The sequence below is a fragment of the Perca fluviatilis genome, chromosome 18 (assembly GCF_010015445.1).
Source record: "Perca fluviatilis chromosome 18, GENO_Pfluv_1.0, whole genome shotgun sequence".
Classification (NCBI taxonomy): domain Eukaryota; kingdom Metazoa; phylum Chordata; class Actinopteri; order Perciformes; family Percidae; genus Perca; species Perca fluviatilis.
This window is the reverse complement of record NC_053129.1, coordinates 29,673,486-29,745,574: the sequence shown is the minus strand read 5'-3', so window position 1 is coordinate 29,745,574 and position 72,089 is coordinate 29,673,486. Positions and strand designations below refer to the sequence as shown.

The window sequence follows — 72,089 nt, the reverse complement described above, 5'->3', positions numbered from 1 at the left end:
AACCAGGTGAGAATATGATGAGCTGTTTAAAATCACTTTGTGGATAATTACACTAAATATTAGTGTAGATCTGAGGTTTTAATATTTCATCATTGTGTCATGATGTCAGATGGTTAAGCTTATTTCTAAATGTACAGTTTGTTGAATCTTGCTATTGTATTAATTAAGCTGCTGATGCAACAATGACGACTACAATATCACCAACATCAGGGACAATGAGCATTAAAGGGTCAGAACTGGACTTCCGGTGACGACATGGTTATGCTTGCAGCACCGTAAGTTAGCTCCGCGGACAAAATTAAAGATAAGAGTGACAACTACAATATTTTGACACTGAAACGTAAAAGATAGATTTATGAAACATGAGTTCCTCCGCTGGTCAAAGGAGACAGGAAAAACCAGACCCCTCACGGGGAAAAGATGATAATAAGCCGAATCAACCGAGCCCAACTAGCAAAACAAAGGCTAGTAGCAACACGTGTCAGTCAGACTCAACGATACTGGAGGAGTTAAAAAAACTCCGAAAAGAAAACCAAGACGGACACAACCACACTCAACTAGCCCTTAGCCGGGTGGAACAAACTATTTCGGACATAAAACGGACCAGCTGGCGGAACACGAAGAAAGAATGGGAGGACTGGAGGAGAGAGTCGGTGCGCCGAGGATGCGAAGATGCGACATCGCGAGGCGCTTGAGGTACCTGCTACACCGGGATATCGACCTATCGGCAAAATGTGATGACCTCCAAAACAGACTGAGACGAAACAATATCAGGATCTTTCAAATCCCGGAGGGCAGTGAAGGGAAAGATATGGCTGGATTTGCTAAAGACCTACTTCAGAAGGAGCTTAAACTGCCACCGGACCTGGACATTAAGATTGAAAGGGCACATCGGTCACTGGTGGCCAAACCCTAAAGATGCCACAGCTTCACCAAGATCGATTATAGTGAGATTTCTGGATGCTGCGGTGAAGGACACAGTCATAAGGCAGGCATGGAGCCAGGGACCGGTCCTCTTTCAGGGTAAGCGGATCTTCTTTGACCAGGACTACTCCCCGATCTTCAGCAGAAACGGATGAGGGTTCGAGAAGTTATCAAACAGCTTAAAAAGATGGACATACAGGCGCAGGGTGTCTGTACCCAGCACAATTGAGAGTGAAGCTGAACACCGGGGAGAAGACCTTCGCATCACTAACGAGTGCCGCGCTGCTGCTGAAGGAGCTGGGAGTCGACGTGCGCTGTGGGGAGAGGGAGCGCATCGAGGAGGAGCTGAAGGATGGATGGAGGAGCCAAGAGAGGAGAAAGAAGGCAGCGTTTTTGTCACCAGCTGATCTCAGGGCCCTCCTTCAGGAGGGAGACTAAAGGGAATCTACCACTAAGATGGATAAGAAGTTTGTTTCAACTAAACCAGTGGTAAGGTTATAACGGACCTATAGGAATACCATAAGTGCCATTAACATATATATAAATAACATATTGTTGTCACATCATAAGGTAATGTGTTAGAGAGTCCAGAAGGAGGATATGCTGGAGTACATGAGTGGTATACACTCACCCCGGACCTTTTTACATGTTAGTGTAATATTGGTCACACTTGCACTGTGTGTGCTTTTTCCCACAGAGAGGGTAGGTCACACCTCTCTGCCCCTAATACCACGGGGGGACCTGGTGCAGCCACAGTTCACCTGCTGCCGTCAGGTTGATGAGATGGAAGTTCAGTTCTGTGTTATATACAATGTTTTTTGTTTTCTGTTTTTCCTGACACATGTTACAGGCACTATTTTGTTAATGATTAGATTATTTTTGACATCCAAGTGTAAACAGGTAGGGAGCAATATTGTAAGAGTACGAAGTCCATGGCTGAGTTGAATTTTATAACTTATAATATAAGGGGAATTAATAATCCGATCAAAAGGAAAAAGATTTTAGGACAATTAAATAGGTTTCACTGCTCTGTTGCTTTAATTCAGGAAACACACCTGTCTGAGACTGAGCACTTGAAGCTAAAGAGAGAGTGGGTGGATCAGGTCTATAGTGCATCATATGGGAGGAAAAAGAAGAGAGGGGGTTGCTATACTATTCAGGGCTCCACACTAACTTTTTGCCTTGGTTGCACTGGTGCGCCTAACTTTTTTATTTAGGTGCACCAGCACAAAAATTAGGTGCACCCAAATTTTTCCTCGCGTCGCCGTAACGCTGAATGGCGATACACGATATATAGCTCTGTATTTTTTTACAAAGTGGGCTAAATGTTCAGTTTTAAGTCAAAGCCACTTTTCACAAGCCTTTTATTAACAGATTGTGATTAAAATAAAATGCAAAGACGGGGTTTTCTTTACCAGTTTGAAAATATACAGCTGCAACACATGTAAATGAAAGTTATCTAAAATAAATAGCCTGAGAAAGCTCCTTCATAAGCTTTCAACAACAATAACAGACTGATTAAAAGAGAGAGAGGACGCCCGGATAGCTCCAGTTGGTAAATATAGAGGTTTGACTCCGACCTGCAGCCCTTTCCTATATATGACAGGCACGAAACGGGTCAGGGGTGAAAAAGGTGAGAAGGATATTACCCCTCTTAGGGGGCCTCCGCGCCCCAGAAGAAAAATTTTAAATATTCCATATTTTAAAGCATCAATCTGATGCATTTTGAGATGCATTTTTGCCAACCAACAGTGTAATATTTCAATATGCACTCATTAAAGTTAATTTGACTGGCAAAACAGTTAAAGTCCTTCTGACATTACACAATAATAAAAGTCATAAGTTTTAAAGACTAAAAAGTTTTGGATACATTTGTACTTCTTCCAACCATATATTAAATAAAGAGTCAACTGCGGATTTACATATAGCAATAATATCATAATCCTACAATGAATCATTGTGAAAACTAAAATTTACTACTTTGGCCAGGTATCATCAAAAAAGCAAATTAGTACATTCATGATTTTGTCCATGCTGTTATTAGCTGCTTTATTTACATTTATTAAAAACGTGGCATTGTTTATCTTTTCATATAGCTAAAGAAGTCTAAAATCTGGGACAAGGCCTTTATGTTTAAATACCTGCGCATGCTGATTCCAAACAGACAGCTTTATCAAGGCAGTTTGGGCTTCAGATAGCTTTTACAAATCATGATCCGCGTAGACGCGCACACTCGTATTGTTTGTATCACGGTCGGTCAGTAAAGGAACAGTCGCAGTCTTAACGGTAGCGGTCGTTGCCGGTAACGTATCGTATACAGAATGCACGGACCGAAGCTTTGTGACTAGCATCTAATGACTAGCAAGCCCTGTCTTACCGCTGCTGGCGTCTTCCTTGAACATGCGCTGCAGAAGGTTGGTGGAAGTTCGATGATTGGTCAAATCCATAGACAGTATGGTTAAATCCAGCGCATTAAAACAAATCCCATGTGGACTTTTTAATTTATTTATTTTTCTAAAATAGTCATACCGGCACCAGGCCCGAGTGACTTACACCCCCCTCTACCCCTTAAACATTTTCTCATCAAATCTACACGATTCACGATGGGTCACCTATTTTGGTTTCAAACCGGCGAATTTCACGAAAGGTGAGTGATTTTCATGTCTGTACATGTCATCCCCCACTCTCCCTCCCCTTTCATGTCTTCAGCTTTCCTATCAAAATAAAGGCCGAAATCTTAAAAAAAAAAAAAAGCGACAACCGAAAGACAGGGGAGTGCGATGGACTGAAGCGTATGCTAGCGCTACTCCAGAGAGTGACGGCTGACTCATTAGAGGCGTTACACCAGTCTTGTGTAGGCTATGAAATGTCTGTATCGTCACTGCGCTGCATTTTTATGAACTATGATCCAGCATGCTCTGTCACGCTATTACTCAACGAACTGAAGTTAGTTTAATAATGTGTTTTTCGCCGTGGCGGCCGCAGTAACAGAGTTACCAGCGGAAACACTGGTTCCCAATACAGGTTTCCCTCTCATACTTAACAATATACAGCTGTGTTAATAACAATTAAAACTGTAGACAAATGTCGAGAGTTTGGACCAGCGGCGCTGTGTCTCTCCATGTTGCAGGTGAGCCGGCCGGTGTGTGAGTGAATGGGGGCGGGGCTGGCGCGGAGGAGAGATCCAAATCCAAACACAGGCACCACGGCTTTCCAGAAGGAATGGGTCATGTAACGCAACATTAAACCATATCGCTATAAACAACATCGCCTTAGTGGAGAGGCAGCGGATGCGAGGACGTTAGGTGCACCGGTGCGACCTAGGAAAAATCTTAGTCGCACCCTTACAAATTTTGGTCGCATTTGCGACCAAATTGGTCGCACTCTCGAGCCCTGATACTATTTAATAAATCAGTGTACTACAACAATGAGAAAATCTTTCAAGACGATGAAGGCCGGTATGTTATGGTGATAGGCACAATTGGGGAATAAAGATAACCATACTTAATGTGTATGCCCCAAATGAAGATTGCCCATACTTTATCAAAAAGTTGCAACTCTATTAGCAGATAAAAGTGAGGGTATTATACGAGTGGGGGCGATCTAAACTGCACTCTGGATTCAAAATTGACCAGGTTACCTGCAATAAGAAAATCTCAATCTAAAATGTCTAAGGGGCTATTAGATATGATGAAGGAACTAGGCCTTGTAGATGTTTGGCGACAGCTCCACCCAAATGAGAGAGATTTCACTTTTATGTCTCAAGTGCATGGGAGTTATTCGAGGATAGACCTCTTTTGCATATCAAAAACTGAACTATATAGAATTAAAGAAAGTACAATTGAGCCAGTCACTATCTCAGACCACGGCCCTGTGACCATGAAAATTAATTTAGGGGTAAACAACCACTTTAGACACTGGAGACTTAATGTCTCACTACTAACAGATACGAACATCAGGCAAGAAATACAAGGAGCTCTAACTGAGTATTTCACTGTGAATGACGATGGTAGTGTCTCCCCCTCAGTTGTATGGGATGCCAGTAAGGCCACGATGAGAGGAAAGATTATTTCTATAGGATCTAGAATAAAGAAACAAAGGCTCGCAAAACAACAAGGATTGGAAACTGAAATAAAAAAATTAACAAGGGAACATAAACAATTTGGACAGGAAGATACTCTTAAAAAGTTAAAGGAAATTAGAAAACAACTGGATGAGGCTCTGACATATAAGGCAGAGGGAGCTCTCAGATATACTAATAGAAAATATTATGAAATGGGGAATAAAGCTAGTAGGTTACTGGCTTTTCAACTCAGAAAAGCCCAATCTAGCCGTGCAGTTCCCAAGATCAGGAACCCTGGAACTAACCAGGTTGAGACCGATCCCACTAAAATATCAGACTCATTTGCTACATATTATAAACAGCTATATAGGGCTGAAGAACTAGAATTTAAGGAAGAGAAAATTACAGAGTTTTTGAGACCCCTTAAAATCAACAAACTATCAAGTGAGGAAGCAGAACTCTTAATAAAGCCTATCACAGAGAGCGAAATTAGAGAAACCATCACCAAGTTAAAAAACAACAAAACCCCCCAAAAAAGGGTTTTTGGGGAAAAAAATCTTTGTGAATGAGCTCACTCCCATATTATGTAAATTATATAATTACGTTCTAACATCAGGAGACCCCCCAAATTCATGGTCAGAAGCCATATTAACAGTCATACATAAGGAGGGGAAGGACCCCATACAATGCACCAGCTATCGCCCAATAAGTTTACTTTGTGTAGATTATAAAATCCTGACTTCTATAATGGCTACTAGAATCCAAAAATATATAAAGAAATTAATTCAACCAGATCAAACAGGATTCATACTAGGACGTCAAGGAACAAATAACATAAGGAGAACCCTGAACCTGCAGGCAATAGCGGCAGGAGACAAACAAGCGTCGATGCTTCTCAGCTTAGACGCAGAGAAGGCATTTGATCGAGTCGACTGGGTATTTCTGAGGCAGACACTGATGGAAATGGGCTTTGGGAAAGAATTTGTGGCTTGGATCAACCTATTGTATAAGGAGCCCAGCTCCAAAGTTAGAGTTAATGGTCACTGTTCTAGTTTTTTCAGGATCGAGCGGGGTGTGAGACAAGGGGATTCGCTATCACCCATCTTATTTGCTCTTAGTGTTGAACCTTTGGCAGAGGCGATACGCCAGAATATGCAGATTCAAGGGATAGAGGACGAAGGGGGTCAATCCATAAAATAGCTTTATTCGCAGATGATATTTTACTTTTTGTTAAAAATCCACTTCTTTCCATCCCTGCCGCTTATGAAATGCCTGCAAGAATATGGGTCAGTGTCTGGATACAAAATTAATGAAAATAAATCAGAAGCCATGATGATCTCAGGTACTTGGCCTACACAATTAAATAACAAGGTCTCTTTTGCTGGTCCAAACAAGGATTTAGGCATTTGGGAATTATTATTACACCCAACCCCGTTCAGTTGTTTGAGGCAAATTACAACAAATTAATTAAACAAATAAAAAATGATGTGACACGTTGGGAGGTCCTTCCCCTTTCTTTAATTGGCAGAGTAGAAACCGTAAAAATGAACCTACTACCAAGACTTCTTTTTTTGTTTCAATCACTTCCTGTAAGAGTACCTGCTTCCACTTTAAACATGTTGGACAAATTAATCTCAACATTTATTTGGCAAAAGAAGAGACCGAGGGTAAGATTAAAAACCCTTCATTTACCCAAAGACAAGGGAGGTCTAGGCTTGCCAAACCTTAAAAATATTATTGGGCTGCACAGATAAATGCAATAGTGGCATGGATCGGAAATAACCGGGGCGCAATATGGACTCAGATAGAGCAAGACTCTGTAAGGGGCACGTCCTTATGAGTACTACCATTTATTGATATAAAGTCTGTCAATAAAATCAAAATAAAGAACGAATGGATAAAACATACTTTAAAAAGTCTGGACAACAGTGAAAAAAATGCTCAGGGGACCGGAGACGATCTCAAGGGCCATGTTGATAGTAGGAAATATAGAATTCCCACCTTCCGTGTGGGATAGCGGGTTTAGAAGGTGGGCCAATAAAGGTCTCTGTACAATTAATCAACTTTTTAAAGAAACAGAATTCAAATCATTCCCTCAACTTCAAGAACAATTTGGCCTCCCATCAAATGATTTGTATAGATACCTCCAGATAAGACATTATATCACAAGCCATAAGGAAAGGGAGCTGCTCACCAAAACCCAAATGAAATAGAAGAGTACTTTATTAGTGTTCTGGAGAGGCATTTCCCAACAAAAAAACACATATCTAATATATATAAAAGGTTAACAGCTGGCACCTCACAAAGCACAAACTACATCAAGGAAAAATGGGAATTAGAATTGAATGTTATAATTGAAGATTCTACATGGATGGACATATGGACAAGTTGTCATAAGGGAATTAGTAGCCAACTGTGGAAAGAATTTGACTGGAAGGTAAAGATCAGATTTTTTAATACTCCCTTTATCATCTCTTCATTTGTGAAAAACCCCAACGTGGCTTTATGTTGGCGAAAATGTGGAACTATTGGAGACACCACACATATTTTTTGGGACTGTCCATCAATACAAGGATTTTGGGATGATGTTAAAAAGGAAATTGATATTATTTTAGAGATAGATATCACTCCAGAACCAATGTTGTTTTTGCTGGGAGCCATACCTACAGATCTATATAATACAGATCAGCGATATATACTTAGGATTCTTTTATTAGTAGCAAAGAAAATGATTACAGTGAACTGGAGGGATGTAAAATCGCCAACAATAGGTCAATGGGTCCAGAGACTGAAAAATGTATACAGGATGGAGCAAATGACGGCAAGTCTACAGCTGACTATGGACACTTTTGTGCAAAGATGGACTTGTGTTTCAAGGTATCTGAGGGTCTGATGGATGGGATGATATGATACAATACTGTTGGGAAGGGATACCTATCTAAATTCCTTTTTTTTTTTTTTTTTTTGCTTAGCTATTATTTACAGATATCTACCTCTCTGCCTGTTGTTATTGTTGCTGTTACCATTATTATTATTGCTATTCTAATTTTATTTAATCTACCTTTTTACTACTTTTTTACGCACTTAGTTCTATTTTGCTTCATATTTACTTATTTATTTTAATTTATTTGTACTCTTATTGTAACTTATTTTGCCTGTCATTTGTTTATTACATTTATATTGCTGTCAGGAAACGTTATGTATAATGATTAAAATGTTTAAATAAAAAGTTAAAAAAAAAAAAGGTCAGAACTAAACTGTATCAGATCAAAATGAAAAAAATAAAAAACATGTTCATTCAATGACTTTGAAGTTTAAAATCACTATTCCTCCTTTAGTTACAGTCGATGGTAGACATTTAGATATTTTACCACTGAACAGTGTTATTTCATCAACATCTGAAGCAACAAGAACTTCTGATAAAAGCCCAGAATCAGTACCAACCACCACAGCAATCAAAGATCCTTCAACCAAACTACAAGGTAGTAACTCATAGATTTTACAGTACGGCTTTCTCTACAATCTCGCGTCTCTCTGTCAGTCTCTCTCTCTCCCAAAATTATTGTTTTGATTTAATTATATATATTTTTTAATGGAAAAGGTTTTTATTGTTTAATATTTTCATGGCAAAAAGAAAAAAAAATGTTTGGTTAACTCCAGGGCAGAAAATCAGACTAAGGCATGGATACCCGACCCTAGGCCGCGGGTCCCGATGGGTCCCGCACGATACCGACGGGCCCGGGCCGGGTTCAGAGAGATATTTAGAAATTATGGTCGGGCTCGGTCACATCAGCCGCGATAATGCATTTGTTGTAAAATGGTGCTGCGGCTCCTTTTAAGAGAGCTCAGTGTGTGTGTGTGTGTGTGTGTGAGTGAGGTGTGTGTGTGGAGTGTGTGAGGTAAGTAGGCAGAAGAGAGAAAGCCTAGAGAAAGAGGAAACATGCGTGTTGTAGCCTAGATCATGCAAACGGAGCAGAGTTAGTGGTTATTCATGTTATAACGTCGGCCCTGGAGGTAACCAGTCTCTCCTGGTTTTCTGATCACGGTTGGAAACGAAGCGATCAGGAAAGGTTAACCCATTGAACATGTTAACAGCTGATTTACGCGTGCGTTTTGCCGTGCCGCGATGCGCTCATCTGTTGATATTTCCGAATGCCTTCCTACAGTTGCTTAATAAAACCTTTCCACAAACGTAGCCTACATGTGTCATTAGTATGAGGAAAAACAAATGAGATTTTAACTGGGTCGGGCCCGGTCGGGCTCGGACACGGCTCTGTCGGACACGGGCCGGCCTCGGACAGAAAAATTCGGCCCGATCCGGACTCTAAATGCAGACGGGCGGGAAAACACAAGCCGGAAGTAAAACAAGACATCACAGGGGAGAGAGAGAATACTACAAAATAAAACAGGAAACACAAAAACAGAAACCCACAAATTCAAAATATTCCTCCTTTAGTTAGAGAAGATGGTAGACATTTAGATATTTTATCACTGAACAGTGTTATTTCATCTGTCCAGGTAAAGCAAAAACCACAACTTCTGAGACAACAAGAACTTCTGATAAAAGCCCAGAATCAGTACCAACCACCACAGCAATCAGTGATCCTTCAACCAAACTACAAGGTAGTAACTCATAGATTTTACAGTACGGCTTTCTCTACAATCTCAGTCTCTCTGTCAGTCTCTCTCTCTCTCCCAAAATGTATCCATAGATTTCATTCTATGATATCCTTTAATGGAACAGGTTTTTATTGTTTAATATTTTCATGGCAAGAAAGGATAAGAACAAAATGTAGATTGACTAATTCACTTTCTAAAAAGACAAAAATGACCTTTCATTGTGGTTTAATGTAGAACACATAAAGTGATTTAAGAAAATGATTATTGATTTCTTTTGAAGAACTCAGTGACAGCATGAATAAAGCTGGAGTACAAGTCTTTCTCTGAAACCAAAGACATGGATACTTTTAATAAGATCTGGTTTAATCGGCTTTATCTCTTTTAAAATGATGGAATCTGTTTTTCAGAATAAAATAACATTGCATCTTTGCATTGACGTAGTGGAACATTTAGACACTTTGATGTTACTAAAAACTCCAATATATCTCGGTCTCCTCTTTTAAGTCTCAGAGCTCCAACTAAAACATATCTCTGATGTTATCCTTCTCTCTCCAGGTTGGGGGAGGATCCTCTTTGTGCCCGTGGGTTTAGCAGCTCTCATAATAATTGTTGTGGCGGTCAACATGTGGACGAGAGCTAAAGGTGAGAACATTCACAGATCAAACTTAGAAACAACAAGTTTTGATGAAGCAGATTTTCACTGTGGAAACTGAAGTCCTCTCTTTCTCTTGTCTTTTCAGAGAAGAAAACAGAACGGAGGAAATCGCTGTGAGTTTTACAACTAAATAATGAAATGTTTTTACAGTTGATGCTTTACACACTCTTCATTAGAAACTGTACATTTAGACAGAAGAAGACAGGAGACAACAATAAACAGGTGAAGTGGACACAAATGTTAGTTTGTTCAACATATTTATGTTACTTTTGGTCTTAAATTCAGTAATTGTAACAAAAGCATCTTCCTAATGAGTGTAATGAAATATACTTGTTGTCTTTAACTTATTTCTTATTTCCCTGAGCTAAATGTGGGGCGGTGGACGCCTACAGATCAGAGAAGTGGGATTGGGATTGGAAAGTGTGTCTTTGATTGTGTTGTGTTGTTTTTCCCAGGTGCGTTATGATGTAGATGATGATACAGTGAACTATGAAAACATCAGATCTCCTGATGGAGTTTGACCAACACTTCTGCCTCCATCAGACTCCACTGATCAACTCGTCACCTTTTACTGGACTAGTTCAAGACTGGAAATAACTAAAAGAATCATTAAGGCTTATTTTATTTTAGTCTGATGTATTTTCCTGCATCAGTTGTATAAAAACCTTTTCTCATCTGCAGCCAGTTGAGAACAGCAGCTGGATTTGAACTTCATTTAACTCTTGTTAACTTCCTGAAATAGTCTTCCAGCTGCAGATTTCAGAGCTGATTTTAAGATGTACTGCTGGTTGTTGAAGCTCCAGCAGCTTGAGCTCAGTTTGATGTCTCTGTGTGCAGAAGAACTCATTTTAATTTTCACTTAGCATTGCTTTGTGTGTGTGTGTTGTGTGTGTGTGTGTGTGTATATGTGTGTGTGTGTATGTGTATGTGTATGTGTGTGTGCGTGTAGGGTGCGGGTGTGTGTGTGTCATTGTGTGTATATGTGTGTGTCTGTGTGTGTATATGTGAGTGTGTGTGTGGTGTGTGTGTGTGTTGTAATGGAGTCAGTAACAGTCTTTTGTTTATTCTATCTGATAACAATATAATCTGCAAATAAAGAAAAGTTCACCACTTCATTCTACACTGTGTTTTCTGATTCCTTCATGTACTAACAGAGTAATAAAGGAAAGTGAATATTCTTTACTGCCTCTACTAGAAGTACATCCTCCCTCCTCTTGTCCACTTCTAGTAGTGGAGCTTCCCTCTGTTGGCTTGAACAGCTCTGTTCTCACTGAGAACTCAAATGTGTCTGAAAACAGATAGAAATGCACCCAAAGGTACCTGAGAATCAACAGAAATAATCAGGCTACGTTCAGAAGTTTGGGATGCACACGACCTCCTACTGTGATCTAATATCGATGTAAAAACATTTCACACATCTTAAACGTCCAACTAGTCGTCTCTGCAGTGTGTCCCATTCTGCCTCTCTGTCCCTCCAGACACATTCACACTTCCTCAAACCAGTTCACTGCCATTCTCTTCCTGTCCACCAGATGTCCTCTGACTTTTTCTCCTGTCCCAGTCGCCTCACTCAGTTCAGTCAGGACTCTCATCAGTGTTTTAACCGTTTGTTGAAACTAGTCTCAGTGAGCCCAAACCTTCCAGGGGTTCAAGTAGTTTTCAACACAACTCAATAAGTGTCTCTTTGTCCTAATAAAGTGTGGACTGTCTGTGTGTTTCTGATGTTTATCTGGTCCTCATTAGAGGGTAAAACCTGCAGAGCTCTGCTGCTGGTGTTATCCACATCCTCACCCAAACACTTCTCCTTCAGTTCTCAGAAACAAACTGCAAAAATAAAATGAGGAGCCAACAGGTGTCAGACAGTAAAACCTCATCTTCTGTGTGTTCTATCAGCTGCTACAGTATCACCATATTACACCACGGACATCAAGAGTGAAATCCTGCTGGGGCGAGTTGAGCGTTTGACTCTTCACCTGTGTGTTCATGTGTGCTGTCAAACATCACCATGAATCCTGTCTGGTTTCTAATAAACACCATCTGATGAAAATAAGTTGCATTACTGCATTACTATTTTTTAAAGATTATTTTTTTCTTTTCCTTTGTCTGAAGACATGAAAGGGGAGAGAGGGGGAATGACATGGTCGGAGCGAAACCCGGCCCGCTGTGTCGAGGAGTAAATCTCTATATATGGGCTATCCGGGCACCCACAAACATTTATCTTAACCAACAATCTTCACACACTCAACTTCCTCAGTCATCTTCTTTTTTTTTAGGTGTGAAATACGTCAGTGGCACAAATACACCCTGGGACTGGACACAGTGTGAACACCAGACTCAACATGAGATTAATACAGTTTGTTTGTTGCAGCGTTAGATTGGATCAATGAACGCAGAAACATTTAACTTTGAGAGAAAACTATGTTATATGGAAAAGGTAAAATTGAAAAAAAAACGTTTTGCCTGTTTGGCGTCTATAAGGAATTCAAACAGCCTACCCCTAACCCTAAAATTCATTGTGAGGAAGTGATATCATCCTAATTACAGGAAGTAGATGCAGCATCTCTCGACTAAAGCACTATTTTAGAAACAGTTCTGAGCATCAGAACGAGAGAGAGAAGAAGCAGAGACACAGAGAAGCACGATGGAAGAGTTCAAATGGGTCAAAATGTCTTTATTTCTGATACCGCTGCTTCACTTTACAGGTAAGAAGACTTATATCATATATATATATATATATTTTTTATATATATATATATGGAAGGCACATTGCAACAATTAACTTCATCATTCTTATTAAAGATACTTAACTTCCTAAATGTTATTAAACTAAGACAAATCTGTTGTTTTTCATTAACATGGTGAGTTTAGTGAACTCTTATATTTCTCTCTCATCTTCTCAGCAGCAGCAAACATACAGTTTCTGCTCTCCTCCACTGTCAGAGATGGAGATGAAGTCACTTTGTCCTGTGAAAATGTGAGAGATGATCAGAATAACTGTGACGGTAAACATGGACTTTCAGTTATTTAAAATAGCACAGTAGAGCTGGTTAGACTTGGTCAGATTGGTGTAAACGCAACCAAATCAGACAGACTGAGTGTTAGAGAGAACTGTTCTCTGGTTATAAAGAAGGTCACAGAGGAGGATGTTGGTAGTTACTTCTGTCAGCAGTACAACAAAGCAGGACAACATCAAGGTCGAGACTCTCAGGTTTATCTCTCTGTTGTTACCAGTGAGTATTTACATCACGTTTTCTAACAAGAACAATATACTGACACATTACAATATTAATGATTACAGTGATGAAGGTAATTTAACTCTTGTTGTCTTTCTCTCTCAATATCTCCATCTTCACCAGTGACTGAAGAGAAGAACGATGATATAGTGACGTTAAACTGCTCTGTGTCGACATATGAACGATGTAAACACACAGTGAAGTGGCTGTATGAGGGTAAAGACGTGGCTAAAGATCACCCAAACATTGAGACATTACAGAGGGGCTGCTACACCACTGTGAAATGGCAGGATCCTGTGGATTCTGTGGATCCTGGTTTAATTTACAAACCAAGGTCTAACTTATTGAAGTGTGAAGTGACAGATGGTTACACTGAAGAAGTGCAGCTGTTTCCCTTCATCCCTCCTCATTCCTCAAGAGAGAAACCAGGTGAGAATATGATGAGCTGTTTAAAATCACTTTGTGGATAATTACACTAAATATTAGTGTAGATCTGAGGTTTTAATATTTCATCATTGTGTCATGATGTCAGATGGTTAAGCTTATTTCTAAATGTACAGTTAGTTGCATTTTGCTATTGTATTAATTAAGCTGCTGATGCAACAACAACGACTACAATATCACCAACATCAGGGACAATGAGAACATTAAAAGCTAAGAACTAAACTGTATAAGATCATAAGTTTATTTGATGACTTTGATGTTTTAAATTATTCCTCCTTTAGTTAGAGAAGATGGTAGATATTTAGATATTTTATCACTGAACAGTGTTATTTAATTTGTCCAGGTAAAGCAATAACCGCAACTTCTGAGACAACAAGAACTTCTGATAAAAGCCCAGAATCAGTACCAACCACCACAGCAATCAGTGATCCTTCAACCAAACTACAAGGTAGTAACTCATAGATTTTACAGTACGTCTTTCTCTAGAATCTCGCTTTCTCTGTCAGTCTCTCTCTCTCCCAAACTTATTGTTTTGATTTCATCCTATGATATTTTTTTTATGGAACAGGTTTTTATTGTTTAATATTTTCATGGCAAAAACAGAAAAGAAAAAATGTTGTTTGATTAACTCACTTTCTAAAAAGACAAAACTGACCTTTTCATTGTGGACTTATTTTGAAGAACTCAGTGACAGCATGATCTGAGGTTTTAATATGTCATCAATTGTGTCATGATGTCAGATGGTTAAGCTTATTTCTAAATGTACAGTTTGTTGCATTTTGTTATTGTATTAATTACGCTGCTGATGCAACAACGAGGACTACAATATCACCAACATCAGAGACAATGAGCACATCAGAAGGTAAGAATTAAACTGTATCAGATCAAAATGACTAAAACCCCCCAAAACATTTGTTCATTTGATGCCTTTAAAAATTTTAAGAGAAATGATTATTCTTATTTAGTTACAGCAGATGGTAGACACATGTGATGACACATTTCTCTTCTCTCCCAACCATATTTATTTTCCTTTTTTATATAATATATTTTTATAAATTTTTTTAATGGCACAGGTTTTTATTGTTTAATATTTTTATAGATAAAAAGAAATAAAATATTTGTTGGATTACTACCTTCTGGAAAGGCAAAACTAACCTTTCATTGTAGTTTAAAGCAGAAACTGAACAGTGTTATTTCATTTGTTCAGGTGAAACACAAACCGCTAAAGCAACAAGAACATTTGAATAAATCACAGAATCAGTAACAACCACGACAGCAATCAATGATACTTGATACTTACAAACTACACGGTAGTAACTCAAATATACTACGTGTCTTTCTCTTAAAACTCTCTGTCTTCCAGTCCAAACATGCTTTAATAGTTTTTTATTCTCTTTCCAGATTGGTGGAGGTGGTGGTGGCTGATCGTTGTGTCTGTGTCTGTTGCAGCTCTCATAATCATCACTGTGGCTGTCCTCAGATGGAGGAGAGCTAAAGGTGAGAACATTGCACCACATCCTCATACCTAAACAACAGTATATTTTGATTGTCAATGACTCCCAAAATGACATATATGACCGTTCTGTTTACTGCGTCGAGGCTGCCGCTTAAATACATCCGCGATGGAAGTTTAATCAGCTGACTGTTCTGTTCAGTGTAACAGGCACAGTTTTAAACATGTGGCACACATTGTTAAAGGAAACTAGTTAAGTTTAGGCAACAAAATACTTTAGCTAAGTAAAACATCAGGGATTGGCTTAAAATGAGTCACGTAAAACTACTAAAGGGAGGACATAACTTGACATCTGACATCATTGTGTCACAGACTAAGGGCGCTTTCACTCCTGACTCATTTAGTTCGGTTGAATCGCACTAGAGTTCGTTTGCCCTGCTGTTGCGGTTCATTTGGGCAGGTGAGAGAGCAGCAGTTGAACTCGGGTGTGCACCAAACGCGGACCAAACAAGCGTGCAGAGACCTGCTTGATGAGGTGGTCTCAGGACGCTTTCAATTGAACTCTGGAGAGGTTTGTTTGTTGTGAGAACATGATCCGACCTCGAACCGCACCAACTATATAACTATATATACTCCACAAGTCTGACCTAATGGCTCCTGTACTCAGGTGTGCTTTGTAATCTGGGATGCGGCAGAACAGCAAACTGCAGAGTTGTGTTTTTTGTTTCTTTAGATGAAGGATACCGCCTTCGTTGCGCCCTGCAGGGCAGACATCTATTGGATGTCACCAGTCTCAGTGCACCATAAATCGTCCATTCAAATGTGTTGCAAAAATTTAAAGATAGAACTTAAAAGAAAAAGCAATATGTTTTTTTTGTTGTTTTTTTTAAACAACTTGCCAATTTCAATTAAATATTTGATCAAAAACTTACTGATGTCAGTTCCTCTGAGCGAAGGCCTCCTGGGCGTCTCAGGAACAACAACCTTTCGATCAAACAAGGAGTCAGAGGTTTCCCAGAGCCTGGAATTTGTCCGGCTAGTCTTGTCGTACAAAGGCCAACGCATCAGAAGAGCAGCTTTCAGGTTGAGAATCTCGGTGGGACCTCCAAAATGTTATAGATATTAACTGATCTCTCCATAGATACTCACATGTCGAACACAAAGCACAGAGAACACAGAGATGGTTAAAGTGATATATTGCAAAAGTTTATCTTATCTATCTATAAATTGCAGGAATGTCTTGCGTGTGTGTGTGTGTGTGTGTGTGTGTGTGTGTGTGTGTGTGTGTGTGTGTGTGTGTGTGGGTGTAATGCGCATGTCTCTCGAACCGTTAGTCCGATGGATAACAAACTTGACAGGTGTCTTGCTACGGGCACGAGTAAGTGCAGTGCCAACTTTGACATTGTTTGGATTAGAAATGCAAAAGATATCGTTAAATATAAATCGTTAAAAGAAGCACACATTGGCTTTTGCCGCTCCAGCCGCTGGCCACTCCTCCTCGACTCCTCGACTCTTTTCCTGCTATTGTATTAAATTGCTGTGAGCTGGCAGAACATAACGTTATCTCAGAGATTATTCCTTCAGACGCGGCGGATGCGCGAAAATCTCAGAGTTGAACTGGGCAGACACATTTACTTTTTTTAGACTCACCCTGGGTCGAGTTAATAAGTCGGCAAAAATACCCAAATGCCCAACTTAACGTAGTCTAAGACCACCTAAACCTGTATGGAAATGAACACCTCTGCTTAATGTAATATTGTATTGATCCGAGACGAAAAAATTGTTTTTTTTTTTTCTCTCTCTCTCTCTCTATCTCTTTTTTTTTTTTTTACGCCGCACAACACACACAAACACACACAGTGTTGTAATGTAACGGAGTACAAATACTTCGTTACTGTACTTAAGTAGAAATTCCTTTACTGTGCTTCACTTACTTCGCTATTTAAATTTATGTCAACTTTCAGTTTTACACCACTACATTTCCTAGATAAAATGTATACTTTTACTAGGAGAAATGTGTGCGACTGCAATAAGGGAGGTTTGGCGAATCACTGCCGCTACTATTTCAGCGCTTGTTTGTTGCTAAAGGAGGAGGACGCACAACTGAAACCGCCATGGAAGCACGAGCACCTACTGGAGGACCTCCGTTATTGTAGACCGACCACCCGACGATAGCGGTGAACTCGGTGAACAGGGTAGTGGTGAAGATACGTCCATACACCGGCGCTGCCCTACAAAGGCAAAACGCGTAACATCATATTTCGGGACAAAAATGAGTTAATGTCACTTTTGGGGTATTGGAGACCTCCTTTATCATGTGAAAAATATCGTGGAGTCAATTTGATTGTTTTAACGAGAAAATAAAGGGCTATGACAACCGTAACATCCAAAACCATATGGGAAACCATAGGCAGAACGCCGTAACAGCTGTTACGCCCTTTGCCTTTGTTTCGCACGCGAGGTTGAGTTAAGGTGTTCTGACTTTGTTTAGCCAGGCATCAAGAGAGATGTTACTGTGCCACCGCTGATGTTACTGTACTCTGGCCTCGGCATACTGTCAAAGTTTGCCGCTTTTAATTGTCACCAAACCACGTAACATACACCGCACACATCTTTAAAATAAAGTGCCGATGGTTCAGATCTGTCAGTGTCAGCGACAGCCTGGAGCTAGCTAAATTTAATCTGTGTCACGTAGCGCTAACGGTGATGCTGACACACCTCCTCACTTGGCGCAGCCTCACATCAGATGCCGAAAACGAATTATTAAATACACAGGCATCCTACCTTTCCATGCAATCCGATATAATCCACGGAAGATATAATCCATAGTAATGCACGTCATCTGCTGTATCCACAACAATCCATATGTGTTTGAGCCATACTTCCTTCTTGCAGGTGTTCATGTCAAATCTTACACAAATCCATAATAGCACTAAGCTAGTTATCGCTAACGTCCGTACAAAAAAGTAGGCTGACCTAAATGTTATCTCAGAATTAAAAAGTAGTAATCCAAGTCAAGTTTGTTGACTGTGCATTTTGCGCAGTTTGCTGGCCAGGGGCGATTCTAGGATCAGACCTTTAGGGGGGCTCAGCACCTAATGAGAATATGACACGGATACAGTTCCTTGCAAAAGTGTTAAACATAATATATTTATTGTTAAACAATAAATATACCTTTGTATTCAATTATAATTAAATTATCTTTATTGAGAAAATATTTCTTGTATTTATTCATATTGTATACTGTACTGCAAAGTAACTTATCTGTCATACTGTTCTACTGTGTTAGTATTGCCACACTATCCTGATCATTATAGCACTAAATAGGAACAACCAAAGGTCTTCTATATAATTTAAAACAAATACCATGATGACTAGACCTTGGTTAGGTGTTCTTATAATGGATGTAAGTATGGTGAACAGCAAGCAAATATCGATTATATATCAGTTACTGCCTTTTGCCTTTGCAGGACTGCTTGTTTTTGGCACATGATACAAAGGCAGAGTACAGTAACTGACAAACAAGGGTCAAAGGTCAATTTTGAAAAAAAAACCTTTTACTTCAAATACTTAAGTACATTAAATATCAGAAAATTACTTTTGATACTTAAGTACAGTATATATCAGATACTTTAAGACTTTTACTTAAGTAATATTCTAAAAGGTAACTTTCACTACAAAACCAAAGTCTTTTTTAGTAACGATACTTGTACTTTTACGGGATATTGCTTTCTAGTACTTTATACAACACTGCACACACACACACACACACACACACACACACGCAAACGCACACACACACACACACACACACACACACACACACACACACACACAACACACACACAAAAACACACACACACACACACACACACATGGTCCGTTTCCGGTGATTGATGAAACCAGATATGGGTGGATTAGCTCTCATAACGGGCCATGAGTCCATGAGGCTAATGTCTGATTACTCCACATTGTTAATTGTGATATTTTGTGATTCCATTCTGAATCTGCAGCGTTCTCTGTCAGGTAAATACAGTAGTACGATGTCTTCCTCTGATGTAGAAGTAGATGTAGAAGTAGCCTACAGTGTAAGTCAGTAGTAGGCTATACAGTGGAGCTGCATATTAAGTGGTTTGGGGTCCTTCTGTAAGTCATTTTGGGGTACAATTTGGTTTTGATGAATTCTATAAGCACCAATACCACAGGCCAAGTAATCGGCCGTTCCAAACAGGCACATTGTCAACGGGCACTGCAGTAGTGTAATTAATTACAGGGAAGTTCCAGAGAAAATGTGTCAAGGTATCACCAGATCAGTTTTCCCAGTAACCTCCACAGAGAAGTTGGTGCACATTGATTTTATACGGTCACAGAACAAAAGAAATCCTTTCTGATTGATGGAAAACAGCCAAAACAAATGTTCCCCCTATCCTATGGGAATAGGTCTCTCTACAATGCTCTATTATCATTGGACAAAAGTCCTCAAGCAACACTCCCTCTGTGTCCTATAAGAAAACAGTATTTTTTTCTCCCACTGGTGACCTTGACATAAACATTAGTTCACATTCAGTCCACATACATGGTGTTTACGTCCAGTCTACGAAATGCCTAGTTCTTGTCACCGGAGGTAATAAAACGACATGGGCCTCTGACTGCATTTCCATATCACAGCTCAGTGAACAATGTGAGTATTTTTGAACACGATGCATAAATAAAAATGTTCAAATGATTAACAAAACTCAAAGAATCATAATTCCTTTAACAGGCTTGCAGTGTTACTCTCACAGAAATAGACTCGGGTCAAGTTCACCGTTCGTCACTCGCATCTCCGTGGTCAAACCAGCCGCCGCTAAAATTGGAGACAGACGCCGTCAGAGCATAGTGAAGTCTCGGTGACCAGAGCAGACGTAGTAACGTCGCTCGGGAAACAATGTCTGATTATTAAAATGAAATGAGCTGGTTTGACCATGGAGATTCAAGAAATACGCACTAGGACCTTCTTCCTTTATTAACTTTCTTGCTCCGCCCTAGACACATCTGACCAATAAGAGGAGTGAACGTTCTTGCGTGATTTGGAATGATGCATTTTGGTACGCTTGGATTTTTCCAGGTGTGAAACTAAAGCGAACCCAGTGAAAATCACTCCAACTTTACAAACTCATCACCTGATTTGGACCAAAGCAAACAAACTATAGGTGTGAAAACGCACTAAGCTCCGTAAAAGTCGGTTAATTTTAAAAAGTGACAGTTGACTTTTGGATTCACACGGGGACACAAATGCCGGTCTCATGAGTGAGAGTCCTGTGTTTGTTTGACCCAATCAAAACATGAATATGAGACGTACTGTAAGAGCTACTTGCACAATCGACCGATGCGGTCGTTTTCTGGGTGCGGATGGAATGCAATATTCTAAAGACGACTCTCTTTTGTCTCTTCAGGGAACAAAACACAGACGGAGGTTGAAAACATGGTGAGTTTTGTGGCTCAATAATCAAATGTCTGTACAGTTTGTCAGCTCGTCTCTGACGGTGTCATCAAAATCCAAACATCCTTCGTAGACTTTGTTAATGTCAGATACTGAGCTTAAACACTGCATTGACTCCAGAAACCAGATCACACACCACACCCAGTACAAAGTTACACTCCCTGGTTTATAGATCAGCTTTTTAAAATGTATCTCTGTGAGCCACTCGGTGAGTCTGACTTCCTTCTGCGAGAGAAGACGTGGAGGAGTCTGATGATGCAGCTGGACGACACAACAATAGAACCCAATGAAGTCCCCACATGTTACTGAGCAGCCTTTATGTCGTCTCCTCTGTGCAGGCTGATCCTGAAGATGGTGTTTCCTACGCCTCCATCAGCTACACCAAGAAGACCAACAGGAGAGCCCAGGTCAGCTGCTGATTGGTTACTGTGATGATGATGCTGTGTCATTATTGAGCATTGTGTTGTGTTTATGAGGCGCTGGATATCATAATGTTGCATTATTCTGTCGTTTCCTAATGTGTAATTTACGTGTTGTCTTTTGTTTCCCAGGCTCGGGGTGGAGATGATGATGAAGATGATGCAGTGACCTACAGCACCGTGAAAGCTCCCTCTTCCTCTGCTGCTGCTGCAGCCTCTGCTGATCTCATCAACAAACCCAACAAATAAGACAGCACAGTATAGTTACAGCTCGTATCATTACAGATATTTTTGGTTACTTGATATGGAAGAAAAATATGATAAACAAATGATTAGTGGTCAAGAGATGTGTGCACATTTCGCTATAACTATGACCGAGGCATTTCTCAATAAGAGCAATGGGGCTGATGATGTATTGATTCTTCTTTTGTTCTCTTTTGATTTTGTAAATATGGATGATGCACAAATATTGAGCTGGCTATTTGCATATGAAGATTTTAGCTTAAGTATACTTGGAGATAGCCTGGGAAATTAGATAAAAGTTGTTGTTTTTAATCATGTAGGCGTTTTTGTCAGTGTACAGTTCATATGAAATGTGTTGTCTCAAATATTAATGTCATAATTTTTGCTTGTTTTTTGCCCTTTTTTGTACAAGGATGAAGATGTAGGCTTTGTTGTAAAATAGCTGTGTCTTGTGATTCCCATGTGGCATGGACCAGATCTTTGCCATCACATAGAAATAAAAATAAACTCCATCTATAACTGATACTGATACATGTTCATTAGAATTCTTTTTATGATCATTTGCTGTATTTTTTTGCCTGTGCAATAGGCTAACTAGTAGCACGACATAACCCAACATTACACGTCTGTTTGACATGTAAATGAGCATGATATATGTCAAATTGCTCATATTATTGTTTTTGGCTTTTTCCCTTTCATTTATTGTGTTATATATCTTTTTTGTGCACGTTATAGGTTTACAAAGTGAAAAAGCCCAAAGTCCACCCCAAAGGGACTTACCATCTCCAACAGAAACCACTGTTCACCAACTGCTCCAAACAGCTCTATTGTAGTCCAGCCTTTACTTCAGAGACAGACGTGGTCACTTTGGAACACACGTTATAATGCTCGCCTAGCTGCTAGCATGGCACGCCCTCATACTCTGCTTCTGACTGGCTAGTAGTCCTTACCTAGATACTGTGCTCCCAACAAAGATGGAACAGAAGTGTAGCTTTAACAGATAGCTCAACACACAGGGTGAAAAGAGGAGCTGCAGCAATGCGCAGTACAACAAAAATATGGTGTTTTTTTGAAAATGAAATGTAAACCTATTCTGATATATGTTGTTAGAATTTTATTAAATTGTAAATGTCTCTAAAAACAAAAGTAATGTATGTGGTGTTACAGGTCAAATGTGACCCAGCAGAGAATATTGGCAGTTGCGGGCTGCTTTGTAGATGAAATTTGGCTAAAAGGTCCCCAACCACACTACACACACACACACGCCTACCCACACACAAACATAGATGGAGATCGACAAAACACACCTGGATGCTCACATGGGGCTGTTGCTTCTTGCTGGGGTGTACAGATCCTGCAATAAGGCTACATGGACGGCTAGTGTTCCACACATTTGTCCCCAATATCCCTGATGGGAGCAAGCTGTCACTTACAGTTTTTCTCAATTGTTTACACACAAATACTGGTACTTGAGACACAATGACCACAACATATAACTCATGCACCAACCCCCTGAACTAATTCTGCTGAACTACAAGCACAATTCCTGCTTTACACTCAAATTGCAGTTCTAAAACACACTTTTGTCAAAACACTACACACAATTCTCTGCATTTGGCACACTTTTCATGAAGAAAATCTCTTGTTTTCACAAGGAACACACTGCTATTCAAATATGCACACTGACTTGTCACATGGGCAAACACCTGTCACACAGTTTTACAATTAGCAATCAGAGCTTTAGCATAAAAGGGCAACAGGTGAGAAGATTTTTCTGCCTGGAGATGGAAAGTGTATGACCGAAATCCACAAACGCGTATACCCCTTCTCCAAGCTATGGAAGAGACATGTGGAGAAATAGCAGGTGATGATTTTCATGGCTGGATTCACCATGCTAGGGGATATTTCCCCCCCTGCTTGGCCAGGGAAAACATTGCTTATGATGTGGATGAGGTGCTGTGGCCAGACCGAAACAGAAGAGAGGATGCAGCATAGTTTTTTTTTGTTTTTTTTACTATAACTGTATACAGTAGATTCTTCTGTTATTTTGTATGTAGACCACTGTATGTGCAACTTTGTGTTGGTTGGGATGTACATTGTACATTGTTTTTGTGGGAAAAATAAAATATATTTGTTACCTTGTATTTGTGTGCTCTGAGTATAAAAACAATATTCTCAAATATTTTACAACAAACTTATGTACTGTCTGTAGTAAGTGTAACACTGAACAAAAAAAAGGCCTAAGTCATGTAGTGGAAGTTTCCTTTGCAGCAGGGGGGGAATTTCAGAATTTAGTAAATTGAAACAAATACAGTGCCTTGCGAAAGCATTCGGCCCCCTTGAACTTTTTGACCATTTGCCACATTTCAGGCTTCAAAACATAAAGATATAAAACTGTAATTTTTTGTCAAGAATCAACAACAAGTGGGACACAATCATGAAGTGGATCAAAATTTATTGGATATTTCAAACCTTTTTAACAAATAAAAAAACTGAAAAATTGGGCGTGCAAAATTATTCAGCCCCCTTAAGTTAATACTTTGTAGCGCCACCTTTTGCTGCGATTACAGCTGTAAGTCGCTTGGGGTATGTCTCTATCAGTTTTGCACATCGAGAGACTGACATTTTTGCCCATTCCTCCTTGCAAAACAGCTTGAGCTCAGTGAGGTTGGATGGAGAGCGTTTGTGAACAGCAGTTTTCAGTTCTTTCCACAGATTCACACGGATTCAGGTCTGGACTTTGACTTGGCCATTCTAACACCTGCATATGTTTATTTGTGAACCATTCCATTGTAGATTTTGCTTTACGTTTTGGATCACTGTCTTGTTGGAAGACAAATCTCCATCCCAGTCTCAGGTCTTTTGCAGATTCCATCAGGTTTTCTTCCAGAATGGTCCTGTATTTGGCTCCATCCATCTTCCCATCAATTTTAACCATCTTCCCTGTCCCTGCTGAAGAAAAGCAGGCCCAAACCATGATGCTGCCACCACCATGTTTGACAGTGGGGATGGTGTGTTCAGGGTGATGAGCTGTGTTGCTTTTACGCCAAACATAACGTTTTTGCATTGTTGCCAAAAAGTTCGATTTTGGTTTCATCTGACCAGAGCACCTTCTTCCACATGTTTGGTGTGTCTCCCAGGTGGCTTGTGGCAAACTTTTCAACGACACTTTTTATGCATATCTTTAAGAAATGGCTTTCTTCTTGCCACTCTTCCATAAAGGCCAGATTTGTGCAGTATACGACTGATTGTTGTCCTATGGACAGAGTCTCCCACCTCAGCTGTAGGTCTCTGCAGTTCATCCAGAGTGATCATGGGCCTCTTGGCTGCATCTCTGATCAGTCTTCTCATTGTATGAGCTGAAAGTTTAGAGGGACGGCCGGGTCTTCGTAGATTTGCAGTGGTCTGATACTCCTTCCATTTCAATATTATCGCTTGCACAGTGCTCCTTGGGATGTTTAAAGCTTGGGAAACAGTATATCGGACCTGCCTGGTGTGTTCCTTGTTCTTCATGATGCTCCCTGCGCTTTAAACGGACCTCTGAGACTATCACAGAGCAGATGCATTTATACGGAGACTTGATTACACACAGCTGGATTCTATTTATCATCATTAGTCATTTAGGTCAACATTGGATCATTCAGAGATCCTCACTGAACTTCTGGAGAGAGTTTGCTGCACTGAAAGTAAAGGGGCTGAATAATTTTGCACGCCTAATTTTTCAGTTTTTTATTTGTTAAAAAAGTTTGAAGTATCCAATAAATTTCGTTTCACTTCATGATTGTGTCCCACTTTTTGTTGATTCTTCACAAAAAATTACAGTTTTATATCTTTATGTTTGAAGCCTGAAATGTGGCAAAAGGTCGAAAAGTTCAAGGGGGCCGAATACTTTCGCAAGGCACTGTAAGACAGACTGAGACTAAAACCAAGTTGGGTTTTTGTATTTTATTAAAAAAGATATATTTGCAAATATAGGAGCAACATGATTTCACAAAAGGCCGCAGCCCAGTGTGGAGTCAGTTTCTCAAATGAGTGAACAGAACACCAGGCTTTTATGCATCTTCAGAGTGACAGCACACACACACTTGGAATATTATGACGCTACAATTCTTACAGGCAATCTGATACACATGAAGACAATCAGAAAAAACACAAGAGACATCTCGGAGCCATTCCTCACCCTCCCTCCCTCCCGTACGATAGTTTTAGGGTGACCTTGTAGCCCCTATCTGTTCACACAAACAGTGCTCACATTATGTTCCAGACTGGACGTCTCAGCAGTTAGAATCAAAATCTGCATGTGGGAAATGAGATCAACTCTTTCAGCATTTATGAGAGAAGTAAAGTACGAATTAAACATAAAAATATAAGGAATTAGGCTTGAATGTAATTTTCCCATTACAGTCATTATGATGAATGGAGAAGAAGTGTTTTCCATTCATCATAGTGTTTTACATTGAGCACATCAGTGTTCAACTGGTTCTTATAAATGTCTATTCATATGATGGTTTGTGTGTGTCATTTTAAAACAAAATGCCATTTTGAGAAGAAATAACATTGTTGTGAATGTAAAGTGTCATTTTGCAGGAGAATTGAGGGCTTTTGCCCACTGTGTGTGTGTTTTTTTTTTGATTTGTGTGTGGAGTTCTGAGAGTATGAGGCATGCTTTCAGAAAATGTGTGTAAACAATCGAGAAAAAGTGTAAGTGTCTTCCTCTTCCTTCTCCTTCTGTTCCCTCATATGTCACTTATTGCTGTGCAAACCAGTTGACTGCCATTCTCTTCCTGTCCACCAGATGTCCTCTGACTTTTTCTCCTGTCCCAGTCGCCTCACTCAGTTCAGTCAGGACTCTCATCAGTGTTTTAACCGTTTGTTGAAACTAGTCTCAGTGAGCCCAAACCTTCCAGGGGTTAAAGTAGTTTTCAACACAACTCAATAAGTGTCTCTTTGTCCTAATGAGGAACCAACAGGTGTCAGACAGTAAAACCTCATCTTCTGTGTTCTAACTCTTGTTAACTTCCTGAAATAGTCTTCCAGCTGCAGATTTCCAGAGCTGATTTTTAAGATGTACTGCTGGTTATTTGAAGCTCCAGCAGCTTGAGCTCAGTTGATGTCTCTGTGTGCGAAAGAACTCATTTATTTTCACTTTCCAGCATTACTTTGTGTGTATGTGTATTGTGTGTGTGTGTGTGTGTTTGTGTGCATGTAGGTATGTAATGATAATGTGCAGCCTTCTGTGCTTTATTATTAGCGTAGATGCGTGTGGATTTGTCAGTGTGTGTCTGTGTGTGTGTATATATATATGTGTGTGTGTCGTGTGTAACCTGTCGCGTAACTGTGTGTGTGTTTGTGTGTGTGTGTGTGTGTGTACAGTGCCTTTAGAAAGTATTAGGCCCCTTGAGCGTTTGACCGCCACATTTCAGGCCTCAACCGCAAAATGCTCGTGTAATTTTTGTGAAGAATCAACAACAAATTAGGTCCCAATTATGAAGTGGAGCGAAATTCATTTGGCTATTTCAAACTTTTAACAATAAAACTATGAAAAAGTGGGCGTACGAAATTGTTCAAGCGCACTTTCAGTGCAATGGAAACTCTCTCCAGAAGTTCAGTGAGGATCTCTGAATGATCCAATGTTGACCTAAATGACTAATGATGATAAAGTCGCTACTGCCATCAAATTCTTCCGTACCAATACCTAACTCAACGATAGTCTCAGAGGTCCGTGTAAAGCATGAAGAGCATCATGAAGAACAAAGGAGACTTACCAGGCAGCTCGAGATACTGTTGTGGAGAAGTTTAAAGCCGGATTTGGATACAAAAAGATTTCCAAGCTTTAAACATCCCAAGGAGCACTGTGCGAGCGATAATATTGAAATGGAAGGAGTATCAGACCACTACAAATCTACGAAGACCCGGCCGTCCCTCTAAACTTTCAGCTCATACAATGAGAAGACTGATCAGAGATGCAGCCAAGAGGCCCATGATCACTCTGGATGAACTGCAGAGATCTACAGCTGAGCGGGAGACTCTGTCCATAGGACAACAATCAGTCGTTATACTGCACAAATCTGGCCTTTATGGAAGAGTGGCAAGAAGAAAGCCATTTCTTAAAGATATCCATAAAAGTGTCGTTTAAAGTTTGCCAAAAGCCACCTGGGAGACACACCAAACATGTGGAAGAAGGTGCTGTGGTCAGATGAAACCAAAATCGAACTTTTTGGCAACAACGCAACGCGTTATGTTTGGCAAAGCAACACAGCTCATCACCCTGAACACACCATCCCCACTGTCAAACATGGTGGTGGCAGCATCATGGTTTGGGCCTGCTTTTCTTCAGCAGGGACAGGGAAGATGGTTAAAATTGATGGGAAGATGGATGGAGCCAAATACAGGACCATTCTGAAAGAAAACCTGATGGAGTCTGCAAAAGACCTGAGACTGGGACGGAGATTTGTCTTCCAACAAGACAATGATCCAAAACATAAAGCAAAATCTACAATGGAATGGTTCACAAATAAACATATCCAGGTGTTAGAATGGCCAAGTCAAAGTCCAGACCTGAATCCAATCGAGAATCTGTGGAAAGAACTGAAAACTGCTGTTCACAAACGCTTTCCATCCAACCTCACTGAGCTCGAGCTGTTTTGCAAGGAGGAATGGGCAAAAATGTCAGTCTATCGATGTGCAAAACTGATAGACATACCCCAAGCGACTTTACAGCTGTAATCGAGCAAAAGGTGGCGCTACAAAGTATTAACTTAAGGGGGCTGAATAATTTTGCACGCCCAATATTTCAGTTTTTATTTGTTTAAAAGGTTTGAAATATCCAATAAATTTCGTTCCACTTCATGATTGTGTCCCACTTGTTGTTGATTCTTCACAAAAAATTACAGTTTTATATCTTTATGTTTGAGGCCTGAAATGTGGCAAAAGGTCGAAAAGTTCAAGGGGGCCGAATACTTTCGCAAGGCACTGTATATGTGTGTATGTGTGTGTGTGTGTGTGTGTGTGTGTATATGTGTGTGTGTGTATGTGTGTGTGTGTTGTAATGGAGTCAGTAACAGTCTTCTCTTTATTCTATCTGATAACATTATAATCTTCAAATAAAGAAATGTTCACCACTTCATTCTACTCTGTGTTCTGTGATTCCTTCATGTACTAACAGAGTCATAATGGAAAGTGAATCCTTAATACTGAAGCATCAACACATAAGTAGCATTTCATTGTTGAGGTTGAGCTACTTTTAACTACTTTATATACAGTGGTTCCCAAGCTAGAGGCCGGGCAGCTCCAACGAGTCACAAGATAAATCTGAAGATAAATCATATGGTTGGAAACAAGAAAAACAAAGTTCTGATACACACATTTCTTTTCAGGCTATGTTTAGACGGAACGATCTAAAAGTGGCGTTCGTTTCTCACTTTTTATTCCGCGTTTCGACGAGTGTTCTGGGGGGGAAATCTGCGTGCATATGGTGACGCAAATGTGCGTGCAACTCGATGTAGTATACACACCAGGCAGCTAGGTGGTAGTGTGAAGCACTGACACACAACACCAGGTCCGCGCACCTTCCTTCTTCTTCTCTCCCTCTCCTCTCCCTAGTAGGGAGAAGCAAACAACTAAAGCTGACAATTTTGTCTAGACAGACGAGGAGGTGGAGTTATTGCTCCAAACAATGCACACACACAGACACACACACACACACACATGTGGCACACACACATGCCACACACAAACACGCGGCACAGCCACATGGCACACACACACACACACACACACACACACGCACATGGCACACACACACACACATGCGGCACACACTAGGCACACACAAACACACCCACACACACACAAATGTGGCACACACACACGCCACACACAAACACGCGGCACAGCCACATGGCACACACACACACACACACACACGGCACATGGCACACACACACACATGCGGCACATATACACGACACGCGGGACACACACGCGGCACACATACATACACACATACTCGCATAGTGCGTTTTTACCTTTTAGACGGGAACGCCACGGTGGAGCGTTTTTAAGATTTCTACTCTGGAGAGTGGTTTCACTTTTTTGCGTTTTTAAGCCCCAAAAACGCCGTCACCGTCTAAACAAAAATATTTTTACGTTTACACCTGCGAGCGTATTCTTGTAAACAGGGCCTCAGTTTCTGCACAGTTCTCCTAGCTTTGCTTTTTTTGTGAAATACTGGAGATTTTTACCTCTTTGGGACGCCAACAATAAATTCAAATTAAAGAAATCTTCTCTTTATTCTATCTGATAATATAATCTACAAATAAAGAAAGTTCACCACTTCATTCTAGACTGTGTTTTCTGATTCCTTCAGGTACTAACAGAGTCATAATGGAAAGTGAATATTCTTTACTGCCTCTACTAGAAGTACAACCTCCCTCCTCTTGTCCACTTCTAGTAGTGGAGCTTCCCTCTGTTGGCTTGAACAGCTCTGTTCTCACTGAGAACTCAAATGTGTCTGAAAACAGATAGAAATGCACCCAAAGTTACCTGAGAATCAACAGAAATATAATAACTCAGGCTACGTTCAGAAGTTTGGGATGCACACGACCTCCTACTGTGATCTAATATCGATGTAAAAACATTTCACACATCTTAAACGTCCAACTAGTCGTCTCTGCAGTGTGTCCCATTCTGCCTCTCTGTCCCTCCAGACACATTCACACTTCCTCAAACCAGTTGACTGCCATTCTCTTCCTGTCCACCAGATGTCCTCTGACTTTTTCTCCTGTCCCAGTCGCCTCACTCAGTTCAGTCAGGACTCTCATCAGTGTTTTAACCGTTTGTTGAAACTAGTCTCAGTGAGCCCAAACCTTCCAGGGGTTAAAGTAGTTTTCAACACAACTCAATAAGTGTCTCTTTGTCCTAATAAAGTGTGGACTGTCTGTGTGTTTCTGATGTTTATCTGGTCCTCATTAGAGGGTAAAACCTGCAGAGCTCTGCTGCTGGTGTTACCCACATTCTCACCTAAACACTTCTCCTTCAGTTCTCAGAAACAAACTGCAAAAATACAATGAGGAGCCAACAGGTGTCAGACAGTAAAACCTCATCTTCTGTGTGTTCTATCAGCTGCTACAGTATCACCATATTACACCACAGACATCAAGAGTGAAATCCTGCTGGGGGAGGAGTTTGACTCTTCACCTGTGTGTTCATGTGTGCTGTCAAACATCACCATGAATCCTGTCTGGTTTCTAATAAACACCATCTGATGAAAATAAGTTGCATTACTGCATTACTACTTTTTTAAAGATTATTTTTTCTTTTCCTTTGTCTGAAGACATGAAAGGGGAGAGAGAGGGGGGAATGACATGCCGCAGGTCGGAGCCGAAACCTGGCACACTGTGTCGAGGAGTGAATCTCTATATATGGGCACCCGCTCTACCAACTGAGCTATCCGGGCACCCACAAACATTTATCTTAACCAACAATCTTCACACACTCAACTTCCTCAGTCATCTTCTTCTTTCAGGTGTGAAATACGTCAGTGTCACAAATACACCCTGGGACTGGACACAGTGTAAACACCAGACTCAACATGAGATTAATACAGTTTGTTTGTTGCAGCGTTAGATTGGATCAATGAACACAGAAACATTTAACTATGAGAGAAAACTATGTTATATGGAAAAGGGAAAATTGAAAAAAAAAACGTTTTGCTGTTTGGCGTCTATAAGGAATTCAAACAGCCTACCCCTAACCCTAAAATTCATTGTGAGGAAGTGATATCATCCTAATTACAGGAAGTAGATGCAGCATCTCTCGACTAAAGCACTATTTTAGAAACAGTTCTGAGCATCAGAACGAGAGAGAGAAGAAGCAGAGACACAGAGAAGCACGATGGAAGAGTTCAAATGGATCAAAATGTCTTTATTTCTGATACCGCTGCTTCACTTTACAGGTAAGAAGACTTATATCTATATATATATATATATATATATATATATGGAAGGCACATTGCAACAATTAACTTCATCATTCTTGTTAAAGATGCTTTACTTCCTAAATGTTATTAAACTAAGACAAATCTGTTGTTTGTCATTAACATGGTGAGTTTAGTGAACTCTTATATTTCTCTCTCATCTTCTCAGCAGCAGCAAACAGACAGTTTCTGCTCTCCTCCACTGTCAGAGATGGAGATGAAGTCACTTTGTCCTGTGAAAATGTGAGAGATGATCAGAATAACTGTGACGGTACAACATGGACTGTCAGTTATTTAAATAGCACAGTAGAGCTGGTTAGACTTGGTCAGATTGGTGTAAACGCCAAAACTAAATCAGACAGACTGTGTGTTAGAGAGAACTGTTCTCTGGTTATAAAGAAGGTCACAGAGGAGGATGTTGGTCGTTACTCCTGTCAGCAGTACAACGAAGCAGAACAACATCAAGGTCAAGACTCTCAGGTTTATCTCTCTGTTGTTACCAGTGAGTATTTACATCATGTTTTCTAACAAGAACAATATACTGACACATTACAATATTAATGATTACAGTGATGAAGGTAATTTAACTCTTGTTGTCTTTCTCTCTCAATATCTCCATCTTCACCAGTGACTGAAGAGAAGAACGATGATATAGTGACGTTAAACTGCTCTGTGTCGACATATGAACGATGTAAACACACAGTGAAGTGGCTGTATGAGGGTAAAGACGTGGCTAAAGATCACCCAAACATTGAGACATTACAGAGTGACTGCTACACCACTGTGAAATGGCAGGATCCTGTGGATTCTGTGGATCCTGGTTTAATTTCCAAACCAAGGTCTAACTTATTGAAGTGTGAAGTGACAGATGGTTACACTGAAGAAGTGCAGCTGTTTCCCTTCATCCCTCCTCATTCCTCAAGAGAGAAACCAGGTGAGAATATGATGAGCTGTTTAAAATCACTTTGTGGATAATTACACTAAATATTAGTGTAGATCTGAGGTTTTAATATTTCATCATTATGTCATGATGTCAGATGGTTACACTTGTTTCTAAATGTATAGTTTGTTGCATTTTGTTATTGTATTAATTAAGCTGCTGATGCAACAACGACGACTACAATATCACCAACATCAGGGACAATGAGCACATCAAAAGGTAAGAACTAAACTGTATAAGATCATAAGTTTATTTGATGACTTTGATGTTTCAAATTATTCCTCCTTTAGTTAGAGAAGATGGTAGACATTTAGATATTTTAGCAATAACCGCAACTACTGGGACAACAAGAACTTCTGATAAAAGCCCAGAATCAGTACCAACCACCACAGCAATCAGTGATCCTTCAACCAAACTACAAGGTAGTAACTCATAGATTTTACAGTACGTTTTTCTCTAGAATCTCGCTTTCTCTGTCAGTCTCTCTCTCTCCCAAACTTATTGTTTTGATTTCATCCTATGATATTTTTTTTATGGAACAGGTTTTTATTGTTTAATATTTTCATGGCAAAAACAGAAAAGAAAAAATGTTGTTTGATTAACTCACTTTCTAAAAAGACAAAACTGACCTTTTCATTGTGGACTTATTTTGAAGAACTCAGTGACAGCATGATCTGAGGTTTTAATATGTCATCAATGTGTCATGATGTCAGATGGTTAAGCTTATTTCTAAATGTACAGTTTGTTGCATTTTGTTATTGTATTAATTAAGCTGCTGATGCAACAACGAGGACTACAATATCACCAACATCAGAGACAATGAGCACATCAGAAGGTAAGAATTAAACTGTATCAGATCAAAATGACTAAAACCCCCCAAAACATGTTCATTTGATGCCTTTAGAGTTTTAAGAGAAATGATTATTCTTATTTAGTTACAGCAGATGGTAGACACATGTGATGACACATTTCTCTCTCCCAACCATATTTATTTTCCTTTTTTTTATATAATATATTTTTATAATATTTTTTAATGCCACAGGTTTTTATTGTTTAATATTTTTATAGATAAAAAGGAAATAAAATATTTGTTGGATTAACTCACTTTCTGGAAAGGCAAAACTAACCTTTCATTGTAGTTTAAAGCAGAAACTGAACAGTGTTATTTCATTTGTTCAGGTGAAACACAAACCGCTAAAGCAACAAGAACATTTGAATAAATCACAGAATCAGTAACAACCACGACAGCAATCAATGATACTTGATACTTACAAACTACACGGTAGTAACTCAAATATACTATGTGTCTTTCTCTTAAAACTCTCTGTCTTCCAGTCCAAACATGCTTTAATAGTTTTTTATTCTCTTTCCAGATTGGTGGAGGTGGTGGTGGCTGATCGTTGTGTCTGTGTCTGTTGCAGCTCTCATAATCATCACTGTGGCTGTCCTCAGATGGAGGAGAGCTAAAGGTGAGAACATTGCACCACATCCTCATACGTACAACAACTAGTATTTTTGATTGTCAATGACTCCCAAAATGACATATATGACCGTTCTGTTTACTGCCGTATGCTGGCCGCTTAAATACATCCGCGATGGAAGTTTAATCACGTGACTGTTCTGTTCAGTGTAACAGGCACAGTTTTAAACATGTGGCACACATTGTTAAAGGAAACTAGTTAGGTTTAGGCAACAAAATACTTTAGCTAAGTAAAACATCAGGGATTGGCTTAAAATGAGTCACGTAAAACTACTAAAGGGAGGACATAACTTGACATCTGACATCATTGTGTCACAGACTAAGGGCGCTTTCACTCCTGACTCATTTAGTTCGGTTGAATCGCACTAGAGTTCGTTTGCCCTGCTGTTGCGGTTCATTTGGGCAGGTGAGAGAGCAGCAGTTGAACTCGGGTGTGCACCAAACGCGGACCAAACAAGCGTGCAGAGACCTGCTTGATGAGGTGGTCTCAGGACGCTTTCAATTGAACTCTGGAGAGGTTTGTTTGTTGTGAGAACATGATCCGACCTCGAACCGCACCAACTATATAACCATATATACTCCACAAGTCTGAGCTAATGGCTCCTGTACTCAGGTGTGCTTTGTAATCTGGGATGTGGCAGAACAGCAAACTGCAGAGTTGTGTTTTTTGTTTCTTTAGATGAAGGATACCGCCTTCGGTGCGCCCTGCAGGGCAGACATCTATTGGATGTCACCAGTCTCAGTGCACCATAAATCGTCCATTCAAATGTGTTGCAAAAATTTAAAGATAGAACTAAAAAGAAAAAGCAATATGTTTTTTTTGTTGTTTTTTTTAAACAACTTGCCAATTTCAATTAAATATTTGATCAAAAACTTACTGATGTCAGTTCGTCTGAGCGAAGGCCTCCTGGGCGTCTCAGGAACAACAACCTTTCGATCAAACAAGGAGTCAGAGGTTTCCCAGAGTCTGGAATTTGTCCGGCTAGTCTCGTCGTACAAAAGCCAACGCATCAGAAGAGCAGCTTTCAGGTTGAGAATCTCGGTGGGACCTCCAAAATGTTATAGATATTAACTGATCTCTCCATAGATACTCACATGTCGAACACAAAGCACAGAGAACACAGAGATGGTTAAAGTGATATATTGCAAAAGTTTATCTTATCTATCTATAAATTGCAGGAATGTCTTGCTGTGTGTGTGTGTGTGTGTGTGTGTGTGTGTGTGTGTGTGTGTGTGTGTGTGTGTGTGTGTGTGTGTGTGTGTGTGTGTGGGTGTAATGCGCATGTCTCTCGAACCGTTAGTCCGATGGATAACAAACTTGACAGGTGTCTTGCTACGGGCACGAGTAAGTGCAGTGCCAACTTTGACATTGTTTGGATTAGAAATGCAAAAGATATCGTTAAATATAAATCGTTAAAAGAAGCACACATTGGCTTTTGCCGCTCCAGCCGCTGGCCACTCCTCCTCGACTCCTCGACTCTTTTCCTGCTATTGTATTAAATTGCTGTGAGCTGGCAGAACATAACGTTATCTCGGAGATTATTCCTTCAGAGCGCTGTGCGATGCGAGAAAATCTCAGAGTTGAACTGGGCAGACACATCAGTTTTCATCAGACTCACCCTGGGTCGGGTTAATTAAGTCGGCAAAATACCCAAATGCCCTACTTCACCGTTAACCGTCAAGCCACTAAACCTGTATGGAAATGAACACCTCTGCTTAAGTGTTAAATTCGTAATTGATCCGACACGAGACAAAATCGTCTCTCTCTCTCTCTCTCTCTCTCTCTCTCTCTCTCTCTCTCTGCGCGCGTACACCACACACACACACACACACACACACACACAGTGTTGTAATGTAACGGAGTACAAATACTTCGTTACTGTACTTAAGTAGAAATTTCACGTATCTGTACTTTACTTCGCTATTTAAATTTATGTCAACTTTCAGTTTTACACCACTACATTTCCTAGATAAAATGTATACTTTTACTAGGAGAAATGTGTGCGACTGCAATAAGGGAGGTTTGGCGAATCACTGCCGCGCGCTCTATTTCAGCGCTTGTTTGTTGCTAAAGGAGGAGGAGGACGCGCAACTGAAACCGCCATGGAAGCACGAGCACCTACTGGAGGACCTCCCGTTATTGTAGACGACCACCCCGACGATAGTGGTGAACTCGGTGAACAGGGTAGTGGTGAAGATACGTCATACACCCGTGCTGCCCTACAAAGGCAAAACGCCGTAACATCATATTTCGGGACAAAAATGAGTTAATGTCACTTTTGGGGTATTGGAGACCTCCTTTATCATATGAATAAATATCGTGAGTCAATTTGATAGTTTTAACGAGAAAATAAAGGGCTATGACAACCGTAACATCCAAAACCATATGGGAAACCACAGCAGAACGCCGTAACAGCTGTTACGGATCTTTGCCTTTGTTTTGGCACGCTGAGGTTGAGTTAAGGTGTTCTGACTTTGTTTAGCCAGGCATCAAGAGAGATGTTACTGTGCCACCGTGATGTTACTGTACTCTGGCCTCGGCATACTGTCAAAGTTTGCCGCTTTTAATTGTCACCAAACCACGTAACATACACGCGACACATCTTTAAAATAAAGTGCCGATGGTTCAGATCTGTCAGTGTCAGCGACAGCCTGGAGCTAGCTAAATTTAATCTGTGTCACGTAGCGCTAACGGTGATGCTGACACACCTCCTCACTTGGCGCAGCCTCACATCAGATGCCGAAAACGAATTATTAAATACACAGGCATCCTACCTTTCCATGCAATCCGATATAATCCACGGAAGATATAATCCATAGTAATGCACGTCATCTGCTGTATCCACAACAATCCATATGTGTTTGAGCCATACTTCCTTCTTGCAGGTGTTCATGTCAAATCTTACACAAATCCATAATAGCACTAAGCTAGTTATCGCTAACGTCCGTACAAAAAAGTAGGCTGACCTAAATGTTATCTCAGAATTAAAAAGTAGTAATCCAAGTTGAGTTTGTTGACTGTGCATTTTGTGCAGTTTGGTGGCCCTTAACCAGGGGCGATTCTAGGATCAGACCTTTAGGGGGGCTCAGCACCTAATGAGAATATGACACGGATACAGTTCCTTGCAAAAGTGTTAAACATAATATATTTATTGTTAAACAATAAATATACCTTTGTATTCAATTATAATTAAATTATCTTTATTGAGAAAATATTTCTTGTATTTATTCATATTGTATACTGTACTGCAAAGTAACTTATCTGTCATACTGTTCTACTGTGTTAGTATTGCCACACTATCCTGATCATTATAGCACTAAATAGGAACAACCAAAGGTCTTCTATATATATTAAAACAAATACCATGATGACTAGACCTTGGTTAGGTGTTCTTATAATGGATGTAAGTATGGTGAACAGCAAGCAAACATCGATTATATATCAGTTACTGCCTTTTGCCTTTGCAGGACTGCTTGTTTTTGGCACATGATACAAAGGCAGAGTACAGTAACTGACAAACAAGGGTCAAAGGTCAATTTTGAAAAAAAAACCTTTTACTTCAAATACTTAAGTACATTAAATATCAGAAAATTACTTTTGATACTTAAGTACAGTATATATCAGATACTTTAAGACTTTTACTTAAGTAATATTCTAAAAGGTAACTTTCACTTCTACCAAAGTCTTTTTCTAGTACGATACTTGTACTTTTACTCGAGTATTGCTTTCTAGTACTTTATACAACACTGCACACACACACACACACACGCGCAAACACACACACACACACACACACACACACACACATGGTCCGGTTCTGGTGATTGATGAAACCAGATATGTGCTGATTAGCTCTCATAACGGGCCATGAGTCCATGAGGCTAATGTCTGATTACTCCACATTGTTAATTGTGATATTTTGTGATTCCATTCTGAATCTGCAGCGTTCTCTGTCAGGTAAATACAGTAATACAATGTCTTCCTCTGATGTAGAAGTAGCCTACAGTGTAAGTCAGTAGTAGGCTATACAGTGGAGCTGCATATTAAGTGGTTTGGGGTCCTTCTGTAAGTCATTTTGGGGTACAATTTGGTTTTGATGAATTCTATAAGCACCAATACCACAGGCCAAGTAATCGGCCGTTCCAAACAGGCACATTGTCAACGGGCACTGCACTAGTGTAATTAATTACAGGGAAGTTCCAGAGAAAATGTGTCAAGGTATCACCAGATCAGTTTTCCCCAGTAACTCCCACAGAGAAGTTGGTGCACATTGATTTTATACGGTCACAGAACAAAAGAAATCCTTTCTGATTGATGGAAAACAGCCAAAAACAAATGTCTCCCTATCCTATGGGAAATAGTCTCTCTACAATGCTCTATTATCATTGGACAAAAGTCCTCAAGCAACACTCCCTCTGTGTCCTATAAGAAAACAGTATTTTTTTCTCCCACTGGTGACCTTGACATAAACATTAGTTCACATTCAGTCCACATACATGGTGTTTACGTCCAGTCTACGAAATGCCTAGTTCTTGTCACCGGAGGTAATAAAACGACATGGGCCTCTGACTGCATTTCCATATCACAGCTCAGTGAACAATGTGAGTATTTTTGAACACGATGCATAAATAAAAATGTTCAAATGATTAACAAAACTCAAAGAATCATAATTCCTTTAACAGGCTTGCAGTGTTACTCTCACAGAAATAGACTCGGGTCAAGTTCACCGTCCGTCACTCGCATCTCCGTGGTCAAACCAGCCGCCGCTAAAATTGGAGACAGACGCCGTCAGAGCATAGTGAAGTCTCGGTGACCAGAGCAGACGTAGTAACGTTTTTCGCGCCGAAACAATGTCTGATTATTAAAATGAAATGAGCTGGTTTGACCATGGAGATTCAAGAAATACGCACTAGGACCTTCTACCTTTATTAACTTTCTTGCTCCGCCCTAGACACATCTGACCAATAAGAGGAGTGAACGTTCTTGCGTGATTTGGAATGATGCATTTTGGTACGCTTGGATTTTTCCAGGTGTGAAACTAAAGCGAACCCAGTGAAAATCACTCCAACTTTACAAACTCATCACCTGATTTGGACCAAAGCAAACAAACTATAGGTGTGAAAACGCACTAAGCTCCGTAAAAGTCGGTTAATTTTAAAAAGTGACAGTTGACTTTTGGATTCACACGGGGACACAAATGCCGGTCTCATGAGTGAGAGTCCTGTGTTTGTTTGACCCAATCAAAACATGAATATGAGACGTACTGTAAGAGCTACTTGCACAATCGACCGATGCGGTCGTTTTCTGGGTGCGGATGGAATGCAATATTCTAAAGACGACTCTCTTTTGTCTCTTCAGGGAACAAAACACAGACGGAGGTTGAAAACATGGTGAGTTTTGTGGCTCAATAATCAAATGTCTGTACAGTTTGTCAGCTCGTCTCTGACGGTGTCATCAAAATCCAAACATCCTTCGTAGACTTTGTTAATGTCAGATACTGAGCTTAAACACTGCATTGACTCCAGAAACCAGATCACACACCACACCCAGTACAAAGTTACACTCCCTGGTTTATAGATCAGCTTTTTAAAATTTATCTCTGTGAGCTCGGTGAGTCTGACTTCCTTCGCAGAGAAGACGCGGGAGGAGTCTGATGATGCAGCTGGACGCACATACAATAGAACCCAATGAAGTCCCCACATGTTACTGAGCAGCCTTTATGTCGTCTCCTCTGTGCAGGCTGATCCTGAAGATGGTGTTTCCTACGCCTCCATCAGCTACACCAAGAAGACCAACAGGAGAGCCCAGGTCAGCTGCTGATTGGTTACTGTGATGATGATGCTGTGTCATTATTGAGCATTGTGTTGTGTTTATGAGGCGCTGGATATCATAATGTTGCATTATTCTGTCGTTTCCTAATGTGTAATTACGTGTTGTCTTTTGTTTTCCAGGCTCGGGGTGGAGATGATGATGAAGATGATGCAGTGACCTACAGCACCGTGAAAGCTCCCTCTTCCTCTGCTGCTGCTGCAGCCTCTGCTGATCTCAGCAACCTCTACGCCACCATCAACAAACCCAACAAATAAGACAGCACAGTATAGTTACAGCTCGTATCATTACAGATATTTTTGGTTACTTGATATGGAAGAAAAATATGATAAACAAATGATTAGTGGTCAAGAGATGTGTGCACATTTCGCTATAACTATGACCGAGGCATTTCTCAATAAGAGCAATGGGGCCGATGATGTATTGATTCTTCTTTTGTTCTCTTTTGATTTTGTAAATATATTTGATGCACAAATATTGAGCTGGCTATTTGCATATGAAGATTTTAGCTTAAGTATACTTGGAGATAGCCTGGGAAATTAGATAAAAGTTGTTGTTTTTAATCATGTAGGGGTTTTTGTCAGTGTACAGTTCATATGAAATGTGTTGTCTCAAATATTAATGTCATAATTTTTGCTTGTTTTTTGCCCTTTTTTGTACAAGGATGAAGATGTAGGCTTTGTTGTAAAATAGCTGTGTCTTGTGATTCCCATGTGGCATGGACCAGATCTTTGCCATCACATAGAAATGAAAAATAAACTCCATCTATAACTGATACTGATACATGTTCATTAGAATTCTTTTTATGATCATTTGCTGTATTTTTTTGCCTGTGCAATAGGCTAACTAGTAGCACGACATAACCCAACATTACACGTCTGTTTGACATGTAAATGAGCATGATATATGTCAAATTGCTCATATTATTGTTTTTGGCTTTTTCCCTTTCATTTATTGTGTTATATATCTTTTTTGTGCACGTTATATGTTTACAAAGTGAAAAAGCCCAAAGAACTCCCCCAAAGGGACTTACCATCTCCAACAGAAACCACTGTTCACCAACTGCTCCAAACAGCTCTATTGTAGTCCAGCCTTTACTTCAGAGACAGACGTGGTCACTTTGGAACACACGGTATAATGCTCGCCTAGCTGCTAGCATGGCACGCCCTCATACTCTGCTTCTGACTGGCTAGTAGTCCTTACCTAGATACTGTGCTCCCAACAAAGATGGAACAGAAGTGTAGCTTTAACAGATAGCTCAACACACAGGGTGAAAAGAGGAGCGGCAGCAATGCGCAGTACAACAAAAATATGGTGTTTTTTTGAAAATGAAATGTAAACCTATTCTGATATATGTTGTTAGAATTTTATTAAATTGTAAATGTCTCTAAAAACAAAAGTAATGTATGTGGTGTTACAGGTCAAATGTGACCAGCAGAGAATATTGGCAGTTGCGGGCTGCTTTGTAGATGAAATTTGGCTAAAAGGTCCCCAACCACACTACACACACACACACACGCCTACCCACACACAAACATAGATGGAGATCGACAAAACACACCTGGATGCTCACATGGGGCTGTTGCTTCTTGCTGGGGTGTACAGATCCTGCAATAAGGCTACATGGACGGCTAGTGTTCCACACATTTGTCCCCAATATCCCTGATGGGAGCAAGCTGTCACTTACAGTTTTTCTCAATTGTTTACACACAAATACTGGTACTTGAGACACAATGACCACAACATGTAACACATGCACCAACCCCTGAACTAATTCTGCTTAACTACAAGCACAATTCCTGCTTTACACTCAAATTGCAGTTCTAAAACACACTTTTGTCAAAACACTACACACAATTCTCTGCATTTGGCACACTTTTCATGAAGAAAATCTCTTGTTTTCACAAGGAACACACTGCTATTCAAATATGCACACTGACTTGTCACATGGGCAAACACCTGTCACACAGTTTTACAATTAGCAATCAGAGCTTTAGCATAAAAGGGCAACAGGTGAGAAGATTTTTCTGCCTGGAGACGGAAAGTGTATGACCGAAATCCACAAACGCGTATACCCCTTCTCCAAGCTATGGAAGAGACATGTGGAGAAATAGCAGGTGATGATTTTCATGGCTGGATTCACCATGCTAGGCGATATTTCCTCCCCTGCTTGGCCAGGGAAAACATTGCTTATGATGTGGATGAGGTGCTGTGGCCAGACCGAAACAGAAGAGAGGATGCAGCATAGTTTTTTTTTGTTTTTTTTACTATAACTGTATACAGTAGATTCTTCTGTTATTTTGTATGTAGACCACTGTATGTGCAACTTTGTGTTGGTTGGGATGTACATTGTATATTGTTTTTGTGGGAAAAATAAAATATATTTGTTACCTTGTATTTGTGTGCTCTGAGTATAAAAACAATATTCTCAAATATTTTACAACACACTTATGTACTGTCTGTAGTAAGTGTAACACTGAACAAAAAAAAGGCCTAAGTCATGTAGTGGAAGTTTCCTTTGCAGCAGGGGGGGAATTTCAGAATTTAGTAAATTGAAACAAATAAGACAGACTGAGACTAAAACCAAGTTGGGTTTTTGTATTTTATTAAAAAAGATATATTTGCAAATATAGGAGCAACATGATTTCACAAAAGGCCGCAGCCCAGTGTGGAGTCAGTTTCTCAAATGAGTGAACAGAACACCAGGCTTTTATGCATCTTCAGAGTGACAGCACACACACACTTGGAATATTATGATGCTACAATTCTTACAGGCAACCTGATACACATGAAGACAATCAGAAAAAACACAAGAGACATCTCGGAGCCATTTCACCTCCTCCTCCCCGTACGATAGTTTTAGGGTGACCTTGTAGCCCCTATCTGTTCACACAAACAGTGCTCACATTATGTTCCAGACTGGACGTCTCAGCAGTTAGAATCAAAATCTGCATGTGGGAAATGAGATCAACTCTTTCAGCATTTATGAGAGAAGTAAAGTACGAATTAAACATAAAAATATAAGGAATTAGGCTTGAATGTAATTTTCCCATTACAGTCATTATGATGAATGGAGAAGAAGTGTTCTCCATTCATCATAGTGTTTTACATTGAGCACATCAGTGTTCAACTGGTTCTTATAAATGTCTATTCATATGATGGTTTGTGTGTGTCATTTTAAAACAAAATACCATTTTGAGAAGAAATAACATTGTTTTGAATGTAAAGTGTCATTTTGCAGAATAATTGAGGGCTTTTGCCCACTGTGTGTGTTTTTTTTTTTTGATTTGTGTGTGGAGTTCTGAGAGTATGAGGCATGCTTTCAGAAAATGTGGGTAAACAATCAAGAAAAACTGTAAGTGTCACTTCCTCTTCCTTCTCCTTCTGTTCCCTCATATGTCACTTATTGCTGTGCAAACCAGTTCACTGCCATTCTCTTCCTGTCCACCAGATGTCCTCTGACTTTTTCTCCTGTCCCAGTCGCCTCACTCAGTTCAGTCAGGACTCTCATCAGTGTTTTTGTTGAAACTAGTCTCAGTGAGCCCAAACCTTCCAGGGGTTGAAGTAGTTTTCAACACAACTCAATGAGTTACTCTTTGTCCTAATGACGAACCAACAGGTGTGAGTATTTACATCATGTTTTTTAACAAGAACAATATACTGACACATTACAATAGTTATGATTACTGTGATTAAGGTAATTTTACTCTTGTTGTCTTTCTCTCAATATCTCCATCTTCACCAGTGACTGAAGAGAAGAACGATGATATAGTGACGTTAAACTGCTCTGTGTCGACATATGAACGATGTAGACACACAGTAAAGTGGCTGTATGAGGGTAAAGACGTGGCTAAAGATCACCCAAACATTAATACATTACAGAGTGACTGCTACACCACTGTGAAATGGCAGGATCCTGTGGATTCTGTGGATCATGGTTTAATTTACTAACTTATTGAAGTGTGAAGTGACAGATGGTTACACTGAAGAAGTGCAGCTGTTTCCCTTCATCCCTCCTCAGTCCTCAAGAGAGAAACCAGGTGAGAATATGATGAGCTGTTTAAAATCACTTTGTGGATAATTACACTAAATATTAGTGTAGATCTGAGGTTTTAATATTTCATCATTGTGTCATGATGTCAGATGGTTAAGCTTATTTCTAAATGTACAGTTTGTTGCATTTTGCTATTGTATTAATTAAGCTGCTGATGCACTGTAAACCCGAACGTTCAAAGTAATTAAATAGATTAAGTAGTGTATACTCAAAGTTTTAGAACAAGTTCTACTAACTTAATTTTGTCAAGTTGGTGTAACATGTTCTTCCTTTTTGAGTATTGTTAACTAATATTTTTTGATTAAATGGAACTATTTTGTGTATAAGTAAGCATAACTTAAAAACATAACTTAAGTACAATGTAATAGAATTGAGTAATAACATACTAAGAATGATAAAGTCCTGTTATTTCTATTGTTTAAAATAGGGATGATTTAAAAATAAACTGAATTTATATAGCACATGTTAAAATACAATAAAATCTCAAAGTGCTTTACCAAATAAGTAAAATCGATCATAATAAATAAATTGCAATAGCAAATGGTCTGAAATGCATTAGACATTAGTGGAGGACAAAATGTTTTTATTTTTATTTATTTTTTTGCTTCATCAGTTTAATGTAGCCTATATATTCTTTTTATTTTTATTTAAGCAGCTGCAGGGATAATTTTGTATGGAGAGTTAATCTCTGATTCAACCCCTGTGAGCAGAAGGTGGCGCTAATTTGCACACTACACTGATTCCTTACCGCTCTTTGGAAAAACACAGAAGAAGAAAAGTTTGAACAACGCAACAAGGCGGGAAGCAGCAGACAGTAGGGTTGCAGAAACTACCTACGCAGCAGCAATCAGGCTCACTGGACTTACTGTAAGTTTTGAATGTTAATATTCATTCGCTTTTACTTCTTTTATACATTTTGTATGTGTTTGTCTCAGAGAGCGTAGACCTTCTCCAAGCCCCCGCCCTTCACTGGCTTATCACGGGAGTCTTGTAGGGATTGGCAACTTGTCAGATATAGGTTAGCTGCTAAAGAGCTAGCTAGCCACTTAGCGCGCGACCAATAACGTTACCAGAGACTATTTAGAAGGACTTTGACGTTACGCACTCCAGCAGCACAACTAGCGACCTAGCTACCACTAACCGACTCCCTGAAGAATTTGACGACGGATGAATCTAGTAATCACACGCTCATTCCCCGCTTAAAGGTGGTGTTAGAAAATTAGTTGTTAGTAGAAGCACTAACAGACACCTCGTATGCGATAGTTAGTTTTTTGTTGCTGGAAACTTTCAATAGTGCACAAAAGAGCATAAACGCCTCAAACTGAGTTCCTACACTGCAAGTCCGCGCTCTCTGTGTAGCTTCTAGGGACGCTAGTTTTAAATTCTGTGTGAGCAGACTGTCTGAGACACGGAGATTGCTGTTAACAGAACGAGTCAACTGCCCGTGCCTGCCTACTGTTGCCTCGGTTTTAAAACAAACGACCCTGCTGGAGGCAAGCTGCTTTCATGACAAAGATGAATAAAGTAAAACCCTTAACAGTAAAGCTTTGGTTTGTAGAAATGGGTATTATTGTTGATTAACCATGCACTAAGGTTCAAGTGTGGCTGCTTTTCTTTACAGTAATGTTAATTTTGCTTGATGGCTTTAGTAACTTGACACTTCCATAGGGGATTAAATGAAAAGATCATTAACAGGGAACATTTATAAATGGAAGTATTTATAATTTGACACTCTTTGAATCTTTTAATTGTTCAGTTTCAGATCAGTTTATGCCTTTGCATCTTGCTGTTCCAGTTTCAAGAAGTTAAGGAAGATAACTGGAGATGTGATAACGATACCAGGTAATCCAATGAATGTGAATTCTTCTATCACCCCCCCTCCCCCGCCCTCTAAATACCAATAACTTGAATTGTTGTTTTTTTCTCAGACAAGGTTTTAGTGTGGTAACCCCAAATCATACGCACTCCCACATACACACATCATTGTTTTTTCTACTTGCCTGTTTGATCAAAATAAAGTGTTTTGCTGTATTTAAGTCAACAAATAATGAATGTGTTCTGTTCACGAATACTACTATACATATTTTACTTAACTTTGTATTTGCTTGCAAAAATTGTTGAAGAAGACTGAGAAGAAACTGACCCTCATTAGAAAGATGATGGAGACCACATTTCCCCACCCGACAGACCATAGTGATGTCCTGCCCACCAGTGAACGACCTCATGGACCTCTGGCCTGCTCTTAAAATAGAGTCTGAGGTAATATGGATCAGCTCTCTCTTTTAAAGTGAAAATTGTGATTCTTACTCATTTGGCTGATATTTTTGCTTTATGAATGTGTGCAAGATTCTTCAAATTGAACTGTTTTTTTTATAAGTGTTGTTGCTGTATTCTCCTCTGGCTGTTATTTCTATGTAGTTGTATGCAGAGTTCCAGCGATTACAAATCAGAACCTGCCCAACACGTGCTATGCTGAGCTTGACCGCTATCTTCCTCGACTGATGACCTTATTCAGACGGAAGGCATCAAAAACTGGGAAGACAGCAGATGCTCTGGCTGGAAATTTTAAAAATCCATGATGAACAGGTAAATAGATTTTTACACATTTCATAGGTTGAACCAGTAGAACATTGAACAGGTTCAATGATTGAAATGGAGCTTTTTGACTTTTGCGAATTAGTCCACTTTGTTTGCCATTTGTCTGATTGCATTAAAGATGTTAACAGGTTATTTGTGGACATATGTTCTGTTTGGACTGTTTAAAATCAGCTTTATGTAAACTCTTCAGTATATGCAATTCTGTTTTTATCTGAATAGGAAATCCATGACATACACACCAAAGCGCACTACTGTTCTCCACGTCCTTCCTGTGTATCTGCGTGAGGGACGTCTCTGGATGTTTAAGAACCTGCACAGTGAGTCTCCTTAAGTCACTAACAGATTCTGCTGTGTATTATCTAACCCGTAAATACTAACATTTTATTCAATGTTCAGTAAAACATTTTTCTTGTAAATGTCCTTGGTTTCAGTCAGCACTTAGATTCTCTGGTATTTTGGCTGATTCATGTGTGCAGAACATGGATCTTATGTTTTTCAACTCTTACAATGAGACCCAGGTCTCTTTTTGTAAAAGTGGTATTGGATTTCAATGGGACTTGGTTAAGGAAAGAGCAAATTATGTCATCTGTTCTGTTCCATGTTTTTGGTTTGTGATTAGTATCTCTTTTTTTTCTTCATTCAGGATGAGTCTGATGAGCCAGAGCTTGATGGTGTTGCAAGTGGGCCTCATTACTTTCATCGGTGACCATGACGCGAAGTCCAGTTCACTACCACCCTGTGAGAATCACTGTCGTCATTGAAAGTGATGCGCGTGGTCAGCCCTTCCCCGACTTGGCGATGCCTTCCTGGTAATCTGTGGAGTGATCTATGCACTACACCTCAGCTATCCCAAAGCACTGACCAACACTTTTGAATTCACTCTAAAGATTTAACTTGGTCTAGAAAGTGGTAAACTATCCCCCGAGGTTGCAGACCCTCAAGAATGAATTAATGATGTAGAAACTCATCTGAAAAAAAGGCTGCAGGGTAAAGCATTATATAAAGGCTAGTTCAAAGTTATCTCCTTTTGTCTAAATAATGCCTCAAAAAGTTACTGCACTACTGCAGGTGTTCAGCCAATAGGCCCAAACTACTCAATATGCCTTTGTTCTTATTAATATAATGCAAAAGTAACGCTAATGTTTTGTATGTTTTAATGTTTTTCTTAACCATTGTGGGCTCCGCAAGATGACTCACATTTCACTGTGCATTTGATATGGTTTGTAAAACATTTATATTTTAGAGTTTTAAGTGAAAATGTTCTTAAACTCTATAGAATATTTGAAATTTCATCCAAATTGCCCCTTGTCGCCTTACTCAGGAATTAGCAAGGAAGCCAAAAGCAGTGTTTTTCTTTTATAGCTGTAACGAACGATAACTTCATTTTGGTATTATTTTTTTGATTACTCCGATTATTTTCCTGACTATCTGATTAGTTGTCTGGTCAATATCAGAAATGTGTGATAAATATTTATTTCCTAGGGCCTTAAAGAAACATGCCTACCGTATTTTCCGGACTATAAATTCGCTCGAGTATAAAGTCGCATCAGTCAAAAATGCGTCATGAAGAGGAAAAAACATTTATAAATCGCACGGACTATAAGTCGCATTTATTTAGAAATGTATTTCACAAAATCCAAAACTACACAATAGCACCCAGAACAACAGGCTGAATACGGTAGGTGTCCGGTATGTTAACGTAACACATTAACAGTTATTAAACTATACAATAGCACACAGAACAACTACCAGGGCGGGCGACGTGCGAACTAACTGCACCGTTGACAAGCCTCTCCAGCAGCAGCACGTTGTTCAAGCACCCATGTGTGACTCGTTCCTCCAGCTCTGGCCATCTTGCTTTCAGCCCGCCCGATTAGCCGATTAGCTTTCTTTGTTTTTCTTCATTGCATAAGAGTCACCCTTTTCGCCAGTCCCTCACAAGTTTCTCCCTTGTTTCAAACTTTCTTTCTGCTGCTCGATTACCGTTTTCGGCTGCATATTTTACTACCTGCAGTTTATCTCTTTTCTCTTTCTCAGTTGTCTTTAGAAGCAGCATTCTAGTTGTCACAAGCATAAGGCCCTCTTGCGGCTGTAGATGGTAATGTGTTCAGTATGAATTAACATTTAAAAACATGTTAAATTATATATATTTTGATATACAAGTCGCACAAGTCACAGGACCAGCCAAAGTAGGAAAAAAAGTGCGACTTATAGTCCGGAAAATACGGTACTTATTGGGATTTATTCACAGTATCCCCCAGAGTTAGATAAGTCCATACATACGCTTCTCATCTCTGCTGCGTTAATAGGTAATGTCTCTGTCGGCACCCATGCCTAGCTTAGCACAGATCCTGAAGGTATCTGGCTCCATCTATGCTCCTAATAAGTGACAAAATAACGCCAACATTTTTCCTATTTACATGTTGTGATTTGTGCAACATGTGCTAAGCTAGGCTAGCAGTGGGTGCGCCAGACAGAGTTACAACACACACTGAGATGAGAAGGGTATTTATGGACTTCTCTAACTCTGGAGGATACCGGTGAATAAGACAAAGTCCCATTAAGTTGCGTGTTCGTTTAAGGTGACCAGGAACACATTTGGAAGGATAGGATCAGAGAATTTTGAGTTTTTCTTCTTAAAAATCTCTCAAATTTATTTATTTATTTAATATACAATTAAAGTATATAAGTATATTTTAAAATTATTTTTTATTTTAATTTATAAATGTTTTTCTATTTCATTTTAACATGTAACTGTTCAAAAGCAGACGTTCACGACTTTAAGATATATTAAGTTAGTTAAACTTAATGTAAGTAGAATGTCCGAAAACTATTTAAGTTTTGAATCACATGTTTTTAAGTAAACAAACTCAACATATTTGACTAATGTGTACTTAAAACAATGACAAAACAAACTAATAAACATTGAGTTTTATTAACATAAAAATTGTGTGGTTGTGTACTTATTCTTTTAAGTTCTGTGAACTTATTCCTGTGGTTTGAAAACTCAAAACTGTAAGTCATAATAACTGAAAATAATTGAGTTCCCTTAACAGAAAACTAAGTCATATTAACTGCAAATATTTGAGTTGAGCTAAATGAGCACTTTTAATTTAACTGTTATCAAAAGGTACAAGTAGCAATTCAACCAACCTTTTAAGTTCGGAAAATTTTGACTTTTAAGTTAATCAACTTAAAAAAAGTGAGGCAACTGATTGCCTCACTTTTTTTGAGTTCTGGTAACTTATTCGGGTTTACAGTGTGCAACGACGACGACTACAATATCACCAACATCAAGGACAATGAGCACATGAAATCCGCAAATGTCTTTCTCTCTCCCAAAATGTAGATTGACTAATTCACTTTCTCAAAAGACAAAACTGACCTTTCATTGTGGTTTAAAACAGAACACAAAAAGTGATTTAGAAAATGATTATTGATTTCTTTTGAAGAACTCAGTGACAGCATGAATAAAGCTGGAGTACAAGTTTTCCTCTGAAACCAAAGACATGGATACTTTTAATAAGATCTGGTTTAATCGGCTTTATCTCTTTTAAAATGATGGAATCTGTTTTTCAGAATAAAATAACATTGCATCTTTGCATTGACGTAGTGGAACATTTAGACACTTTGATGTTACTAAAAACTCCAATATATCTCGGTCTCCTCTTTTAAGTCTCAGAGCTCCAACTAAAACATATCTCTGATGTTATCCTTCTCTCGCCGCGTTTCTCGGGGGGGAGGATCCTCTTCCTGTGCGTGCTTGTGTTTCTAGCCAAGTGCTCATAATAATTGTTGTGGCGGTCAACATGTGGACGAGAGCTAAAGGTGAGAACATTCACAGATCAAACTTAGAAACAACAAGTTTTGATGAAGCAGATTTTCACTGTGGAAACTGAAGTCCTCTCTTTCTCTTGTCTTTTCAGAGAAGAAAACACAGACGGAGGAAATCGCTGTGAGTCTTTACAACAAAATAATGAAATGGTTTTTACAGTTGATGCTTTACACTCTTCATTATAAACTGTACATTTAGATAGAAGAAGACAGGAGACAACAATACACAGGTGAAGTGGACCATATGTTGGTTCAACATATTTCAAATTTTTGGTCTTAAATTCAGTAATTGTAACAAAAGCGTCTTTTTAATGAATGTAATGAAATGTCCTTGTTGTCTTTAACTTATTTCTTATTTCCCTGAGCTAAATGTGGGGCGGTGGACGCCTACAGATCAGAGAAGTGGGATTGGGATTGGAAAGTGTGTCTTTGATTGTGTTGTGTTGTTTTTCCCAGGTGCGTTATGATGTAGATGATGATACAGTGAACTATGAAAACATCAGATCTCCTGATGGAGTTTGACCAACACTTCTGCCTCCATCAGACTCCACTGATCAACTCGTCACCTTTTACTGGACTAGTTCAAGACTGGAAATAACTAAAAGAATCATTAAGGCTTATTTTATTTTAGTCTGATGTATTTTCCTGCATCAATTGTAAAAACCTTTTCTCATCTGCAGCCAGTTGAGAACAGCAGCTGGATTTGAACTTCATTTAACTCTTGTTAACTTCTTGAAATAGTCTTCCAGCTGCAGATTTCAGAGCTGATTTTAAGATGTACTGCTGGTTGTTGAAGCTCCAGCAGCTTGAGCTCAGTTTGATGTCTCTGTGTGCAGAAGAACTAATTTTAATTTTCACTTAGCATTGCCTTGTGTGTGTGTGTGTGTGTGTGTGTGTGTGTGTGTGTGTGTGTGTGTGTGTGTGTGTGGGTATATGTCTGTATGTGTGTATGTGTGTGTGTGTGTGTGTGTGTGTGCTTGTGCGTGCGTGTGTGTGTGTTTGTCAGTGTGTGTCTGTGTGTGTCTGTATATACAGTGCCTTGCGAAAGTATTCGGCCCCTTGAAACTTTTTCGACCTTTTGCCACATTTCAGGCCTCAAACATAAAGATATAAAACTGTAATTTTTGTGAAGAATCAACAACAAATTGGGACACAATCATGAAGTGGAACGAAATTTATTGGATATTTCAAACCTTTTACAACAAATGAAAAACTGAAATATTGCGGTGCAAAATATTCAGCCCCCTTACGTTAATACTTTGTAGCGCCACCTTTTGCTGCGATTACAGCTGTAAGTCGCTTGGGGTATGTCTCTATCAGTTTTGCACATCGAGAGACTGACATTTTTGCCCATTCCTCCTTGCAAAACAGCTCGAGCTCAGTGAGGTTGGATGGAGAGCGTTTGTGAACAGCAGTTTTCAGTTCTTTCCACAGATTCTGGTTGGATTCAGGTCTGGACTTTGACTTGGCCATTCTAACACCTGGATATGTTTATTTGTGAACCATTCCATTGTAGATTTTGCTTTATGTTTTGGATCATTGTCTTGTTGGAAGACAAATCTCCGTCCCAGTCTCAGGGGTCTTTTGCAGACTCCATCAGGTTTTCTTCCAGAATGGTCCTGCATTTGGCTCCATCCATCTTCCCATCAATTTTAACCATCTTCCCTGTCCCTGCTGAAGAAAAGCCTGCCCAAACCATGATGCTGCCACCACCATGTTTGACAGTGGGGATGGTGTGTTCAGGGTGATGAGCTGTGTTGCTTTTTCGCCAAACATAACGTTTTGCATTGTTGCCAAAAGTTCGATTTTGGTTTCATCTGACCACAGCACCTTCTTCCACATGTTTGGTGTGTCTCCCAGGTGGCTTTTGGCAAACTTTAAACAACACTTTTTATGGATATCTTTAAGAAATGGCTTTCTTCTCGCCACTCTTCCATAAAGGCCAGATTTGTGCAGTATACGACTGATTGTTGTCCTATGGACAGAGTCTCCCACCTCAGCTGTAGATCTCTGCCGTTCATCCAGAGTGATCATGGGCCTCTTGGCTGAATCTCTGATCAGTCTTCTCATTGTATGAGCTGAAAGTTTAGAGGGACGGCCGGGTCTTCCGTAGATTTGTAGTGGTCTGATACTCCTTCCATTTCAATATTATCACTTGCACAGTGCTCCTTGGGATGTTTAAAGCTTGGGAAATCTTTTTGTATCCAAATCCGGCTTTAAACTTCTCCACAACAAGTATCTCGGACCTGCCTGGTGTGTTCCTTGTTCTTCATGATGCTCTCTGCGCTTTACACGGGCCCTCTGAGACTATCACAGAGCAGGTGCATTTATACGGAGACTTGATTACACACAGCTGGATTCTATTTATCATCATTAGTCATTTAGGTCAACATTGGATCATTCAGAGATCCTCACTGAACTTCTGGGAGAGTTTGCTGCACTGAAAGTAAAGGGGCTGAATAATTTTGCACGCCCACTTTTCAGTTTTTATTTGTTAAAAAAGTTTGAAATAGCCAATGAATTTCGTTCCACTTCATAATTGGGACCCACTTGTTGTTGATTCTTCACAAAAATTACAGTTTTATATCTTTATGTTTGAGGCCTGAAATGTGGCAAAAGGTCGAAACTTTCAAGGGGGCCGAATACTTCGCAAGGCACTGTATATGTGTGTGTGCGTGTGTAACTGTGTGTGTGTTTGTGTGTGTTTGTGTGTGCGTGTGTGTGTGTGTGTGTATATGTGTGTGTGTGTGTGTGTGTGTGTGTGTGTGCGTGTGTGTATGTGTATGTATGTGTGTGTGTGTGTGTGTGTGTGTGTGTGTGTGTCCTTAAAGTAAGGGAGTCAGTAACAGTCTTCTCTTTAATCTATCTGATAACAATATAATCAGCAAATAAAGAAATGTTCACCACTTCATTCTACTCTGTGTCCTGTGATTCCTTCATGTACTAACAGAGTCATAATGGAAAGTGAATCCTTAATACTGATGCATCAACACATAAGTAGCATTTCATTGTTGAGGTTGAGCTACTTTTAACTACTTTATATACAGTGGTTCCCAAGCTAGAGGCCGGGCAGCTCCAACAAGTCACAAGATAAATCTGAAGATAAATCATATGGTTGGAAACAAGAAAAACAAAGTTCTGATACACACATTTCTTTTCAGGCTATGTTTAGACGGAAACGATCTAAAAGTGGCGTTGCGTTCTCACTTTTTATTCCGCGTTTAGACGAGTCTTTAGACTGTGTTTTTAAAAGAGCACAAGGAAATTTTAACTCCAGTGCTAACTAAAGTCATAAATCAGTCTATAAATGAAAGTATTTTTCCTACAGCTTTGAAAACAGCTATAGTAAAGCCACACTTAAAAATGATGGGTTAAAAATAACCCAACTTGGGTTGTTTTATAACCCAACCGCTGGATCACTATTGCACCGGACCAACAGTAGTTAATTTGACCCAGCAAGATGGGTTGGTCATTTTTAACCCAACAGATGAGTTAAATATTCTACCCAAATGCTGGGTCAAATTAATTACAACTCTGGGTTGATTCAACTACATATTTGTTATATAGTGTGCCCAAATGCTGGGTCAAATTAATTACAATTCTGGGTTGATTCAACTATATATTTGTTATATAGTGTACCCAAATGCTGGGTCAAATTAATTACAATTCTGGGTTGATTCAACTATATATTTGTTATATAGTGTACCCAAATGCTGGGTCAAATTAATTACAATTCTGGGTTGATTCAACTACATATTTGTTATATAGTGTATAGGTGAATGCTTGGCAAAATTAACCCATATCCCAGATTAATTCTAACACATTACAGTACAATTTAAGAAAATAAATTGCAATAAAACTGTTAAACTACAAACCTAGAACAGAATACATGCTAGATTTATGCATATATGCAATAAACACTTAAACAATACAAAAACAAAACATAATGGAATCTTTGAAAAAAATGTATTATATCAACAATATAGTGGAACTGGTGCAGTTCATATCACTCAGGTAGGAAAACATTCAGAGCAAAACAACAATTACGAATGAACTGGCTGAACATTCAACAGGCCAACAGTCAACAGGTCTATAGTGAACAAATTCAAATTCCTACTAAAAAGCTGCTATTAAGAGCCATTAGCTCTACTTGCAAGCAAGTATTCTACTTTGAATAAACTTTACCATTTTAGACTCCCCTCCTGGCATTTCATATGACCAAGTTTCCAACAACTTTGATGCAGCATCCCCATGCAGGACAAGCCTGTGCAATCTATAAAATGGAAAACACATTTTTAAAACCAATTCAATGTGGCACACTAATAAAACATTATAAACAATGCATCCTCATATGTAAGATCATATTTCCCTATACCTACCATGCCTTTGGTCATTAGGTGAGGGAACTCTTCGAGGATCTGATCGATGGTCCAATTGTTGTCCCTAATCCACTTGGCCCTGTAGACTGCTGTGTTCCGCATGTAGGTCTCTATCTGGCTGAGGGGCTGAGAATTGTTTCTCAACCATTCTTTAAGCTGTGACTCACGTTCGTCTGATATGGTACATTCTGTAAAAAAGAACAAGAAAGTTGTCATTCACTGAAATATGGATGTTTTGCTTCATCAAATAATTTTTCAGTTTAATAATTACCTGGTATGAGAGCCCTTGCAAGAGCGCCATCATCTGGCGTTTGTGGTGGTGTCGGTGCCGTGCTCCGCCCCCTGCTGGTTGATCTCAGCCGCTTCCTGACATTCCGCAGCCTTTCCTCCAGGAATCCAGTGGCTGGCTCTATTCATCTATTACACTTTGACACATTACATGGAAGCTACTGAAAAAAAGAGGAAATTATATTTCATAAGAATTCATGTCTGAAAAGGGCTTTAGTAGCAATGCACACTTGATATGCTGTGGATGGGAAAACAAATATTTCTTACCTTTAAATCTTTCGACAAGGTCTGGCACTCTGTCAAAGTGTTAATGACAAAGCTATCCATTGATCTGAAACAAACACAAAAAGAGCTTAAGCAAAGATACAATTGCTATTGTATTAACTATTCGGATATCACCATGTAAAAGCAATGCAGACTAACAGAAGAATGTAATCCAATGTGAAGATAACAGCCATTTTATTTAGCATCACAATCCTCCCTCTCTACCTATACAATTCATATGACAAATTGCATGCATGTAAATTGTTTTTATATGAATGCAATTCATATTTGACTATTTGTGGCTGCTCACAGCATAGCCTTCAAGGCACGACTGTCAGTACAACAGTCTACAGCAGTGGTTCCCAAACTTTTTATTATATATTTCTTAACCGTTAACTCAAGTGGCCCTTGTCGTTTGCCAGGCCGCCATTTAAAATAAGCATTTGTTCTTTTTTGTATGGTGGTCACCACATTACTTAAATAAATGCACATACATGCATTTAGTCAGACATATTAGGTTATCTCACTGTTTTTACATACTTTAATCAGTCAAACACTGTGTTATGCCTTCACATTTCACATTAAAAGCTTCAGGAAAAACAAGCGCGTTCATTTAGAGCCAGTTAAATTAATATAGCTAGCAAAGCAACTAACGGACAGCCTGTTGGCTAGTAAACGTTAACTGGCGAATCACCTGGCTAGCTTGAAACTAGCTGGCAAATTAGCCTGGTGAACTCAATAAACATGACCATATGCCCATGGGCATTATGAACTTGTTTCATTAATTCATTAATATAATTCAGACCAAACGGATAAGCTGTAGGCTATCCATGATTCCATGATAACGGCTAAATGGCTAACGTTAGCTAGCTATGTTGTTAGCCAAACTAACCAACTAGCCTCACAATATAAAAGATAGTACTTTAATAGGTAACGCAACACAGACAATGTGAATTAGACATGTAGCTAGTGTACACAAACCTTTTATTATTTATTTGCCTCGTTGGATGACCAGACTGGTTCTGCGGTGCGCGGGGGGCGTGTGGGACTCTGGTGATGATCTGATAACGTTCGAAGCACAAACAACCCAAGTGCTGGGTCAACCGATGTATGTTGGGTTGATGGATTTTGACTCAATGCATGAGTTGCACAAAATAACCCAACTTCCATATAAATAACCCATAATGGGTAAAACATTTCATAACCCAGCGGTTGGGTAGATGAAATAACCCAGCATTTTTTAAGGTGTATACACAAGTCTGGAGACAAGCTCCAGGTCTCTAACTATAGACCTATAAGCATTCTTCCTACTATTTCCAAAGTCTTTGAAAAGGTGGTTGCAGCCCAGCTAGTGGAACATCTTGACTACAATGCTGCATTACATCCTCTCCAGTTTGGTTTCAGAAAACGATACTCAACGGAGACAGCATGTTGTTATTTAATAGAGGAAATAAAATCAAGTCTGGATAGCGGAGGAGTTGTAGGGGCGGTCTTTCTTGACTTGCGTAAGGCATTTGATACAGTAAACCATGAATTACTGATAGATAAATTAACAAATTTCTCTATTAGTTTAAGTACAATTAATTGGATTCAATCTTTTCTCAGTGCAAGGCAGCAGTGTGTATCAATAAATAATGTATTATCTCCCTTACGAGCATGCACTATGGGTGTGCCGCAGGGCTCTATATTAGGGCCCTTGTTGTTTTCTCTTTATATTAATGATTTTCCATCTGTGTGTAATAATGCCAAAATGATAATGTACGCTGATGATACAGTGGTGTATATTCATGGTAAAACTATTAAGGATGTTGCCCCAAAGTTAACTGAGGAAATGAAAAAGATTTCTATTTGGCTAAAAAACTCTCATTTAACTTTAAATGTTGACAAAACGGTCTCTATGTTTTTTACAAACCGCCGTAAGCTCTCGTCATGTAAAACTGATCCAAAAATCATAATTGAAGGTCAGGAAATATCAAGGGTTGACCAAATTAAATATTTAGGAGTAATTCTTGACCCAAATTTAAATTTCAAAAAACATATTAAAAAGACAACTAACACGTTGAAAATCAGTTTAGATATATTAGGAACTCTTTGACCATAGATGCATCTAATTTATATCTAAATGCGATGATAATTCCGCACTTTCGTTTCTGCATGACAAGTTGGTCACATGTAAAACAGCATTAAGGCCCCTGGAAACATTGTACAAAAGTTCTCTTAAGGTTCATGACAAGAAATCTCGGCTATTGAATGTATTGAATGAATGTTGGTTATAGGATAAATGTTTTTATTCAATTAAATTTGTTGAGATCAGCCTGCCCAGGGACTACAGGTGGAAACTAGCACATGTGCTACAACCTGGTATAATGCATTTCTCCTGTCTAAGATTAATGTATATTGTACGTTGTCCCTGTTTAAATAAATAAATGAAACGAAAAAAAAAAAAATGAAAAAATGTTCTGGAGGGGAAATCTGCGTGCATATGGTAACGCAAATGTGCGTGCAATTCGATGTAATATACACACCAGGCAGCTAGGTGGTAGTGTGAAGCACTGACACACAACACCAAGTCCGCGCACCTTCCTTCTTCTTCTCTCCCTCTCCTCTCCCTAGTAGGGCGAAGCGAACAACAAAAGCTGACAATTTTGTCCAAACAATTGCTCCAAACAATGCACACACACAGACACACACATGCTGCACAGACACAAGGCACACACTAGGCACAAACACACACACACACACACACACACACACACACACACACACACGGGGCACACACGCGGCACAGCCACACGGCACACACACACACACACACACACACACATGCAGCACACACACACGGCACGCGGCAAAAACACGCGGCACACACACACACGCGGCACACACACAGTTGCATAGTGCGTTTTTACCCTTTAGACGGGAACGCCACGGTGGAGCGTTTTTAAGATTTCCACTCTGGAGAGTGGTTTCACTTTTTTGCGTTTTAAGCCCCAAAAACGCCGTCACCGTCTAAACAAAAGGCACATCTGATAAAATATTTTTACGTTTTCACCTGCGAGCGTATTCGTGTAAACAGCGTCTCAGTTTCTGCAGAGTTCTCCTAGCTTTGCTTTTTTGTGAAATACTGGAGATTTTTACCTCTTTGGGACTCCAACAATAAATTCAAATTAAAGAAATCTTCTCTTTATTCTATCTGATAATATAATCTACAAATAAAGAAAGTTCACCACTTCATTCTAGACTGTGTTTTGTGATTCATTCATGTACTAACAAAGTCATAATGGAAAGTGAATATTCTTTACTGCCTCTACTAGAAGTACATCCTCCCTCCTCTTGTCCACTCCTAGTAGTGGAGCTTCCCTCTGTTGGCTTGAACAGCTCTGTTCTCACTGAGAACTCAAATGTGTCTGAAAACAGATAGAAATGCACCCAAAGTTACCTGAGAATCAACAGAAATATAATAACTCAGGCTACGTTCAGAAGTTTGGGATGCACATGACCTTCTACTGTGATCTAATATCGATGTAAAAACATTTCACACATCTTAAACGTCCAACTAGTCGTCTCTGCAGTGTGTCCCATTCTGCCTCTCTGTCCCTCCAGACACATTCACACTTCCTCAAACCAGTTCACTGCCATTCTCTTCCTGTCCACCAGATGTCCTCTGACTTTTTCTCCTGTTCCAGTCGCCTCGCTCAGTTCAGTCAGGACTCTCATGAGTGTTTTAACCGTTTGTTGAAACTAGTCTCAGTGAGCCCAAACCTTCCAGGGGTTAAAGTAGTTTTCAACACAACTCAATAAGTGTCTCTTTGTCCTAATAAAGTGTGGACTGTCTGTGTGTTTCTGATGTTTATCTGGTCCTCATTAGAGGGTAAAACCTGCAGAGCTCTGCTGCTGGTGTAACCCACATCCTCACCAAAACAATTCTCCTTCAGTTCTCAGAAACAAACTGCAAAAGTAAAATGAGGAACCAACAGGTGTCAGACAGTAAAACCTCATCTTATGTGTGTTATTTCAGCTGCTACTGTATCACCATATTGCACCACGGACATAAAGGGCCCTATCTTGCACTCAGCGCAATTGCCTTTGTACACCGATGCATGTATCATTCCTATTTTGCACCCCACGCACAGCGGACTTTTCCCTCCACAGACACATCTCGATAAATTAAGGAATATATTTGCGCTCCTGGGGGCGCTTCAGCGGAAAGAGGAGGCGTGTTCCGGCGCAAACGTTCCTTGGTGCTATTTTGCAGTTTCAGAAAACAATTCCACCACTGACCAGGAAAAACCTCGGCCATAATGTAGCGTGTGCACAACGCGCATACACTTCTCTCATCTACAGCAGTTCCCATTTTTGAAAACCATACATAATTACAAAGAAAAATATTGCTGAAAATTCGCTTCATGTGTTTGGATAGGTCAGGAGGCACTTTACAGTACAGTCCTCAGACGGTCGCAGCATTCTTTGTGGCTTGTTGTGTTTTACACATTTCCATGAATCATGGATGCGTTGATGATATAAATGAGGAAATATTAGAGGACTTAAGGAGACGTGTGCCCCTGGAGCTGGAGCTGCTCCCCGGCCCTCGACACCGGATAAGCCGGACGAGATGGATGGATGGAAGATGGATAAGGAGACGATGTTGAACTACGGTGGGATTGGACTCTCGATGTGCTCCTGGTGGAGCAGGTGGACGGTGATGGAGTGGGGGGAGGAGGAAGAGGCACAACAGGTGCAGGTGGTGCGTTTGGAGGCCCACGCTCCATGGCTGCAGCAATCCTCTCCAGACTTGAGGAGATGCGCCCGAGAGGCCGCAGCAACATCGCCACCCGGACAAGATGGGCATTTATTACTTTGCTGCATCCTGGACAGCTCCCGCTGGCGTGCGCCAGGCAAATCCGCCGTCATAATAGCAATCCTCCATGGAACAAGCGCGCCTGCTCTTAAAGGGAATGTGAGATGACGCTCTGATTGTTTTTTTCACGTTACGCCCAAACCACACCTAGCTACTTCAGACCAACCCATTTTAGATTTGCGTCGGGCGCAAGAGTCATTTATCCCAACGGTATCATAGCAACAGCGCCCGAGATCCGCCCACAAAGCTACTTGCGTTTTGTGTTTCACACTTGCGTTTTAGATCGTTAAAATAGGGCCCAAAGAGTGAAATCCTGCTGGGGGAGGAGTTTGACTCTTCCCTGTGTGTTCATGTGTGCTGTCAAACATCACCATGAATCCTGTCTGGTTTCTAATAAACACCATCTGAAGAAAACAAGCTGCATTACTGCAAACACTTATCTTTTCATTTTTTTTATTTTTTAAAGATTATTTTTTCTTTTCCTTGAAGAAAGGGGAGAGAGAGGGGGGAATGACATGCCGCAGGTCGGAGCCGAAACCCGGCCCGCTGTGTCGAGGAGTAAATCTCTATATATGGGCACCCGCTCTACCAACTGAGCTATCCGGGCACCCACAAACATTTATCTTAACCAACAATCTTCACACGTTTTTTTTTTTGGGGGGAGTGAAAGTTACGTGAAATACACCGTGGGACTGGACACAGTGTGAACATCAGACTCAACATGAGATTAATACAGTTTGTTTGTTGCAGCGTTAGATTGGATCAATGAACACAGAAACATTTAACTTTGAGAGAAAACTATGTTATATGGAAAAGGGAAAATTGAAAAAAACGTTTTGCCTGTTTGGCGTCTATAAGGAATTCAAACAGCCTACCCCTAACCCTAAAATTCATTGTGAGGAAGTGATATCATCCTAACTACAGGAAGTAGATGCAGCATCTCTCGACTAAAGCGCTACTTTAGAAACAGTTCTGAGCATCAGAACGAGAGAGAGAAGAAGCAGAGACACAGAGAAGCACGATGGAAGAGTTCAAATGGATCAAAATGTCTTTATTTCTGATACCGCTGCTTCACTTTACAGGTAAGAAGATTTATATCATATATATATGGAAGGCACATTAAAACAATTAACTTCATCATTCTTGTTAAAGATACTTCACTTCCTATATGTTATTAAACTAAGACAAATCTGTTGTTTGTCATTAACATGGTGAGTTTAGTGAACTCTTATATTTCTCTCTCATCTTCTCAGCAGCAGCAAACAGACAGTTTCTGCTCTCCTCCACTGTCAGAGATGGAGATGAAGTCACTTTGTCCTGTGAAAATGTGAGAGATGATCAGAATAACTGTGACGGTACGACATGGACTTTCAGTTATTTAAATAGCACAGTAGAACTGGTTAGACTTGGTCAGATTGGTGCAAACTCCAAAACTAAATCAGACAGACTGAGTGTTAGAGAGAACTGTTCTCTGGTTATAAAGAAGGTCACAGAGGAGGATGTTGGTGGTTACTACTGTCAGCAGTACAACAAAGCAGAACAACATCAAGGTCAAGACTCTCAGGTTTATCTCTCTGTTGTTACCAGTGAGTATTTACATCATGTTTTCTAACAAGAACAATATACTGACACATTACAATATTAATGATTACTGTGATGAAGGTAATTTAACTCTTGTTGTCTTTCTCTCTCAATATCTCCATCTTCACCAGTGACTGAAGAGAAGAACGATGATATAGTGACGTTAAACTGCTCTGTGTCGACATATGAACGATGTAAACACACAGTGAAGTGGCTGTATGAGGGTAAAGATGTGGCTAAAGATCACCCAAACATTGAGACATTACAGAGTGACTGCTACACCACTGTGAAATGGCAGGATCCTGTGGATTCTGTGGATCCTGGTTTAATTTACAAACCAAGGTCTAACTTATTGATGTGTGAAGTGACAGATGGTTACACTGAAGAAGTGCAGCTGTTTCCCTTCATCCCTCCTCATTCCTCAAGAGAGAAACCAGGTGAGAATATGATGAGCTGTTTAAAATCACTTTGTGGATAATTACACTAAATATTAGTGTAGATCTGAGATTTTAATATTTCATCATTGTGTCATGACGTCAGATGGTTAAAGGAGAACTCCGGGCAATTTTTACGTTAATCTTGATCGCTATATGTATATGAGTACTGTCGATAGCAAAAACGGAAGCCGATCGGTGCTAGCAACACGGAGCTGCTGCAGCTAATGCCGAGCTCCACCACCTCCGCTAAAACGGCAGTTATGGGGGCATAAGATAAAGAGTGTCTTTGTGGCTCTTAACAGACACAAAATGCAATTAAAATGTCTGTGCAACATGAACAGGGCCCTTACACAACAAAACATCGCGTAGTAACTTAGCCATTGTTTAAATTACCTACCTCTTAGCTGCTAGCTGCCGTCTGGGATGGTGAGTGTGTTCAGCCAGGCTTCAGTAATAATCATCACGCGCAGTTCCATGTGTATTTGTAGCATATATATCCATTTTGTGTGCTGTCGTGGTGAATATGAGTCTCTGCAGTGGCGAATGCGGTAGTTTCCTTAGCCAGGCTAGCAGCCCGACCGGGCATCCTTCTTCCTATTCCTCCTTCCGCCAACAACAATCCACGACCGCTGGTCTGGTCGATGTCCTCCAGAGGACAGTTCATGCTTTCACAGCCGAATATAGAAGTTTATTCCCCCTCAAAAATAGGTAATTGAGCACTGTAGTGGTTATGATCATATCAGAGACTATGTAACTACATGGAAACAGACCAAATGATGTCTGTTTCTTGTAAAGTAGCATTACAAGCATTACAGAAGGCTGTAGCCTTGCGCCAGCCCCGTGGGAATGTTTCAGTAATGGTAGCGAAAACAATGGAGCGTAGTGTGTGAAGAGTGAAGAACGGAGGTGTTCACAAGGTAAGAAGCTTGAGTAACGTAACTATGGAGCTAGAGCTAATCTTCAGTAACGCTATTAGTAATAGTATTACAAGAAACAGGCATCATTTGGTCTGTTTCCATGTAGTTACATAGTCACTTATAGGATCACTTCAGTGCTCAATTACCTATTTTGAGGGGGGAATAAACTTCAAAAATTTCGCGCCGGAAAGCATGAACTGTCCTTCTGGGGGACATCCACCAGACCAGCGGGCCTCGTGGATTGTTGTTGAGGCGGGAGGAAGTAGAAGGATGCCCGGTCGGGCTGCTAGCCTGGCTAAGGAAACTACCATCACCTGCCACTGCAGAGACTCATATTCACCAACGACAGCACACAAAATGGATATATATGCTACAAATACATATGGAACTGCGCGTGATGATTATTACCAGAGCCTGGCTGAACACACTCACTCATCCCAGACGGCAGCTAGCAGCTAAGAGGGTGGCAATTTAAACAATGGCTAAGTTAAGCTAACGCATCTTGTTGTCATGTAAGGGCCCTGTTCATGTTGCACAGACATTTTAATTGCATTTTGTGTCTGTTAAGAGGCACAAAGACACTATTTATCTTATGCCCCATAACTGCCGTTTTAGCTGAGTGGGAGCTCTCGGCATTAGCTGCAGCAGCTCCGTGTTGCTAGCACCGATTTGGCTCGTTTTTTTTGCTATCGACAGTACTCATATACATATAGCGATCAAGATTAACGTAAAAATTGCCCGGAGTTCTCCTTTAAGCTTATATCTAAATGTACAGTTTGTTGCATTTTGTTATTGTATTAATTAAGCTGCTGATGCAACAACGACGACTACAATATCACCAACATCAGGGACAATGAGCACATCAAAAGGTAAGAACTAAACTGTATCAGATAAAAATGACAAAAACAAACATGTTTATTTGATGACTTTGAAGTTTAAAATCATTATTCCTCCTTTAGTTACAGTCGATGGTCAACATTTAGATATTTTATCACTGAACAGTGTTATTTCATCAACATCTGAAGCAACAAGAACTTCTGATAAAAGCCCAGAATCAGTACCAACCACCACAGCAATCAAAGATCCTTCAACCAAACTACAAGGTAGTAACTCATAGATTTTACAGTACGTCTTTCTCTACAATCTCGCTCTCTCTGTCAATGTCTTTCTCTCTCCCAAACTTATTGTTTTGATTTCATTCTATGATATCCTTTAATGGAACAGGCTTTTATTGTTTAATATTTTCATGGCAAAAAAAGACAAGAAAAAAATGTAGTTTGACTAATTCACGTTCTAAAAAGAACAAACTGACCTTTCATTGTGGTTTAAAGCAGAACACAGGAAGTGATTTAGAAAATTATCATTGATTTCTTTTGAAGAACTCAGTGACATCATGAATAAAGCTGGAGTACAAGTCTTTCTCTGAAACCAAAGACATGGATACTTTTAATAAAATCTGGTGTAATCTGCTTTTTCTCTTTTAAAATGAAGGAATGTGTTTTTCAGAATAAAATAACATTGCATCTTTGTATTGACATAGTGAAACATTTAGACACTTTAATGTTACTAAAAACTCCAATATATCTCTGTCTCCTCTTTTAAGTCTCAAAGCTCCAACTAAAATATATCTCTGATGTAGTCCTTCTCTCTCCAGGTTGGGGGAGGATCCTCTTTGTGCCCGTGGGTTTAGCAGCTCTCATAATAATTGTTGTGGCGGTCAACATGTGGACGAGAGCTAAAGGTGAGAACATTCACAGATCAAACTTAGAAACAACAAGTTTTGATGAAGCTGATTTTCACTGTGGAAACTGAAGTCCTCTCTTTCTCTTGTCTTTTCAGAGAAGAAAACACAGACGGAGGAAATCGCTGTGAGTTTTTACAACTAAATAATGAAATGTTTTTACAGTTGATGCTTTACACACTCTTCATTATAAACTGTACATTTAGATAGAAGAAGACAGGAGACAACAATAAACAGGTGAAGTGGACGCAAATATTAGTTTGTTCAACATATTTATGTTACTTTTGGTCTTAAATTCAGTAATTGTAACAAAAGCATCTTCCTAATGAGTGTAATGAAATATACTTGTTGTCTTTATCTTATTTCTTATTTCCCTGAGCTAAATGTGGGGCGGTGGACGCCTACAGATCAGAGAAGTGGGATTGGGATTGGAAAGTGTGTCTTTGATTGTGTTGTGTTGTTTTTCCCAGGTGCGTTATGATGTAGATGATGATACAGTGAACTATGAAAACATCAGATCTCCTGATGGAGTTTGACCAACACTTCTGCCTCCATCAGACTCCACTGATCAACTCGTCACCTTTTACTGGACTAGTTCAAGACTGGAAATAACTAAAAGAATCATTAAGGCTTATTTCATTTTAGTCTGATGTATTTTCCTGCATCAGTTGTATAAAAACCTTTTCTCATCTGCAGCCAGTTGAGAACAGCAGCTGGATTTGAACTTCATTTAACTCTTGTTAACTTCCTGAAATAGTCTTCCAGCTGCAGACTTCAGAGCTGATTTTAAGATGTACTGCTGGTTGTTGAAGCTCCAGCAGCTTGAGCTCAGTTTGATGTCTCTGTGTGCAGAAGTAAGTCATTTTAATTTTCATTTAGCAATGCTTTATGTGTGTGTGTGTGTGTGTGTGTGTGTGTGTGTGTGTGTGTGTGTGTGTGTGTGTGTGTGTGTGTGTGTGTGTGTATGTTGTGTGTGTGTCAGTGTGTGAGTTGTGTGTGTGTGTGTGTGTGTGTGTTGTGTCAGTGTGTATGTGTGTGTGAGTGTGTGTGTGTGTGTCCTTAATAAGGGAGTCAGTAACCGTCTTCTCTTTATTCTATCTGATAACAATATAATCAGCAAATAAAGAAATGTTCACCACTTCATTGTGTGTTCTGTGATTCCTTCATGTACTAACAGAGTCATAATGGAAAGTGAATCCTTAATACTGATGCATCAACACATAAGTAGCATTTCATTGTTGAGGTTGAGCTACTTTTAACTACTTTATATACAGTGGTTCCCAAGCTAGAGGCCGGGCAGCTCCAACGAGTCACAAGATAAATCTGAAGATAATTCATATGGTTGGAAACAAGAAAAACAAAGTTCTGATACACACAATTCTTTTCAGTTTCTGCACAATTCTCCTAGCTTTGTAATTGTTGTAAAATATTGTAGAGTTTTACCTTTTTGGGCTTCCAACAGAAATTACAAATGAAAGAAATCTTCTCTTTATTCTATCTGATAATATAATCTGAAAATAAAGAAAAGTTCACCACTTCATTCTACACTGAGATTTCTGATTCCTTCATGTACTAACAGAGTCATAATGGAAAGAGAATATTCTTTACTGCCTCTACTAGAAGTACAACCTCCCTCCTGTTTTATGTAAAGCACTTTGAATTGCCCTGTTGCTGAAATGTGCTATATAAATAAAGCTGCCTTGCCTTTTCTTGCCTCTTGTCCACTTCTAGTAGTGGAGCTTCCCTCTGTTGGCTTGAACAGCTCTGTTCTCACTGAGAAGTCAAATGTGTCTGAAAACAGATAGAAATGCTCCCAAAGTTACCTGAGAATCAACAGAAATATAATAACTCAGGCTACGCTCAGAAGTCTCTGCAGTGTGTCCCATTCTGCCTTTCTGTCCCTCCAGACACATTCACACATTCACACTTCCTCAAACCAGTTTCTCAAACTTTTTCTCCTGTCCCACGCACCTGCAGAGCTCTGCTGCTGGTGTTACCCACATCCTCACCCAAACACTTCTCCTTCAGTTCTCAGAAACAAACTGCAAAGATACAATGAGGAACCAACAGGCAGTGTTGGGAAATTTCACTTTCTACATGAACTAGTTCAAAGTTCAGGTCACAAATGTTAAAATGTAGTAAACAGAGCTCTGTAGTAAGTTTAACACTGAACAAAAAAAGGCCTAAGTCATTATAATGAATGGAGAAGAAGTGTTTTCCATTCATCATAGTGTTTTACATTGAGCACATCAGTGTTCAACTGGTTCTTATGAATGTCTATTCATATGATGGTTTGTGTGTGTCATATGAAAACAAAGCAGAGCTCTGCTGCTGGTGTTACCCACATCCTCACCCAAACACTTCTCCTTCAGTTCTCAGAAACAAACTGCAAAAATAAAATGAGGAACCAACAGGTGTCAGACAGTAAAACCTCATCTTCTGTGTGTTCTTTCAGCTGCTACAGTATCACCATATTACACCACGGACATCAAGAGTGAAATCCTGCTGGGGGAGGAGTTTGACTCTTCACCTGTGTGTTCATGTGTGCTGTCAAACATCACCATGAATCCTGTCTGGTTTCTAATAAACACAAGCTGCATTACTGCAAACATTTATCTTTTTATTTTTGCTTTCATGTCTTCTTTGCTGAAGACACAGAGAAGGGGCAACGACATGTAAGGGCCGCAGGTCAGAGTTGAACCACGGCCCGCTGCGTTGAGGAGTAAATCTCTATATATGGGCGCCAGCTCTCCCAACTGAGCTATCTGGGCACCCACAGACATTTATCTTAACCAACAATCTTCACACGCTTAATTTCCTCTGTCATCTTTTTTTTTAGGTGTGAAACACATCAGTGTCACAAATCCACCCTGGGACTGGACACAGTGTGAACACCAGACTCAACATGAGATTAATACAGTTTGTTTGTTGCAGCGTTAGATTGGATCAATGAACGCAGAAACATTTAACTTTCCTCTGAGAGAAAACTATGTTTTAAATATGCAAAAGTACAAACCCCTAACCCTAAAAGTCATTATGAGGAAGTGACATCATCCTAATTACAGGAAGTAGGTGCAGCATCTCTTGACTAAAGCACTATTTTAGAAACAGTTCTGAGCATCAGAACGAGAGAGAGAAGAAGCAGAGACACAGAGAAGCACGATGGAAGAGTTCAAATGGATCAAAATGTCTTTATTTCTGATACCGCTGCTTCACTTTACAGGTAAGAAGACTTATATCATATATATATGGAAGGCACATTGCAACAATTAACTTAATCATTCTTATGATACATAAACCTAGGAACCTAAACACCAAGAAGAAAACAAGCTGCATTACTGCAAACACTTTTTTTGTAAAGATTATTTTTGGGCATTTTCCACCTGTATTTGTATAGGACAGCTAAAGACATGAAAGGGGAGAGAGAGGAGGGAATGACATGCATTAAAAGGGCCGCAGGTCAGACTCCAACCCCGGCCTGCTGCGTTGAGGAGTAAGACTCTATATATGGACCCCCGCTCTACCAACTGAGCTATCCGGGTGCCCGCAAATATTTATCTTAACCAACAATCTTCACACGCTCAACTTCCTCAGTCTTCTTTTTTTCAGGTGTGAAACACGTCAGTGTCACAAATACACCCTGGGACTGGACACAGTGTGAACACCAGACTCAACATGAGATTAATACAGTTTGTTTGTTGCAGGGTTAGATTGGATCAATGAATGCAGAAACATTTTACTTTCCTCTGAGAGAAAACTACATTTTAAAAATGCAAAAGTAAAAATTGTAAAAAATTTTAGCATTATAGAAGTATAGTTTGGCATCTATAAGGAATTCAAACAGCCTACGCCTAACCCTGAAAGTCATCATGAGGAAGTGACATCATCCTAATTTCAGGAAGTAGGTGCAGCATCTCTCGACTAAAGCACTATTTTAGAAACAGTTCTGAGCATCAGAACGAGAGAGAAGAAGCAGAGACACAGAGAAGCACGATGGAAGAGTTCAAATGGATCAAAATGTCTTTATTTCTGATACCGCTGCTTCACTTTACAGGTAAGAAGACTTATATCATATGCAGTATCTCACAAGTGAGTACACCTAACATTTTAGTGAATATTTCATTATATCTTTTAAAGTCGACAACACTGAAGAAATTACACTTTACTACAATGTAAAAGTATTAGCTTGTATATGTGCTGTCCCTCAAAAATAACTCCACACAGCCATTAATATCTAAACGGCTGGCAACAAGTATTATCTCTAACAATTCTCTATAGAGGCAGGCAGATTTTATTTTAAGCGTTAAGATTTTCATTGATCCAGGATACTATGCATCCTGATAAAGTCCCCTTGGCCTTTAAAATTAAAATAGCCCCCCCACATCATCACATACCCTTCACCATACCTAGAGATTGGCATGGTTTTATGTCAGTTACCCCAATAGCTAGTTTGATTTGCATTGAGAGATGATTTTACCCCATGCCAATCTCTAGGTATGGTGAAGGGTATGTGATGATGTGGGGCTGTTTTAATTCCAAAGTCCAAGGGAACTTTATCAGGATGCATAGTATCCTGGATCCATGAAATAACTGGCCTTTAAAAATAGAAATGTGCCTGCCTCTATGGGAATTTAACATAGGTGTGTAGTCACTTTTGTTGCCAGTGGTTTATACATTAATGGCTGTGTGTTGAGTTATTTTGAGGGGACAGCACATTTACACTGTTATACAAGCTGTACAGTGTTGTCCCATTAAAATATATAATGAAATATTTACTAAAATGTGAGGGGTGTACTCACTTTTGTGAGATACTGTATATATGGAAGCAACATTGCAACAATTAACTTCATCATTCTTGTTAAAGATACTTTATTTTCTAAATTTTATTCAACTAAAACAAATCTGTTGTTTGTCATTAACATGGTGAGTTTAGTGAACTCTTATATTTCTCTCTCATCTTCTCAGCAGCAGCAAACAGACAGTTTCTGCTCTCCTCCACTGTCAGAGATGGAGATGAAGTCACTTTGTCCTGTGAAAATGTGAGAGATAATCAGAATAACTGTGATGGTACGACATGGAATTTCCGTTATTTAAGAAGCATGATAGTAGAGCTGGTTAGACTTGGTCAGATTGGTGTAAACGCCAAAGCTAAATCAGACAGACTGAGTGTTAGAGAGAACTGTTCTCTGGTTATAAAGAATGTCACAGAGGAGGATGTTGGTCGTTACTTCTGTCAGCAGTACAACAAAGCAGGACGATATCAAGGTCAAGACTCTCTGGTTCATCTCTCTGTTGTTACCAGTGAGTATTTACATCATGTTTTCTAACAAGAACAATATACTGAAACATTACAATATTTATGATTACTGTGATGAAGTTAATTTAACTCTTGTTGTCTTTCTCTCTCAATATCTCCATCTTCACCAGTGACTGAAGAGAAGAACGATGATATAGTGACTAACCTTTTGTCTTCGAATATGAATGAATGTATGAAATAATTTAGTTTTTTTTTTAAAAAAAAAAAAAAAAAAAAAAACACAAAAAAAAAAAAAACAAAAAACACAGAAAAAAAGTTGTTTAATGAAAAAAAAAAAAAAAAAAAAAAAAAAGAGGGGAAAAAGCCCCTTTTCCCCCCTTTCCCCCTCCCCATCACATAAAAAAAAAAAAAAAAAAAAAAAAAAAAAAAAAAAAGAAAATATTTTTAATAAGTTTTTTAAATTCTCTTAAACAAAAAAAAAAAAATAATTACAACAAAACTAACACAAAAAAAAAAAAAAAAAAAACAAAAAAAAAAAAAAAAAAAAAAAAAAAAAAAACACAAAAAAAACACAAAAAAAAAAAAAAAAAAAACCAAAAAAAAACAAAAACACAAAAAAAAAAAAAAAAAAAAAAAACCAAAACCAAATCAAAAACAAAAAAAAAAAAAAAAAAAAAAAAAAAAAAAAAAAAAAAAAACAAAAAAAAAAAAAAAACAACCCCCCTCTGTTGCATCTCTCATAATCATCACTGTGGCTGTCCTCAGATGGAAGAGAGCTAAAGGTGAGAACATTGCAACACATCCTCATGCCTAAACCACACAATAGGTTCACAGTCAATGACTCCCAAAATGACATATATGATTGTTCTGTTAACTGCAGCATGGTGGTTGCTTTAAACATGTTACCAAACACGTTTTAAACACATAGTTTTTTTGTTTGTAAAATGAAGCTAGTTAAGTTTAGGCAACACAAATATTTTAGGTAAGTAAAACATGAGTCAAGTAAAACTACCAGAATGACGACATAACGTGACGTAACGGACGTCCTTGTTATAAATACTGAGCTCTGTTAAATTCGGTTCATTTCAAAAAGTGACAGTTCACTTTTGGTTTCACACAAAAAAGGACACAAACCCCTTTCTCCTGAGTGAACATCCTGTGTGTTTGACCCATCCACCATCCCGACCTTTCTCTTGCAAGGAAGCTTGGTTCCTGTGATTTTACGAGATCATGCAATAATCGCGGCACCACATATCACACAATAAATCCATCTCATCATGCTTCAAGCAGTCTATATACACAACGTTCCACTTCCGGGATTGCTTTGATGCCACTGGAAATTCCGCCGGATGTCCCTCATTTAGGCCGGATGTCCGTTACCTTCCTCTTTCTTTGTGTTGTCATTCTAAACTCTGGTGGATTTCTGAGGACTATGGTTAACTGCTCCTCAGATCTCTGCAGGGTAAATCCAGACAGCTAGCTAGACTATCTGTCCAATCTGAGTTTTCTGTTGCACGACTAAAACATATTTTGAACGTACACATGTTCCACCAAAACAAGTTCCTTCTTGTGCAGAGGCACCTGCATTGTGTCCGGGGTTTATGGCCGCCTAAGACCATTGTGATTGGTTCAAAGAAATGCCAGTAAACCAGAGCACGTTTTTCTTCCAACCCGGAATGCTGTGTGGTTCGCCAGACCCTCCTCCGCAGCGCTGTGGAGGAATGTCTGACAATGTGAGACTGGACTTCAAGTAATGTGTTAGTATGGAAACAGAAGTGGACCGAACCATTTAGTGTCCAGTGAGAAGCTACTGGCAGCTACAGGCGTGGTTTAGGTGTGTAACGGCCGCGACTGTTCGTTCAAATCATCAACAGCGGACGTGATAGATGGCATCTAATGACATATGGTTCTGTGTTAACTAACCATCTGGCCCCATCCTGCATCCTTATGTGGAATATTTCGTTCTTTTATTTTTTCCTTATTTGCTCTTGCGATAATTACTATAGCCACCAGAGGTCGGCGCCTAAGGAGAAACGTGAACATGGGACGTTAAGAGCTGCATGCACAATCAACCTATATGGTTGTTTTCTGGGTGAAGACAGACTGCAACATTCAGATA

The 72,089-nt window shown here is 39.5% G+C and overlaps 2 protein-coding genes and 3 long non-coding RNA genes across 10 annotated transcripts in view; all 5 read left to right on the top strand.

Annotated features, from left to right (window-relative positions):
* Positions 1 to 15,307: 15,307 nt before the first annotated feature.
* LOC120546863 lies at positions 15,308 to 21,973 on the top strand. 2 transcript variants are annotated; one of them, XR_005636966.1, is made up of 4 exons: positions 15,308 to 15,436; positions 20,828 to 20,859; positions 21,213 to 21,281; positions 21,426 to 21,973. It is a non-coding gene; the product is annotated as an uncharacterized LOC120546863 (long non-coding RNA). The 2 variants fall into 2 exon arrangements; XR_005636965.1 differs by lacking the exon at positions 15,308 to 15,436 and having other exon boundaries at positions 20,790 to 20,859.
* Positions 21,974 to 33,859: 11,886 nt separating this feature from the next.
* Positions 33,860 to 40,603, top strand: LOC120546862. Of its 2 annotated transcripts, XR_005636964.1 has the most exons (4): positions 33,860 to 33,921; positions 39,292 to 39,323; positions 39,673 to 39,741; positions 39,885 to 40,603. It is a non-coding gene; the product is annotated as an uncharacterized LOC120546862 (long non-coding RNA). The 2 variants fall into 2 exon arrangements; XR_005636963.1 differs by lacking the exon at positions 33,860 to 33,921 and having other exon boundaries at positions 39,254 to 39,323.
* Positions 40,604 to 50,196: 9,593 nt separating this feature from the next.
* On the top strand, positions 50,197 to 50,859 carry LOC120546860. Its single transcript, XR_005636961.1, has 3 exons — positions 50,197 to 50,242; positions 50,341 to 50,369; positions 50,705 to 50,859. It is a non-coding gene; the product is annotated as an uncharacterized LOC120546860 (long non-coding RNA).
* Positions 50,860 to 61,931: 11,072 nt separating this feature from the next.
* LOC120546855 lies at positions 61,932 to 65,462 on the top strand. 3 transcript variants are annotated; one of them, XM_039782094.1, is made up of 5 exons: positions 61,932 to 62,055; positions 63,779 to 63,841; positions 64,627 to 64,713; positions 64,812 to 64,840; positions 65,184 to 65,462. In XM_039782094.1, the coding sequence occupies exons 1-5, from the start codon at positions 61,974 to 61,976 to the stop codon at positions 65,247 to 65,249; spliced, it is 327 nt and encodes a 108-aa protein (XP_039638028.1). In that variant the 5' UTR covers positions 61,932 to 61,973; the 3' UTR covers positions 65,250 to 65,462. The 3 variants fall into 3 exon arrangements, 1 of the variants encoding a protein (XP_039638028.1); XR_005636959.1 differs by lacking the exons at positions 61,932 to 62,055; positions 63,779 to 63,841 and adding an exon at positions 63,943 to 64,075 and having other exon boundaries at positions 65,184 to 65,459; XR_005636958.1 differs by lacking the exons at positions 61,932 to 62,055; positions 63,779 to 63,841 and adding an exon at positions 63,943 to 64,075 and having other exon boundaries at positions 64,612 to 64,713; positions 65,184 to 65,459.
* Positions 65,463 to 67,824: 2,362 nt separating this feature from the next.
* LOC120546851 overlaps positions 67,825 to 72,089 on the top strand; it is a 112,835-nt gene continuing 108,570 nt past the window's right edge. For both annotated transcript variants that reach the window (XM_039782090.1, XM_039782089.1), the window contains exons 1-3: positions 67,825 to 67,936; positions 68,111 to 68,767; positions 69,679 to 70,014. In XM_039782090.1, coding sequence (XP_039638024.1) covers positions 68,707 to 68,767; positions 69,679 to 70,014 — 397 coding nt within the window. In that variant the 5' untranslated portion in view covers positions 67,825 to 67,936; positions 68,111 to 68,706. The remainder of the gene's footprint in view (positions 67,937 to 68,110; positions 68,768 to 69,678; positions 70,015 to 72,089) is intronic.

Bases quoted from the DNA above. Each gene is read 5' to 3' on its own strand.
- LOC120546855 (XM_039782094.1), top strand. From the start codon at position 61,974: ATGTGTGAAGTGACAGATGGTTACACTGAAGAAGTGCAGCTGTTTCCC. The intron at 63,842-64,626 runs GTAAGAACTAAA...TTCTCTCTCCAG, and splicing joins GACAATGAGCACATCAAAAG to GTTGGGGGAGGATCCTCTTT. The intron at 64,841-65,183 runs GTGAGTTTTTAC...TGTTTTTCCCAG, and splicing joins CACAGACGGAGGAAATCGCT to GTGCGTTATGATGTAGATGA.